We start from the raw sequence: 72,089 nt of genomic DNA on the forward strand, positions 1-72,089 counted from the left end.
TAGAGTGAACGCTGTCATCAAGGCTAAGGGTGGGCCAACACCATAGTGAATGCCTGCGTTACCGATGGAGGGCGCCACGAACTTGTAACTCATTTTCAGCCCGGTGTCCGGATACTTTTGATCAAATAGTATACCTGCTGTCCATCGACAACGAAGGCTGGGATTTTCACGCCGATACCGCAACCGGTTGTCCATTGGGTGACGACAAGTAGCCTTTTCAGATGACTGACGTATTAGGCTCCTTATCTGTTGTATTAATGAAACCTCCATTCTGACAAAAAACAGAATATGAGTGTTATCACTAGACTCTTTCTGCACCATTAATCATACGTCATGTCATTTCTCAAAATGCATCATGTGTTTGCTACGATGTATACCGACTTCATCAACATTTAATATTTTATATTAAGCGTTGAATGGTAGACGCAGCACAGCCCCGTTGGAAGTTCTGTGACGTCTATCATGCGAAACTGGTAGAGATGGAAGTGTTTATTGTGACGTGCTAAATGTCGTTACTGTTTCTTTGCAACAAGGACATGCTCCTTTTGCAAACAAGTGCGGAAACTTGGTTAAGTATCTACTAACCTGGACGTTCATGAAATCTGTCTTATTATTGAAATGCGCCTGTCATAAGGCTCTTTCATTGCCTCTCAACTTACGTTATATGTTTTTCGTGATACATTTATTTTACCACTGTCTTTGAGATCTTGCAGTAACCAGCTCCAGTATTTAGATTCAAATACTTTCGCAGACTCTTTGTTAATCCACTGCATTGGTAGTAGGTCCCGTCTCAAAGTGAGATTAAAAACTTAAATTAAAAAATCGTTATCAGTGTTTTTATATGTAATGCTTAGGAATATTTTTTGTATAAGAATTACTTCAATATTGTAGTTTTTTTAAGGATGGAGGGTACCCTTTAGCGCTGTAGACTAATAAAACACCCACGACATGCGAAAGTCAACGGCCGTGCCGAACTGGATACACCGGTTCCCGTCAGATGACCGAAGTTAGGCACCGTCTGGAGTGTGCAGGATAACCCGACCTCGATATCATTGCACTTGGCCTCCCGTGGCCGTCATCGGAAACACACGATGACGTTACAGTAAATAAGTACAGTGGTGACTGAGCAAAACGCATCGTATTGTGAATAATTTGAGGACAGTTATGCACATATGTGGTCCGTTCAAAAAATTCCGAAGCGTTCGTAATTTCGCGCCAATGGTTTGCGGGAGCGAAATTCGGTTGGAATGCCTGCACATACGTCTATTTAATTTGTATCTGTGGGAAGTTTCATTGTTGTGTGTCTGTTAGTTATTGTTCAGTGCTGTACAGACTAGATCGTTGTGCCGCACAGTTTGCTAATTTCAAGATGGCAGAGTTTGAGGAGCAACGCGTCTGCATTACATTTTGCGTGAAACTCAAAAAAACCTTTACAGAGAGACACCAAATGATGCAGGAAGCCTACGGTGATGAGTTCTTAAAGCGTAGTCGGTGTTACGAGTGATTCTAACGGTTTAAAAATGGTCGAACGGATGTTAAAGATGACCCTGCTCCAGGACGCCCTTCGATATCCACCGACGATGTTCGCATCAGGAACGTCAACGAAATTGTGCGTGCCAATCGAAGATCAACTGTCAGGCCGATTGCAGAAGAATGCAACATTTCAGTGGGATCATGTCATGAAGTCCTGACACACCATCTTGGAATACATCCTGTTACCGCCAAGTTCGTCACACGGCTCATGAGTCAAGACCAGAAAGACCTTCGCCTCTCAATCTGTTAAGAGCTTCTGGATCGCGAAGATGAGAATGAGATGGTCCTTAAGAGAATCATAGCAGCTGATGAGACGAGATCTACAGTTACGGTGTTGAGACCAAGGATCAATCTTCGCAATGGGTCGGGTAGGTTCTCCAAGAACAAAGAAAGCTCGTCGGGTCAGGTCAAATGTCAAAGCCATGCTTGTAGTTTTCTTTGATTTTGAAGGATCCCTCATGAATTCGTTACACAGGGACAGACTGTTAATCGATGGTACTATCGGGACGTTTTGCGACGCCTGCGATAAAATGTGAACGGCTTGAAATGTGGCGAGACAATTCACGGTTCTTGCATCACGATAATGCACCCACGTATTCATCCCTGTGGTACATGACTGTTGCACAAAAAACGAAATCACTGTGCTGCCTCATCCTTGGTACTCTCCAGACCTGGGCTCTGCGTTTTTTTTTTTTTTTTGTCATTTCCAAAGATGACAACCCTGTTGAAAGGACGAAGATTTGCAACGGTAGACGAGGTAAAAGAAAATTCGCAGACAGCGCTCCACGTGATTCAGCAAGAGACGTTCCGTAGGTGGAAACGGCGTTGGGAGCGGTGCATCAGTTGTGGAGGAGAGTGTTTCGAAAGCATAGTAAGTACGAGGCGTGTTTTTTAAGTAAGTACCGTTTTGAAATTTAAAAAAGACGTCTAAGACATCTCAATAATTTTATATTTACATGAAAGCCTGTACCTTAATCTACTTTTCTACATAATTTCCGTCAATATTGAGGCACTTGTCATAATGTTGTACCAGTTTTTGAATACCCTCCTCATAGAAGTCTGCCGCCTGACTTGTTAACCACTGCATCACCACTGTTTTGACTTCGTCATCGTCTTGAAGACGCTGACCGCCCAGGTGTTTCTTCAAGTGCAGGAACACATGGTAGTCACTGGGCGCAAGATCGGGGCTGTACGGAGTATGATCTAAAGTTTCCCATCGAAAAGATGTGATGAGATCTTTGGTCTGATTCGCCACATGCGGACGGGCATTGTCTTGCAGCAAAACGATGCCCTTGCTCAACTTGCCACGTCTTTTGTTCCGAATTGAACGGTGCAGGTTGTGCACTGTCTTACAGTAAGCTGCTGCATTGATTGTCTCATTACGAAGCAGAAATTCCACAAGCAATTCTCCTTTTCTGTTCCAAGAAACTGTGCACATGGTTTTCCGGGCAGAAATTGTTTGCTTAAACTTCACTTTTCTGTGTGTATCTGAATGCCGCCATTCCATGGACTGTTGCTTTGATTCTGGTGTGACGTAGGCCGCCCATGTTTCATCTTGAAGAAACACCTGGGCGGTCAGCGTCTTCAAGACGATGACGAAGTCAAAACAGTGGTGATGCAGTGGTTAACAAGTCAGGCGGCAGACTTCAATGAGGAGGGTATTCTAAAACTGGTATAACTTTATGACAAGTGCCTCAATATTGACGAAAATTATGTAGAAAAGTAGATTAAGGTACAGGCTTTCATGTAAAAATAAAATTTTGAGATATCTTAGCACGTATTTTTCTAAATTTCAAAATGGTACTTACTTAAAAAGAAACACACCTCGTAAAAGGTAAGCGCAGAAAAATTTTGTGGACAAAGTTCCGAAATTTTTTGAGCAGATCTCGCAGTATCAAATGATTCAGCATGTCTTCGTGAAATATCACGATAAAAGCGATAAGCTGACCTAAGTATCCTCACTCCCTGATTCAGTAATATTGTGGTCGAACGATACTTGGATGGGTGACCATCCGGATAAGCCGCATGTTGTTGACATTTCCCCCTTTGCTTTTACGGCATAGGGGACAGGAGAGCTGGTGGCGTGAAGTGCTTGACCACCAGCCTTTGCGCTAGTGCCCCGAGTGTGACGTGAAGTGATGACATACGACACTGTGGATGGTGATCCGTCCGTCGGATAGTGACGTTAAACTTGGCGGACCCCTTGGTGCTCTTAGACAGGAGTAGGCTATGTGCTGGGACCTTCTATCATCGTTTCCAACACGTACACACACACACACACACACACACACACACACTATTACAGTCACCTACACTTGACACATCCACTTACACGCACAATTCCCAGGCTGGCGAATGAAAGGTGCCTGCGGGAGCGGGGGATAGGAAAAACCTTTCCAATTAGACGGCTGAATCTGACATTCGGGTTCTCCTAACCATCTAGGCCATAAGATTTTACTTTACTAGCACGCGAACATGTTTTTAGTACATGTCGGCGAACTGACAGCTCCGTTACAGCAAGTTACTCTGTAAGCACAACGTATGATATGATACATAACTTCTGCATTGTCTAAATAAATTATGGTTTGTAAACGTAGGATTAGAACTTAATTGTAACTTATTTCCTTGTTTAACAGAACTGAAGGTGTGCGACGCAGCCCGAAACAGAAAGTCTGTAAACAAATAGCAGCGATCTGTAGACTGAAAATATTGCACAATTTTGTATGAATAATGATCGTGGATAACTACGATGCGACGAATATGTCAAGTTTTAATAAATACATTTTTTGTAATATTTTGTGTGCGGAAGAAACAGATGGAGGAGCTGATTCGTGAATAGCGCTAAATGTTCGGTTTCTCTCAGACCGACCTGTCTCGTAATGTGGGTGATCACTGATCATCCAGGTCTCTATTTGACCGTTTAGCGAACTAGAGGAAGGTCGTTTATGGTCGTGCTTGTTGTGATATCCGGAAAAAAGACTATCGTCCCGGAATCAGCTGAGTCTCGACGTATTTTTTAAGCCTTTTGCTACACAGTTCTGAATAATAGTCTAATACTCTGCTTTTTCTAGTCTTATATCAGAAGTGCAGCAGCAACAGGACGTATGTCTCGCATCTATGCCATAGAGTTAAACACTGTTCAGTACACTTGCTTGACAATAATACTCACATATAGTTATTTCACCGACGGCTACTAACAGCGTAATGTGTATGACTCCATGTTTCGGCTAGGCAAACTAGTGGCCGCTTTAATCCTGATGTTTCATTGTTTCTATAAGAAACTAATTTAGCAACTTTGTTGGACATTATGATCTCATCGCTTTTCTAATTTTATAATGCACAACTCGTACACAGATCAAATTTCCATGGCAGCTTTTAATTTCAGTTATGAGCAAAAAAATCTTTGAGGTATTTCTTGATATTGTTAAAAAAAGTGTTGCATAATGACTCATTATTTTGGTACCTCAACAGGACATTTATTTGGTTCCTTCCATCTTCTTCTTCTTTAGGGTAAATGCCTTAGTCACACTCCATCGGCATCCTGACCCTACTATTGTAATTTCCGCACCATCGATTCGCTCAGCTTGACCATTTTCCGTTGACGCTCCGTCACATTCTCCGTTTGCAATATCTCTTTTCTCCTTTTCATCGTAAACAATGTCGACAATGTTTATAGTAAACGGTTGCGGCTACCACCAACAGCATTTCCAGAGAAGGCTTTCACCACTCACACTGCGATAAAACAAAGTTCACTGCTTTGCATTGGAGCGTCTTTGCACCTAACCACGAGACGCAGGTACACACATCAAAAAAAGTTTTGCATCACTCAGGTTCACAGAACTCCTGAAGACAGACGTTGACTGTGGATATTGAATCACAGGCACAGTCCTTTGACAGATCACAGATGTTACTAAACCCGCCAAAGGATGTAAACAACCATCCATGAGCAGTGCCTATTAGACGGAGGTGGTCAGACAGCCAATCACTTCCAGTTATTCCACAAGGAAGGAGGTATACGGCTCGTGTTGTCTGTAGTTCAACCATGCCTAGACGGTTAATACCGCGGTTCGATCGCGTACGCATTGTTACTTTGTGCCAGGAAGGTCTCTCAACAAGGGAAGCGTCCAGGAGCCTCGGAATGAACCAAAGCGATGTTGTTCGGACATGGAGGAGATAGAAAGAGACAGGAACTGTTGATGACATGCCTCGCTCACGCCGCCCAAGCGATACTACTCCAGTGGATGACCGTTACCCGCGGATTATGGCTCGGAGGAATCCTGACAGGTCTGTGTGGGGCGATGGGCTCGCGCTTGGGTCCGGAGTTCGGGTGCGTCGCCTCCACCGGCGAGCCGCTACCTGGTTCCCCGACCGCCACCTGCTGGGCCGGGGCCACAGCTCAGGCCGGCCTCTTCCTCCGAGCCCACATTCCGTCAGTACGGTGTCCGACTCGGTGTTATTCACTACTTCTTTCGTTGTCACTGCTTTTCGTTGCTTTTATGATAATGTCGTTCGAGCAAAACAAAGACTTTAGGGCGTGTTTCATTAATATATACAGAGAATCGCCATGTTTGTGGGAGATAAAATCGAAGGACTACTCCAATAGGGATATGAGGAACAAAGCCTACGAAGTTCTTATAGCTAAGTGCAAAGAGATAAATCGTGCAGCAGACAAGGCGTTTGTTATTTAAAAAAATAGTTCTCTACGAGCGTCTTTCCGGCGACAGTTTAGAAAAATACAGGACGCTAAGTCAGCAACTGGAAGCGCTGCTGAAAACGTGCCAGAACCGACGCTTTGGTACTACGATCTCCTGCAGTTCACCTTGGATCAAGAAGAGGTGCGATGTGGGATATCTTCACTAACACAGGGGAGGACTCTGGAGGATGAACAGACTGAGGAAGTAAATGATGAGTCAGATATTGATGTTGTAAGTATACAAACGATTTTATTTATTAAGTATACAAAGTATAAATAAATGTTGCTCTGGATATAAACTCTAAATGATCAAAGGTTTCTTGAAATTCTAATTCATTCACGTCACTGAAATATTGCTTGTATTTTCCTCGCACTTCCTCTGCAGTAACTGTGCTGGTTTGTCGTGTCGTATCGAGTCTTAACATTTGTTGACTACCTAACTGCAAGTTTTTATCAGTAAGGTTTACAATTTGTGAGTTATTGCAATCAGCGGCAGTATGAATGTAATTGGGGCCTTTCTTCCTTAAAAAGTTGTGCAAAACTGTATATGCAAGAACGAGTCCATCAACAGTTTTTACGTCAACCGCTATTGGCGTTAATAACACTCTAAATCTGTATGCTATTATTCCAAAAGCATTCTCAACTACCCGCCGAGCTCTGCTAAGCCTGTAATTGAAGATCTTTTTCTTCCTTGTTAAGTTCCTTTGAGGATACGGTTTCATTAAATTCGGCATCAAAGGGAAAGCTTCATCACCTATGAACACAAATGGCACTGTAGAATCCACTCCTTCCAGATAAACGGGATTTGGTAAAAAGTCTTTGAATAGAGCATTTCTTCCATAAAATGATGTTAATGTACGATCTCGTATACGTGATTTAGACTTCATCCAAATGTAAGACAATCTTCAAACCATAATCCGCATATTTATGTCGAAAAATTTCTTATGTGCCTTATTTAAAAAAAATGAAATAGCAATAAAACCTGACCTGACTCAACAAAACGAGTTTCATTTTTTTATTTCAGAGTGCATGAAATATTAAGAATCAGCCTATAAAACAACGACCTCAAAAACGACGGAGACCAGTAAGACTACTGAAAATGCTTAACGTGAATAGGCGAAACATGTTTGTACACGCAAATGAAACATTCAATAGCGAAATAAGTTTTTTCTTATCTATATGATGATGCATAACTGAAGTAGCAACTGAGGAAAGTGGCTGCAAATACTGAAAACATTATTTCTAATTTGAATAAAATGTGATCCACTTACTCTTAAATATATTGGCTGCAGTGTGTCAAAGCTGGCCCAACACGTTTCAGGGATGATTTTTCCGAGCAGCTGAGATGAAATGGCACAGCTGTATTTCAGCTCTTCATAGCTTCTGCCTGTAGCCAGAAATCGCAATGTTGCTACTAGTCGCTCCTCAGCAGTGATGGTAGCTCTTATATGCGTTTCTTTCTTCTCGATTTTAGGCCGTATGAGATCCAGTAATTCACAAAAAGTATTGTCATCCATGCGTAAGAAGTTTTTATAGTCCGTAGGCTCTTGAACTTGGAGGGCACGTAACAGATTTACGTGAGAAAACTTGGATTTATCTCCCAACCACTCTTTCATCCATAAGCGTTTCTTTTTCTTGTCTTCATCTATACGTAACATCACTGCTACAGCTACAGAAAGTTTTCCTTTTTGTTTTAGCATGGTGAGCGCTGCCGCCTGCCACACGTGTGTGCGCTCGCAGGTAGAGGCCGCCCAGCGGTCGGGGGTGGCCACACACAGCCCGACTTGTCGGGGCTAGCGTCAGCGAGCGGTTTGGCGGACCGGTCGGGCTGTGAATGGGCTGCTTTAGACGCACTGTCCAGCGGGTCCAGCAAGGTGGAGGTTCCCTGCTGTTTCGGGGTGGCGTTATGTGGGGCCAACGAACGACGCTGGTGGTCATGGAAGGCGCCGTAACGGCTGCACGATACGTGAATGCCAGCCTCCGACCGATAGTGCAACCATATCGGCAGCATATTGGCAAGGCATTCGTCTTCATGGACGACAATTTGCGCCCCCATCGTGCACATCTTATGAATGTTAATAATTGGCAACCAATGCTGTACAATCGCAATAAAGTCATGAGACGTTCAGTTGACTCTTTTATTAGAACATGTTACTCGTTTCGGGATTGCACCCGTCTTCAGACATCTGTTACAAAAAAGTACAAAACGTAAGGGAACAGCACACTCAACACGTCTCAACGTTACAGAAAATGAGATCTGGTCATATGAGTTACATACCACAAACTTCAACTCCTTCCTAACCATGAAACGTCCCCTTAGAAAAGTTTATGAATTACTGTGCTCGTAAACCCCTTACGTTATTGATTTTCAAACAGCTGAGCAAAACTGAACGTACTCAGACATTTCGCTCTTTACCTATTCTGATCAACACTAAACTGACAGCCAATAAGCCCGCATCTCGTGGTCGTGCGGTAGCGTTCTCGCTTCCCACGTCCGGGTTCACGGGTTCGATTACCGGCGGGGTCAGGGATTTTCTCTGCCTCGTGATGGCTGAGTGTTGTGTGCTGTCCTTAGGTTAGTTAGGTTTAAGTAGTTCTAAGTTTTAGGGGACTGATGACCATAGATGTTAAGTCCCATAGTGCTCAGAACCATTTGACAGCCAATATTTTTAGCGCAACGCAGCCTGACTTTCAATAATCCCTACAAGAGAATGGCCCTGACTAACATTAACCTATACCTTTCACAAATCACTTACCTCACAAAAATCTTCGTTACTCGAACTACTGCAATACAGCGGGCGCCACTACTGCCAGCTAAATAAAAGATTCTAGCTACTGACGGTACTAACTACTGATAGGCATATTTAGCAAATGAAAGATTTTGAAAAAGAACAAACAACGTATTTACCTTAACAGTGTTCAAAAGTCATTATATATCAGTTCATGACATCCAGTCTTACAAATTTACTGCCTCTGTCCAGATCATCCTCTCTCAAAACTCCGCCATCTCACTCCCCACATCCACCACTGTTGGCGGCTCACCTCCAACTGTGCAACGATGCGCGCTGTTAACATCCCCCAAGAATACAATAGCAAACAACAATGCAAACCAGCCACAGACTGCACACAGCACAGCCAGTGATTTTCATACAGAGGGCTACCTGGCGTTACCAATAAAAAAACCTAAACAGCCTACTTACAACCAAACAGGCGTACAGCCTTCAAAACTCAAAGTAAGTGTCGAATAACATATGACTGCGTCACAAGCAGTCTTGAAGCAGAGCGTATACTGACGCTAAACAAGTCAACTAGCAAGCGAAGCACCCTCGGTAGGGGGCACTGAATGGTCATGTGCTCCATGCGTTCACATGTAATTTAATAATAATATACTCAGCATATAACATCTGATAGGATGTAATTACGACTAGCAGTGGGAATAGTACTTCCGTACACGTTAACACTAAAGGATTTTTTAAATTTTTTTTTAGACTCCAAATTTTTTTTAAAATTGCCATACTGTGCATATAGCCAGTAGTGACACTAAGTACAACTCAAACCATATGTCAATATAAAATTAATAATGGGGGGTGGGGAGTTCCTTCATGAATAAACCTTTCAACCTCTCAGATCTCTAAAAGAATGCCACCAAATTAAATATAACCAATATTATCCGTCATAAACTAAAACCCTGTGATCAGCTCGCATACGCAAACGTCTATCTGTTAAAGCCAATGGCAACCACATCTGCGGCAGCCCTCCGCCTATCGAATTACAGCCAAGCGATACGCATGGCCCACGATTGCCCAAATAGAAGCCTTCAAACAACAACTTACACCCCTCTACCACATGGAAAAAGTTTAATGGTGAGAGGAAGGGCATTTTCATAAAATCCCAAAATACACGTGGGTTATACGTCATACATTCCTTATATAAACTAGTGGCACGACAATTGCCCGAGTTCTATCTATGCTATCCGGATCCCGGAGAGCTCTAGATTAAAAAAAATAAAAAAGAAATTAGAACTTTAAAGTCTCAAATCAATAAATAAACCATTGTGTCACCAAGGACCACCGAAAGGGTACGGTGGTGAACAAATCCGTATATGCCAACCTATCTGCCCATCTAACTTTCGCCGTATGACGTTAAACTAGCCAACCACTCAGCAATAAACCTAGCCTATCGTAACAGTACGCGCACAGAACACCACCAGCTCCTATAAAATACACTATCATACTTCTTATGAGGGGATAATAGACACCAAGTTCAAAATAGTACCCGTTCAAAAAAGCCAAAAAACCAATTGTTCCCACCGGAAGCCCGTTCATTAAAGACTGGGTGAGCAGCGTGCTGTATACGAGCATAGATCTCCGGATCTTCAAGGTTATCTAAAATCATCCATTTTGGTTCTAAACGCAGAATCCTTAGGCTCTCTTCTATCGGGGCCAGCTTATGGCCAGTCTCCCTCATATGGCATCCCAGCCCACTATTATTACTATAGTTATGTTCTCTAAACCTTGTGGCAAAATCCCTACCCGTCTGGCCAATGTATGTCCCAGCACATCCTCCACACTTAATTTCGTATACAACAGATTGCTTAAACTTATCTGTTTTCCCTTCTTCCTTATGTTGTAATATCCCCCCCCCCCCCTAACTTCTTCCGTGTATGAAAGCCTACGCGAGCGCCAATCTCCCTGAAGGCTCTAGTTATTTTTTGGCCACATGATCCAACATATTCCATTGACGCAAACTTACTATTTAATTTTTGGAGGCCCGACTGCCGCGTCTTGCCAAGAATTTTAGCTCCAAACTCTCGTATAAATTTTTTCCGAGAACACGTTAGCCCGTCCTATCCTTACAATCATTACAATCTCGCTATCAGTGGCTTCTTTGCTCAAATTAAATCTGTATAATCTGTTGAACATCGACGAAAATTACAAACCATCTTACCATTCCTTAGCAAATTTTTGTGGATAATCTCCAGTGTCTCATTGACCGAGATGTTCGTATACAAATTAACTATATCAAATGAGGCTAACACAGCCCTCTCGGGCACCCTAATATTTTGTAGAAGGCCTAAACTAAAGGTCTCCTTAAAAGTATAATATTTTCCAGTTTATCGTGACAAAATCTATTCACATAATAATCTGGGCTTGAACAAGCGCTAATAATCGGACGGAAGGGTTTCTCCATTTTATGGAGCTTAATTTGAGCCCTCAACCGCGGCATTTTGGGATTCATCATGAAAAGCCTCTTTCTCTTAGCCACAGCCTGGGGAATGTTTCCAGAATGAAATTTTCACTCTGCAGCGGAGTGTGCGCTGATTTTGAAACTTCCTGGCAGATTAAAACTGTGTGCCGGACCGAGACTCGAACTCGGGCCCTTTGCCTTTTGCGGGCAAGTGCTCTACGAAATCAGCGCACACCCCGCTGCAGAGTGAAAATTTCATTCTGGAAACATCCCCCAGGCTGTGGCTAAGCCATGTCTCCGCAATATCCTTTCTTCCAGTCCTGCAAGTTTCGCAGGAGAACTTCTGCGAAGTTTGGGAGGTAGGAGACGAGGTACTGGTGGAAGTAAAATTGTGAGGACGGGTCGTGAGTCGTGCTTGGGTAGCTCAGTTGATAGAGCACTTGCCCGCAAAAGGCAAAGGTCTGGAGTTCGTTTCTCGGTCCGGCACACAGTTTTAATCTGCCAGGAAGTTTTAAAGTCGGGAACGCAAATGGGAATGCCTGAAGGGGAGGCGAAGCTCTCTTCAAGAAACACTATTGAGAAAATTCAGAGAACCGGCATTGGATCTGAGTGCCAAATGATTCTACTGGCGCCGACATACAATGCCCGTAAGGACCACGAAGGTAAGATACGAGAAATTAGGGCTCATACAGAAGCATACAGAAGTCGTTTATCTTTCTCTCTATTTGCAAGTGGAACAGCAAAGGAAATGACTAGCTGTGGTACAGGGTAGCCTCCGCCACGCTCCGTACGGTGGCTTGCGGAGTATCTGTGTAGATGCAGAAGTTTGGTAGTAATCTCATCTCTGTTGCTCCTTAATACTACCATTCATACGCACAAAACAGGTGTCCTTAACAGCACCTCCTCTTCTACAAGACACAATAGAATTACGCCACCAGCCCTGCCCTCTATGAAGATCACGTCTGCTGTTTTATAGACCCCAGAGAGAGGCAAGCTGCCAGCTTCGCACTAACTGCGCACATGCCGGCTGAGACGCGCCCTTCATTCCGAGTTATATTGCCGTCGCCAGGGAATCCCTTTACGTGACCTCAGAGACAGAGAGGCGCTTCCCAGTCACTGCGAGTCTGCAAGCACCGACTCATATCACACAACTTGAACGCAGAGAAGATATGAGTAGCCAGGGTTGCTTTTCAACATCATACGGGAACTGCCCAGAAGAATTAAGTAGGATAACGAAGCAAATTATACACCACTGAAATTCATCCATCTTGTCCGGTACTGGTTCGGGTCAGCAACTGTATTAAAACTGTTGTGTCTAGACAAGACAGCCTAGACACAATGAGAGGAAGCCGAAAGACACGCGCTTAAACTCACGCAGGCTGGCGTGAGGTCTGAAACAGGATACGTAATGAATGCTATAAAGAAAAGTACGTAGCTTCTCGAATACTTAACTTTAATCCACATTTGTAGAACATCGCTCTTGATGATACATTAATAGAATCTCAATATCAATTGAATACGGCGCCTTGCTAGGTCGTAGCAAACGTAGCTGAAGGCTATGCTAACTATCGTCTCGGCAAATGAGAGCGTAGTTGTCAGTGAACCATTGCTATGAACGTCGGCTGTACAACTGGGGCGAGTGCTAGTAAGTCTCTCTAGACCTCCCGTGTGGTGGCGCTCGGTCTGCTATCACTGACAGTGGCGACACGCGGGTCCGGCGTATACTAATGGACCGCGGCCGATTTAAAGCTACCACCTAGCAAGTGTGGTGTCTGGCGGTGACACCACAAAAAATTTAAGAAATATTTTTCACTGGCTTAGACACTTTTTAGTAATATTTATTGGCAAGACGTATTTCGGCAGCACGCTCTCATGAGTTGCCTTACAGTTAAGAGTACTTATTTAATTACTTACTTAAAATGGAGGAATCGCTAAGTTGGTGAGCTGGAAGCGTTATGTTGACGATATTTTTGTTGTATATGGAGGTAGCAAGCAAGAGTATGACAGTCTGTGTAACAAACTTAGTAAGTTCCGTTTAATAACTACTTTTTCATGTTCAGATCAACGGACTTTGCCGTATTTAAAGATCACCGCAAATTGGTAAAGTTTGATATTTATAGAAAAGAGTCAATTTATTTAGTCCTGGAATGTAACATCATACTACCCGTTTAAATATAAAATTGCTACCTTCAGGTCTCTCGTAAACAGATTAAATAATGTTCCCCTTACACCAGAGGAATATTAAAGGGTTTCGTCATCATCAAGTGTATCGCCGCGCGTAATTGGTATCCGCGATCTATGGATGACAAATTGGATAAAAAAAGACGGAGCACGGAAGGGAATCACTCTGAACACAGTAGAGGACAAGAAAAAGAATGAGGTTTACAAGATTCCATATCATCGATACGTATCAGACAGGACCGGGACGAAATTTTTTTCAGCCTGCATAGTTCCGGAATTTTTTCGTGTCAAAAAATTTGAGCAGTAAGTTAAGGAACAGTGAAGTTTTCAAGAAGTATTCTTTCTCCTATCTCGTCTTGTATTGTATTGAAACAAGCTGGATGTGTAAGAGCAAATACAGGCCCAAAGAGGTAGGAATTTTCATACGAGATTTAAAGAAGACATAGACCTGGACAATTCCAGGTCAGCTTTGACAATCAATTTGAGTGACAACCAACATTAGCTGCAACAGGTTAGTGATACTTTAGTTGTCTTACAGACTGCAGAGAAAGATCGGATACTCAATGTCCTGAAAGAAACTGAAATCTTAAGAAGTCTCTATTCCCATCCTCTTGATACTATTAATGTACGCTCTGACCAGGATCATAAAAATATTTTACGTAATTATGACATTATTCAGGAAAGTCTAGTTACCTACGTAACGTAATAATTTTCCTTGTTTTTAGATGTATAGGTTCTCTCCCTTCCTAATGTCGTGGTCGTTCCGTCTCCTTTCTGCTGACACTTCCCGCTTTTCCGGTTTAACCAGTTTACCACTCATACATCTGATTCATACAGCGCCTACGCTATGGGTCGTGTGCGCCCCCAATGCTCATGACTCCCAAGTATTTATTATTGCTTAGTTTTCATGTCAGTGTTCCCGATCGGGTCGCCTTGTAAGTAATTCCAGACGATATGTGTTTTCCTGTCTTCATAGCATCTTGTATATTTTACGACTACATCTTTTATGACTGTGGTGGCATTCGGTGTTCAGTCATGATGTCGGTTTTTGGGATTTTTCTAGGTTCCCCTTTTTACTCTTTTGACACGGAACTTTCGTTCCATGACAAAACTGGAGAGAGGATGGCCTCAGATGTTTAAATGATTTAATTTGTAAGTAACGTCCTATTCTGTCTTTTATTTTAGAAAGTTTAACTGCATAGTTCTGTATCTAACATTACAACAACAAAAACTTGAAGTTTCTCTTCCATTGCACTGTAGCACAACATTTTCATTACTACAGTTTACACCAGATAATGGAACTTTAAGAGCTCTGAAACCGGTCTCGTATTCCTTACAATTTGTTGATTCAGCAGCTGTTGTGCGGTTTCTTCATTTTACAAAATGAACTGGTACAGTTGCGACTGCCCCACAGGAAGGACTCTTTATTGCTTACTTACTCACTTATTTATTCAGCGGTCTTCAGTCCTGTAGAATATGCGCTGGGTCAACAATCAGTGTCCACTGCGTTCTGTCTGTTGCTGTTTGCTCCCAATTGACTACATTCAAAGATTCCGCATCTTCCCGTGTGTTTCTTGCCAGATCCAAGGGTCTTTTTGTTGTAATGGGGCAATGAAAGCATGTTTAGTTGGGCTTCTGTCATACGGATTACGTGATCTGTCCACTGGAGTTGTCTGCTTTTTTGATGTTGTAAAATGTTGGGCTGGTTCATGATATCATGAACTTCATTTATCTTTCTTGCTCTCTAAGTATCTTCCTCTTTCACTCGGCCCCGTATTCTTCTCTTTCAATGAAGTTAAACTTTCTAAAATCCCTCCTGTGCTTAATGTCTAGTTTTCTGAACTACAGAGGAAAATGGGGCGTATAATATCATTGTAGATCTTCATTTTGGTGGCATGTGATAAGACATTAGAACTGATAAGACTTAAGAAGTGAAGGCATGTCTGAGGGTGTGTAAACATCTGGAGGCAGCAGAATTTCTTTCATTTACATCTATGGGTATTTGATTTCAACAACGGTACCAACTTCCCAGCTAATTGATCAGTAGACCTGAACTTGCCTACATCATTTGTGAACTGCTGTTGTGCATATTTAGTTCCCCCGACTTTTATATGTTCCGTTTTTTGTTTACCGATCACTATTCCTGCTCTTACAAGCTGCTATGGCGCTCCTTTTACACATTTCTCCAAGATCTTGTTCGGTCTCGCTCACTTTCGCCATGTCGTCTGCGTAAAGAAATATCTGAAGGTGCACACGTTCCATTCGTAGCCCATGATACTCTTCATCTTTGCTTATGACCTTCTTCAAGATGAGGTTAAACAGCACACATTACAGTGCGTCTCTCTGTCTTAATCCAGTTGTAATGGGGAAAGGTTGTGAGCATGCTGCACCAGTTCTTACCATCGCTCCTGTTTCACTCTACATATTCGGATCGTTTCAGCGAGTTTATTTAGGATTCCGAACTCTTTCAAAATTTTACAGGGCTATCTCGATAAATACTGTCGTTATCTCTTTGAAAATCTATGAAGAGTACCTGAAATTTTATCTTTCCAAATAGTTTTCAAGACTTTGCCTAAGAGCAAAGACATAGTCAGTAGTTGAATGGTTTGGACAGAACCCAGTTTGATATTCTCCCATAATATTTTCTGCAAACGGTTTAAGGTTTTCTAAAATAATTGTTGAAAGGATCTTGTTTGCGCTGTTAAGTAAGCTGATTACTTAGTAGTTAGATCAACACATCTTGCTTCCTTCCCCGTGTATCGGGGAAGTGACTGCTGTCTTCCAGCTGTCTGGTAACTCCTCAGTCGATCAAATGAAGTGAGTGACTTCGCACAGCTCTGTCTATAATCTGCTTTCTCCTTCCTTTGAACAATTTATACATGACAGTGCTTAAACTGACATACAATATTTTTAGCGCAACGCAATCTAACTTTCAGAAATCCATACAAAATAATGGCCCTGACTAATATTAACCTATGCATTTCACAAATCGCTTACCTCACAAAAATCTTAGTTACTCGAACTACTGTAATACAGCGAGCGCCCCTACTGCCAGCTAAATAAAAGATTCAAACTACGGAAGGCACTAACTACTGATAGGCATAGTTAGCAAATGAAAGATTTTGATAGACAACAAACAATGTTTCCAGAATGAGCTTCTCACTCTGCAGCGGAGTGTGCGCTGATATGAAACTTCCTGGCAGATTAAAACTGTGTGCCCGACCGAGACTCGAACTCGGGACCTTTGCCTTTCGCGGGCAAGTGCTCTACCAACTGAGCTACCGAAGCACGACTCATGCCCGGTACTCACAGCTTTACTTCTGCCAGTATCTCGTCTCCTACCTTCCAAACTTTACAGAAGCTCTCCTGCGAACCTTGCAGAACTAGCACTCCTGAAAGAAAGGATATAGCGGAGACATGGCTTAGCCACAGCCTGGGGGATGTTTCCAGAATGAGATTTTCACTCTGCAGCGGAGTGTGCGCTGATATGAAACTTCCTGGCAGATTAAAACTGTGTGCCCGACCGAGACTCGAACTCGGGACCTTTGCCTTTCGCGGGCAAGTGCTCTACCAACTGAGCTACCGAAGCACGACTCACGCCCGGTACTCACAGCTTTACTTCTGCCAGTATCTCGTCTCCTACCTTCCAAACTTTACAGAAGCTCTCCTGCGAACCTTGCAGAACTAGCACTCCTGAAAGAAAGGATATAGCGGAGACATGGCTTAGCCACAGCCTGGGGGATGTTTCCAGAATGAGATTTTCACTCTGCAGCGGAGTGTGCGCTGATATGAAACTTCCTGGCAGATTAAAACTGTGTGCCCGACCGAGACTCGAACTCGGGACCTTTGCCTTTCGCGCGCAAGTGCTCTACCAACTGAGCTACCGAAGCACGCCTCACGCCCGGTACTCACAGCTTTACTTCTGCCAGTATCTCGTCTCCTACCTTCCAAACTTTACAGAAGCTCTCCTGCGAACCTTGCAGAACTAGCACTCCTGAAAGAAAGGATATAGCGGAGACATGGCTTAGCCACAGCCTGGGGGATGTTTCCAGAATGAGATTTTCACTCTGCAGCGGAGTGTGCGCTGATATGAAACTTCCTGGCAGATTAAAACTGTGTGCCCGACCGAGACTCGAACTCGGGACCTTTGCCTTTCGCGGGCAAGTGCTCTACCAACTGAGCTACCGAAGCACGACTCACGCCTGGTACTCACAGCTTTACTTCTGCCAGTATCTCGTCTCCTACCTTCCAAACTTTACAGAAGCTCTCCTGCGAACCTTGCAGAACTAGCACTCCTGAAAGAAAGGATATAGCGGAGACATGGCTTAGCCACAGCCTGGGGGATGTTTCCAGAATGAGATTTTCACTCTGCAGCGGAGTGTGCGCTGATATGAAACTTCCTGGCAGATTAAAACTGTGTGCCCGACCGAGACTCGAACTCGGGACCTTTGCCTATCGCGGGCAAGTGCTCTACCAACTGAGCTACCGAAGCACGCCTCACGCCCGGTACTCACAGCTTTACTTCTGCCAGTATCTCGTCTCCTACCTTCCAAATTTTACAGAAGCTCTCCTGCGAACCTTGCAGAACTAGCACTCCTGAAAGAAAGGATATAGCGGAGACATGGCTTAGCCACAGCCTGGGGGATGTTTCCAGAATGAGATTTTCACTCTGCAGCGGAGTGTGCGCTGATATGAAACTTCCTGGCAGATTAAAACTGTGTGCCCGACCGAGACTCGAACTCGGGACCTTTGCCTTTCGCGGGCAAGTGCTCTACCAACTGAGCTACCGAAGCACGACTCACGCCTGGTACTCACAGCTTTACTTCTGCCAGTATCTCGTCTCCTACCTTCCAAACTTTACAGAAGCTCTCCTGCGAACCTTGCAGAACTAGCACTCCTGAAAGAAAGGATATAGCGGAGACATGGCTTAGCCACAGCCTGGGGGATGTTTCCAGAATGAGATTTTCACTCTGCAGCGGAGTGTGCGCTGATATGAAACTTCCTGGCAGATTAAAACTGTGTGCCCGACCGAGACTCGAACTCGGGACCTTTGCCTTTTGCGGGCAAGTGCTCTACCAACTGAGCTACCGAAGCACGACTCACGCCCAGTACTCACAGCTTTACTTCTGCCAGTATCTCGTCTCCTACCTTCCAAACTTTACAGAAGATCTCCTGCGAACCTTGCAGAACTAGCACTCCTGAAAGAAAGGATATAGCGGAGACATGGCTTAGCCACAGCCTGGGGGATGATTCCAGAATGAGATTTTGACTCTGCAGCGGAGTGTGCGCTGATATGAAACTTCCTGGCAGATTAAAACTGTGTGCCCGACCGAGACTCGAACTCGGGACCTTTGCCTTTCGCGGGCAAGTGCTCTACCAACTGAGCTACCGAAGCACGACTCACGCCCGGTACTCACAGCTTTACTTCTGCCAGTATCTCGTCTCCTACCTTCCAAACTTTACAGAAGCTCTCCTGCGAACCTTGCAGAACTAGCACTCCTGAAAGAAAGGATATAGCGGAGACATGGCTTAGCCACAGCCTGGGGGATGTTTCCAGAATGAGATTTTCACTCTGCAGCGGAGTGTGCGCTGATATGAAACTTCCTGGCAGATTAAAACTGTGTGCCCGACCGAGATTCGAACTCGGGACCTTTGCCTTTCGCGGGCAAGTGCTCTACCAACTGAGCTACCGAAGCACGACTCACGCCCGGTACTCACAGCATTACTTCTGCCAGTATCTCGTCTCCTACCTTCCAGACTTTACAGAAGCTCTCCTGCGAACCTAGCAGAACTAGCACTCCTGAAAGAAAGGATATAGCGGAGACATGGCTTAGCCACAGCCTGGGGGATGTTTCCAGAATGAGATTTTCACTCTGCAGCGGAGTGTGCGCTGATATGAAACTTCCTGGCAGATTAAAACTGTGTGCCCGACCGAGACTCGAACTCGGGACCTTTGCCTTTCGCGGGCAATTGCTCTACCAACTGAGCTACCGAAGCACGACTCACGCCCGGTACTCACAGCTTTACTTCTGCCAGTATCTCGTCTCCTACCTTCCAAACTTTACAGAAGCTCTCCTGCGAACCTTGCAGAACTAGCACTCCTGAAAGAAAGGATATAGCGGAGACATGGCTTAGCCACAGCCTGGGGGATGTTTCCAGAATGAGATTTTCACTCTGCAGCGGAGTGTGCGCTGATATGAAACTTCCTGGCAGATTAAAACTGTGTGCCCGACCGAGACTCGAACTCGGGACCTTTGCCTTTCGCGGGCAAGTGCTCTACCAACTGAGCTACCGAAGCACGACTCACGCCCGGTACTCACAGCTTTACTTCTGCCAGTATCTCGTCTCCTACCTTCCAAACTTTACAGAAGCTCTCCTGCGAACCTTGCAGAACTAGCACTCCTGAAAGAAAGGATATAGCGGAGACATGGCTTAGCCACAGCCTGGGGGATGTTTCCAGAATGAGATTTTCACTCTGCAGCGGAGTGTGCGCTGATATGAAACTTCCTGGCAGATTAAAACTGTGTGCCCGACCGAGACTCGAACTTGGGACCTTTGCCTTTCGCGGGCAAGTGCTCTACCAACGGAGCTACCGAAGCACGACTCACGCCCGGTACTCACAGCTTTACTTCTGCCAGTATCTCGTCTCCTACCTTCCAAACTTTACAGAAGCTCTCCTGCGAACCTTGCAGAACTAGCACTCCTGAAAGAAAGGATATAGCGGAGACATGGCTTAGCCACAGCCTGGGGGATGTTTCCAGAATGAGATTTTCACTCTGCAGCGGAGTGTGCGCTGATATGAAACTTCCTGGCAGATTAAAACTGTGTGCCCGACCGAGACTCGAACTCGGGACCTTTGCCTTTCGCGGGCAAGTGCTCTACCAACTGAGCTACCGAAGCACGACTCACGCCCGGTACTCACAGCTTTACTTCTGCCAGTATCTCGTCTCCTACCTTCCAAACTTTACAGAAGCTCTCCTGCGAACCTTGCAGAACTAGCACTCCTGAAAGAAAGGATATAGCGGAGTCATGGCTTAGCCACAGCCTGGGGGATGTTTCCAGAATGAGATTTTCACTCTGCAGCGGAGTGTGCGCTGATATGAAACTTCCTGGCAGATTAAAACTGTGTGCCCGACCGAGACTCGAACTCGGGACCTTTGCCTTTCGCGGGCAAGTGCTCTACCAACTGAGCTACCGAAGCACGACTCACGCCCGGTACTCACAGCTTTACTTCTGCCAGTATCTCGTCTCCTACCTTCCAAACTTTACAGAAGCTCTCCTGCGAACCTTGCAGAACTAGCACTCCTGAAAGAAAGGATATAGCGGAGACATGGCTTAGCCACGGCCTGGGGGATGTTTCCAGAATGAGATTTTCACTCTGCAGCGGAGTGTGCGCTGATACGAAACTTCCTGGCAGATTAAAACTGTGTGCCCGACCGAGACTCGAACTCGGGACCTTTGCCTTTCGCGGGCAAGTGCTCTACCAACTGAGCTACCGAAGCACGACTCACGCCCGGTACTCACAGCTTTACTTCTGCCAGTATCTCGTCTCCTACCTTCCAAACTTTACAGAAGCTCTCTTGCGAACCTTGCAGAACTAGTACTCCTGAAAGAAAGGATATAGCGGAGACATGGCTTAGCCACAGCCTGGGGGATGTTCCCAGAATGAGATTTTCACTCTGCAGCGGAGTGTGCGCTGATATGAAACTTCCTGGCAGATTAAAACTGTGTGCCCAACCGAGACTCGAACTCGGGACCTTTGCCTTTCGCGTGCAAGTCCTCTACCAACTGAGCTACCGAAGCACGACTCACGCCCGGTACTCACAGCTTTACTTCTGCCAGTATCTCGTCTCCTACCTTCCAAACTTTACAGAAGCTCTCCTGCGAACCTTGCAGAACTAGCACTCCTGAAAGAAAGGATATAGCGGAGACATGGCTTAGCCACAGCCTGGGGGATGTTTCCAGAATGAGATTTTCACTCTGCAGCGGAGTGTGCGCTGATACGAAACTTCCTGGCAGATTAAAACTGTGTGCCCGACCGAGACTCGAACTCGGGACCTTTGCCTTTCGCAGGCAAGTGCTCTACCAACTGAGCTACCGAAGCACGACTCACGCCCGGTACTCACAGCTTTACTTCTGCCAGTATCTCGTCTCCTACCTTCCAAACTTTACAGAAGCTCTCCTGCGAACCTTGCAGAACTAGCACTCCTGAAAGAAAGGATATAGCGGAGAAATGGCTTAGCCACAGCCTGGGGGATGTTTCCAGAATGAGATTTTCACTCTGCAGCGGAGTGTGCGCTGATACGAAACTTCCTGGCAGATTAAAACTGTGTGCCCGACCGAGACTCGAACTCGGGACCTTTGCCTTTCGCGGGCAAGTGTTCTACCAACTGAGCTACCGAAGCACGACTCACGCCCGGTACTCACAGCTTTACTTCTGCCAGTATCTCGTCTCCTACCTTCCAAACTTTACAGAAGCTCTCCTGCGAACCTTGCAGAACTAGCACTCCTGAAAGAAAGGATATAGCGGAGACATGGCTTAGCCACAGCCTGGGGGATGTTTCCAGAATGAGATTTTCACTCTGCAGCGGAGTGTGCGCTGATATGAAACTTCCTGGCAGATTAAAACTGTGTGCCCGAACGAGACTCGAACTCGGGACCTTTGCCTTTCGCGGGCAAGTGCTCTACCAACTGAGCTACCGAAGCACGACTCACGCCCGGTACTCACAGCTTTACTTCTGCCAGTATCTCGTCTCCTACCTTCCAAACTTTACAGAGGCTCTCCTGCGAATCTTGCAGAACTAGCACTCCTGAAAGAAAGGATATAGCGGAGACATGGCTTAGCCACAGCCTGGGGGATGTTTCCAGAATGAGATTTTCACTCTGCAGCGGAGTGTGCGCTGATATGAAACTTCCTGGCAGATTAAAACTGTGTGCCCGACCGAGACTCGAACTCGGGACCTTTGCCTTTCGCGGGCAAGTGCTCTACCAACTGAGCTACCGAAGCACGACTCACGCCTGGTAGTCACAGCTTTACTTCTGCCAGTATCTCGTCTCCTACCTTCCAAACTTTACAGAAGCTCTCCTGCGAACCTTGCAGAACTAGCACTCCTGAAAGAAAGGATATAGCGGAGACATGGCTTAGCCACAGCCTGGGGGATGTTTCCAGAATGAGATTTTCACTCTGCAGCGGAGTGTGCGCTGATATGAAACTTCCTGGCAGATTAAAACTGTGTGCCCGACCGAGACTCGAACTCGGGACCTTTGCCTTTCGCGGGCAAGTGCTCTACCAACTTTTTTTTTTTTTTTTTTTTTTTTTTTTTTTTTTTTTTTTTTTTTTTTTTTTTTTTTTTTTTTTTTACAGTGCCCGACCGAGACTCGAACTCGGGACCTTTGCCTTTCGCGGGCAAGTGCTCTACCACCTTTTTTTTTTTTTTTTTTTTTTTTTTTTTTTTTTTTTTTTTTTATGAAGGAAGGTAGGAGAAACATTAACCTTTATTATTCACAAAATAAACATAGTACGTCCTGTCACATGATAACTGTTCTGGAAGGATCCTTGCTGCCGTCCTACCATGCAGCATGAAATAACAACAAAATCGAAGTGGGGCCACCTCCGGCACCCTAAAGAAAAGTATTTTGGATATGAAAACAAAATTTGAAATACATCCATTTGATAACTGTTCAAGCGCGAGTTTTTCGCAAGTCGCATACTCGCATAGTGTTCTTAGTCGATCACTTTAACTTGGTCGGTTTCACAAGACAGCACCGCCGCTCATCTTTGCGCACCCGGCACACCCCAGGTATATGGCGGGTCCGCAAAAACCGTTACTAGGAAATTGGCATACCAATCCTTGTACGTTTGTAGCCGTAATAGTTTTGTGTGTCCATCTTGCAAGTATTGCCAGTAATCCAGGACGTTCAGTAAGTTCGGACGTGTGTCTCTATAGATGTAATGGACCGTCATACCTGTGATCCACGCCACCGCGTTCGTCTTATGACGCGGAAAATACGTTGCCTCTGGAAAAAATACTATGTCAGAAGAGACTGCTGTATAGATAGTGCGCCGCATGAACGCTATTATCTTTCTTGCGAGAGTCCAGACAGCCAATGCCTCGCCGCAGACCAGCCGGTGGTCGTCCGTATCCAGCACGCCGCATTGCTGACACAAGGGCGAATCCGCCAAATGTATTGCGTGCTTTTTATCATTTGTAGGGTATTTTCGGTTGACGACAAGGTACCATGTTGATCTGACTGATGTAGGTAGGTGGGGGTGGTGGACCGTGCGCCACACCACGTGCCAATTAACAGCTGGATGTTTGCGTTCCACCCTATTCCGGGCGATCTGTCGGAGGAGCAGATGGTACACGTCCTTCGATGTCGACTGTCGGGTCGTCGGTAAACGCTCTCGAACGTAACTGTGTTCCACGATGAACGTGCGCACATACGTGAAAGGGGGCGATATATGGCCGACACTGACTGGAGGAAGATGCGATGTTGGTACGAGTTCTTCGATGATCGTCCCCGTAAGCGAGTGGTCCCTGTTGCGCCACCGTTTGAGCATAGTATTAATAAACATGGCACGCGCCTTCTCGTACACGTTCACTAAACCAACGCCCCCCTCTCGCGCTGGGAGGGTAAGCGTGTTGTACTGTACCTTAAAGAGTTGTCCCAGGCACACATAGTACCCAAAAGCCGCCTGAATCCTCATAGCCATCGTACGCGTCAAGGGGAGAAGGTGTGTCAGGTGGCACATCATGGGCGCGAGATAAAGGTTGACGAGTAACACTCGCTGCAACATATCCATCGACCGTAGGGCGTTTAGTCGTACTGCCGTGCGGACTCTGAGTAACAATCTTCGGTAGTTGTCCGCAGCCGTTCCCGCTGTCTCTTTATGAAAGGTGATACCCAAACAGCGAAGGGTTTCCACCGCAGGTAAGGGTCCTTCCGTTCCTGGTTCTAGGCCACGCCCCACATGCATGAATTGCGATTTTCGGTAGTTGACCACACTTCCAGCTGCCATCCCATACGTCTGTAGCCAATCCAGTGCTGTTTGAGTCTCCCTCTCATTCCGTACGAGGAACACAATATCATCCGCATATGCTCTGCATTTGAACGATAAATGCCGTAGGGAGATCCCGGTAAGACGGCGGCGAAGGCCTGCGAGGCACGGTTCTAAGGCAATCGCATAAAGGAGGATCGACGAGGGGCAACCCTGTCTCACTGATCTTAAGATCGTAAAATACTCAGTTCTCCCTCCGTTGACCACCATCGCTGATCTGGCGCCGTGCAACAGCCGCATCACAGCATTGGTCAATAATGGCGAGACACCCATCCTGTTCATCACCGCCGCGAGGTACACATGATCCACGCGATCAAAAGCATGATCGAAATCTACAGCAACCATCGCCCCCCGGAGGCGGCATGCAGCCGCGAGGGCGACGACGTCACGATAGTCTCCCAAGGCTGTGTGGATATTACTGATGCCGCCAAGACAAGTCTGATCGGCATGTATTCGATGCTCCAGCGACTTTTTGATACGACTTCCCAGGATGCGCATGAAGATCTTGTAGTCACTATTAAGGAGGGTCAAGGGGCGATAATCACAAGGCCGTTTGCCACCACGGGGCTTCGGTATCGGTATCATGAGTCCTTCCGTGAACTGAATGTGAACCGGTACTTCTTGCCGCAGAAGCTCATTAAACATACATAGCCACATCGGTGTCATAATGGTCACGAAGGCACGGTAAAATTCCAACGGGAATCCATCTGGACCTGGGGACTTGTTGCAAGCACCTCGTGTAATCGCTTCTTCCAGCTCTTCACACGTAATTTCGGATAACCCGTCTGCTTCCCCGTTCACAGTCGTCGCGTCAGGGATCTCTTCCAGGACGTTCCCCAGCTCCCTCTGACCCTCCCCGTTGCTCGCATAGAATCTGCTAAAATGATCCGTGAACGCCTGTGCTATGCCCCTTTGTGTTGTATAACGACGTCCATCGCCGAGATCGATCTCATGTATTAAATTCCTGCGTCTTCTTCGTCTTTCCTTTATCACGTAATGCATCGAGGGAACCTCGTTGGGCAGGAAATCCTGCGACCTCGCGCGTATCATCGTACCTGCCATCCTCTGCGTCGCAAGTTGTACCAGCTTCGCCTTAACTCGGTGGACGGCCGTCTGGCGTTCTGGTGTAGGTGGTTGAGCTAACAGTTCCCGGAGAGCCGTAAAGTAAAACTCAGTGGTCGTGCGCTGCCATTGAGAAACCTCCTTCCCATAACCTATTAACGTCCTCCGTAAAGCTGGCTTCGCGCACTCGATCCACCACTGCAGGATAGAACCGAAAGAATTTCGTCGACGGAGGCAGCCATGCCACGCGTCCTCCACCATGCGTCGGCATTCCGCATCTCGCAGGTGGGAGACGTTCATCTTCCAATTACCCCTCCGTCTCCACACCTGCTGTCTATCAAGGTTAACTGTACAAATATATGCCTCGTGGTCTGTAAACGCTGTCGGCCATATTTCTGCGTCCACCGTCGACACTGCTAACGCCCTTGAAACGTAGATTCGATCCAAACGGCCCGCGGAGTGGCTAGTAAAAAATGTATATCCTGGTTGGTTGCGATACTTCAGGTCCCATGTATCGACTAATTCCATCCCGTTGACCAGCTCCCTAAGTTCTTGGCTAGTAGTATAGTTAGGTTGTTGGTCCTTTCTGTCAAGCACACAATTAAAATCTCCGCCGAGTATGCAACCATCGTATCGTCCCTGGAACAACGGTGCAACCTCATGGGCGTAAAAATCTGCTCTGTCCCTTCTCTTATCCGAACCTGACGGTGCGTATATGTTGATCAAACGTATTCCTCCTATGGTCACGGCCGTACCACGGGCAGAAGGCAAATACTCTACTTCGTCTGCACGTATCCCTTCCTTTAATAGTATAGCTGTACCAACGCCTCTCTCGTCACACGGGGAACAGTAAATGTCGTAACCGTAAAAGTCCGAAGGGGGGAGTACCCGAACTTCTTGTAATAGTGCGATGTCTAAATCCGCAGCCTTTATCATGTCACTGAGCATCTTGATTTTCACCTGCGTCCCAATGCGATTGATGTTAACAGACCCTATCCGATAAGCTTGGTGCATGGCGGTCAACGTAGATAGGGTACCGTACGGTCGCTAATTTTGCCGTACATAGGCTGCTGTCGGACTAACGTCCCCCGCCGTCCCCTCATATAGTCTGCCATTATTCCGTGCACCCTGCCGGTCTTACACCGGGAGAGTGCGTGGGAGCAGTTCCTCCGGCATCATCTGTTCCCCAAGGGGGTGGCTCTTCTGACCAATCCCCTAGTGTCCCATCGTTGTCGTGCGATACAGGCGCCGGAGCCTCCTCAGTATCCTGTTGCCGTCTATCGAGCTCCTTCGCTGTGTCTGGAGCATCGTCAGCATTAGGTCGTGCCGCCGTCCCGCTGGCCACCGTTGCATCCACGCGAGGTAGTTCTTCTGTATCCATGGTCGTCTGTTCTGTACCCGTAAACTTCTCAGAATTATCTACTAGATCAGAGTGATCGTTCTCCACCGTGAGGCGGCGCTTCTTCCGGCGTTTTGGTGAGCGCTGTTTACGTTGCCGGGCCTCGGAATCAGAGGTCAACATGGTCTCCAGTTGTTCGTGGGGGACGTCAGAATCGTGCGCCGTCGTATTTTCGACGTCTCCAAGTGCCTTATCTGAAGGGGCCTCAAGCGGAACCGAAGAGAGGGCGTCCTGTGACTGTTGCAGGCGGTCCAGCGCAACGTCGTCTTTCTGTGGCTCGCCACGATCCGCCGCTGTCTGTGTGTTCTGGTACGCGTCTGTCTCGCGGCCCACGTCATCGCGTAATGCGGCGACGTAAGTCATGGGGAGCACAGTCGGATGCGGCGTGAGGGGTGGATCATCCCGTGGCAGCTGTAATAACCTCCGTTGAGCACACTCAGAACGTATGTGTCCCTCCTTCCCACATCCAGAGCACGTCCTTGGTTGTCCGTCGTAAATGACAATCGCCCTACAACCGGCGATGTACAAGTATGACGGGACGTGTTTTCGGAGTTCAATCCGTATTTGTCTGACGCCATTGAGGACAGGATACGTCTTGAAGCTCGCCCATTTTTCAGCCACGTGGGATAGGACAGTTCCGTAAGGACGCAGGGCGTCTGTCACCAATTCTTCTGGCACTTCGAATGGAAGCTCAAAGACGCGGATCGTTCTGAGTCCCATGCCGGCGTGTTCAACTGTTACCGCTCCAACATTCCCGTCCGAATGACAGAAACGAAGTCCTTGTCTGTGTCGAAGTAGTAGTTCGTCACATGCCGCTTCATTTATAAGCTTGACATAAACCACGCTGCTGACTATAGATAAGTGGATTCCAACTAGAACGTCAGGTTCGATTTTCACCTCGTCCCGTAAATAACGTTCGATCTCGTAAGCCTTCGGTCGAGCATATTCGTTAACAAAACTAAATTTCAGTGTCGATTTGCGGAAGGACAAGGCCATGATTCGTTCTATGTATTACCGCGGCACACCGCTACACACGTAAACACTTCTCGCGCAGACGTGCGGCAGGGACGTAAACACCGTCCGAACCGCTGCGCCGCCGAAGGCTGACTGTACTGAGCTACCGAAGCACATAGTCTCGCCGCGTCAGCCGTGCTGTGCGGACGTGTGCTGAGTTTCGTGCGCCGCGGTCTGCTGTGCTTCGGCGTGGTAAGTCGCAGTGCTTCTTGCATCGTTGCAGAACTTCTACGCATATTGAAATTTGAAATATGAATCCGTGATGGCCCACTTGAACAGACAAGATACTTTGAAATTCTCGTTTGATCGTAATTACGCCCGACCTAAACTACACGAAATCGAAGATTGGTTGGAATACGAACTGAAAGTTGATTCAGAGGATGTCATTGGAATGCATCTTTCGATAGTGAGCAGCGTTGTATTTGTGAAATTGAGGAATGCTAACTTATGTGACAAAATAGTTGAGTCTTGCGGAGGAATTATGAAATTTAAACATTGTGATGGAAACGTAGGCGAAATCACCGTAACGCATGCAGGGTTTGGAATACGAACGATCAGGATATTCGAACTACCATTCGAAGTACCGGCGGAACAAATAAACGCAGTGATAGCGCCGTACGGTAAAGTTCTCAGCAATGTTGCCGAACGGTGGTCCAACGCGCGCAAATTCCAAGTTCTCAACGGAGTGAGGCAATTAAAGGTCGATTTGCACAAACATGTACCGTCATACATCAGCGTCTGTGGATACCGAGGTATCGTCATATACGACGGCCAGCCGAGGACGTGCGCGGCGTGCAACTCTCCCGGCCACGTCCGCGCGGAGTGTTTACAGCGGCGAGTGGCGCAGCTGCCGGCTGGCGAGGCGCCGCGACCGCCGGCTATGACTGCGCTGCCAGCGACTTAACGCTACGGCTGCCCGCGGCCAAGTCCTGACCCCAAGCCCTGATGTGAACACGGAGAACCATCCAACCCGAGAAGAAGCCCAGATTGCCACCACTGACACGACAGAAGCTAGACCACCCGAACCTAAGGAAATCGTGACAGCTGTAACGGTTTCAACACAACAGACACCGAAAGATATTGGGAGCCACAGCAAATTACCCGATTCCTCCGCTGTTGAGAATGACATGCAAGAACCATCCCGGAATGAGCAACCTCATAGTGAACCGATTTCTCTATTGACCCCATCATCCACCAAGAGCACGGTCGACAATTTAGCTCGAAACACCACCCGCTTAGAAGATTTGAAGAATGCTGAGGAAGACAACATCAGACAGCAGCCTGTGAAACCTAAACGGCAAACACGAAAACAGAGCCCTGAAGAGATCCAAGAACTGGAGAAAAAACTCTCCCGTACCAAAAAAATTCTTAAAACAGATCGAAGCGGAAAGCAAGGCGTGGTAGACATCGGAAAACCAGACATCCCCAACCCGAATGAGGACGTACAGATGAACCTCGCCCCTCCAATTGAAGAACCAATGGACACTGTTGACCGCTGCGGAACTGATACGGGGACAGCATGGTCTGACGACACTGAATGCGCTTAGTTGGACTAGCGAATGACGCAGGCGTATAAAATCGCCACTCTCAATGTAAACAGAATAGTTTCGGACGTAAAGTTACAATCTGTGAAGGACTACTTATATGCCGCCGACATTGACATAGCGATGTTACAAGAGGTAGTTACGACCAAAATAGCGGATGTGTACGGATATGAGGCGATCTTAAACATAGGCAATGAATGTGGAACAGGAATACTGTTCAAACACGGCATACCATGTACAGCAAAAGCATTACTTGCATCTGGACGAGGCATAACTGCACAAATATATGATCTGCTTCTTGTTAATATATATGCTCCCTCTGGATCCAGCGGAAAACGAGCAAGGGGCAACCTGTTCCGGGACGAAATTGTCCCATTAATAACGGATCCTCGACTGCACATAATTTTGGGTGGAGATTTTAACTGCGTATTGCGTCCAGAAGATCAAATCCCGAACTTCAACTTTTGTGAGGAGCTGTTGCTGTTAATTAACGGGCTAGATATGATAGATGCTTGGTGCCACCTTCGCCCGCACACCCGAGGATACACGTACGTATCCAGTACTTCGGCAAGCAGACTAGACAGGCTGTATGTAACGAAAGGTTTTATCCATAATATAACTGACTGTGAAATTTGGCCTCTTAACTTCTCGGATCACTGCGCATTTCATATAACCGCGAAGCATACTAAACAAAAAACATCCTGGGAAGGGGCGTATGGCAGCTAAACGTGTCACTTTTGGAGGACGCAGTACTGAAACAGGAGGTCCATGCTACATGGCAGCGTTGTCTTCGGATGCAATCCAGATATCCAACACGCATCATGTGGTGGCTACAGTCTGCGAAACCGCAGATAAAAAAATGCATCGCACGATATGGTCGCATGAAAGCGTACTGGCGAAAACGCACCTTGGAGTATCACTTTCTTTGCCTCCGCGAACTATATGATGACCCCATGGGATTAGTAGCAAACAGCTCTAGAATAAAACGCACTAAAGCAAGAATAACGGCGTTGGTACGACAATCACTAGAGGGGAAAAAAGTTCGATCGCGTCCTCCGATTGAACTGACGCAGGAGAATACGTCCGTATATCACGTGATACGGGAAGCCAAGAGAGGTAAACAAAAGTTAATCCACACTCTCAGTGATGAACAGGGGAACGAATACGATCAACAGGTCACAGTAAAAAACTACGTGGTGCAACATTATACAGATTTTTACTCCGCATCGGCGACTGACGCGACGGCAAGTGAGCCGCTTTTATCCAACATTCAATCCACGGTCCATCCGACTGACAACGCCGACCTTGTAGCCCACATAACTGAGGAAGAAGTATGTGCCATAATCAAAGACTCGCCTACAAAGAAATCTGCTGGTTTAGATGGCCTACCCATAGAATTTTATGCTTGTTTTTGGCACATCATAGGACCGGAATTCACCAAAATATGCAATGAATTATTGGGAGACGTGCAGATGCCATCTCAGTTTACCGAAGGAATGATTGTACTGATCCCCAAAAAACCACGTAGCGCTACGCTGAAGGATTTTCGACCACTAACACTCCTCAATTCCGACTATAAAATCTTCACCCGACTCATAAACTGTAGACTGAAGATGGTACTGCCGAAAGTACTTGGCCCTTATCAAATGAGTGCTGTCCCAGGGAGATCAATGTCGAATGCATTATGTGAATATAGAGACATAATATATTTGTCGTGGCTATGCAAATGCAATGTTGGTCTCATGTTTTTAGACTTCGATAAGGCTTTTGACCGCATCAACCACCACTTTCTACTAACTGTAATGCAACGGATGGGATTCAGTGCTCATTTTATTCAGATCATACGCAAATGTATAGTCGGCACTTCCTCTCGAATCAAAATTAACGGTCAGCTAAGTTCACCAGTCCCGATCAAGCAATCAGTGAGACAAGGCTGCCCCCTTTCTATGGCACTATACGCAATCGCCGTAGAACCGTTACTGTTAAACCTGCATCACAGGTTACAAGGTCTACAGGTGTTGGGTACAAAAACCGTGTGTCACGCTTATGCTGATGACGTCAGTGTAGTAGTTAACACGCACTCAGAAATGGAAGTCGTTCAACAAATAATCCACGCTTACGCCACTTCTTCCGGAGCCAAACTCAATGAACAAAAATCGAAAATTTTACCTGTCGGACCCCATACGGAGACCATTCAAAGAACATGGCTACAAAGAACAGAGAAGACGAACCACTTAGGTATGATTCTAATGGCCAACCCCAGAGAGATGACAGTAGCCAACTGGGACCATAAACTACATATATTCAGGGCTACTCTCCGTGAACACAAAACTAGAACGCTCAATCGGATACAGAGAGCTCTATTGATTAACAGCTATGCGCTAAGCAAAATATACCACATCGCAGCAGTGTTACCAGTACCCAAGGATACAGCGCAAAAGCTTTTAGCTGCAGCGTATTGGTTCATATGGAGCGGAAACATCTTTAAAGTCGCCATGCCAACCATAGTGTTAACCCGCGCCGCTGGTGGGTTGGGCGTCAAAGACATCAAGAACCAATGCAATGCCCTATACATGGACCGAATCCGCAAAATACTGCAGTCACCCCATCCGACAATTACGAAAACTTTATTCAACAGGTTAGCCCCAACGAGCAAAAAAGCCCCAGTCGATGTTGGTCACATCAGCGCTCAACTCGATCACGTCCGGACTTATTACCTGGAAATGAGCTATATTCAAGATATTTCACAGCTGCTTAACACCAGAAGGACCTATTACCACCTCACGAGACATCATAGGCAAAACCCAATTGAAACGAAATATCCAGCGGTCAACTGGAGTAACGTCTGGAAAAACATTAACAATCCCATCCTCCACTCCAAAGTAGTGTCCACGTGGTATGACATTGTGAACGAGAAGGTCCCCACAGGTGAAAAGTTGCACAATATCAAAATGAAGCAGAGTCCGTACTGCGGTCATTGCCATACTGTAGATACCTTGGCACACATTCTCATCTGCCGCGACCAATACCACATATGGAACTGGACTAGAAAGAAACTCGCAATAATTACTAGAACCACAGACTCTGCTATAACACTTAAAGATGTACTTCAACCAGACTGGCATTTCTTTCCTGCAACAAAGCACAATAGCTATGCTTGGATTATCGGCCAGTTTGCATATTTTGCAGTTACGAATACACATGCGAGTATAGACGAGTATATACAGTATATAATGGAAGAACACTACAACCTTAAAACGAGTCGGAAATACAAAGCTTTGTTTCAAAATTTCTTACTTCACACTTTGCCATAATGAAGCGGTAAATTTTATTTTATTTTATTTTATTTTTGGTTGGTGCACAACACTACAGCGAGTCGATACTAATTGTGCTTCATTATAATTAAGTTGGCATTTATTTATTTACTTATTTTTATAGTACAGCAAGTGAAAGTGCCTCAGGAAAACTAATTTTGCCAGAAGCCGTAACATAAAACAAATCAGAAGTGCTTGATTGATTTCGTGTTCTTCTGTTTCACGGGTATTGGACAGATTGTCACGGCAAGATGATTTATTCAGTTCCTTTATATATTAAAAAAAAAAAAATGAAAAAAATAAATAAAAAAGTAGGTTAAGTTGGGGTGAAAGTGGCGGTGGCAACAGATTTTTTTATTTATTTATTTTTATTTATTTATTTATTTTTTTTATTTATTTATTTATTTTTTTTTATTTATTTATTTAATTTTTGTTTTAATTTTTTAGGTTAGATAGGATTTTGGGGGTGATACGGATGATAGGGGCCAACGCCTGAAGTGGAAGAGGTCCAGGAAAATAAAAAAAATAAAAAAAAAAAAAGAGGTCCGTGGATCGAAACCACGCTCTGCTAAAATTATTCTTTTTCTTGGGTGCTTCGAGCTCGATCAATAATCTTGGGTTGCGCTGATTCAGCGTCGACAGCAAACCCTGTGAGTTGTGAAACGACGACGTCGTGTGCAGAATACGAGAAACACTTCCTAAGACGCAGATAAAAAAAAAAAAAAAAAAAAAAAAAAAAAAAAAGCACGACTCACGCCCGGTACTCACAGCTTTACTTCTGCCAGTATCTCGTCTCCTACCTTCCAAACTTTACAGAAGCTCTCCTGCGAACCTTGCAGAACTAGCACTCCTGAAAGAAAGGATATAGCGGAGACATGGCTTAGCCACAGCCTGGGGGATGTTTCCAGAATGAGATTTTCACTCTGCAGCGGAGTGTGCGCTGATATGAAACTTCCTGGCAGATTAAAACTGTGTGCCCGACCGAGACTCGAACTCGGGACCTTTGCCTTTCGCGGGCAAGTGCTCTACCAACTGAGCTACCGAAGCACGACTCACGCCCGGTACTCACAGCTTTACTTCTGCCAGTATCTCGTCTCCTACCTTCCAAACTTTACAGAAGCTCTCCTGCGAACCTTGCAGAACTAGCACTCCTGAAAGAAAGGATATAGCGGAGACATGGCTTAGACACAGCCTGGGGGATGTTTCCAGAATGAGATTTTCACTCTGCAGCGGAGTGTGCGCTGATATGAAACTTTCTGGCAGATTAAAACTGTGTGCCCGACCGAGACTCGAACTCGGGACCTTTGCCTTTCGCGGGCAAGTGCTCTACCAACTGAGCTACCGAAGCACGACTCACGCCCGGTACTCACAGCTTTACTTCTGCCAGTATCTCGTCTCCTACCTTCCAAACTTTACAGAAGCTCTCCTGCGAACCTTGCAGAACTAGCACTCCTGAAAGAAAGGATATAGCAGAGACATGGCTTAGCCACAGCCTGGGGGATGTTTCCAGAATGAGATTTTCACTCTGCAGCGGAGTGTGCGCTGATATGAAACTTCCTGGCAGATTAAAACTGTGTGCCCGACCGAGACTCGAACTCGGGACCTTTGCCTTTCGCGGGCAAGTGCTCTACCAACTGAGCTACCGAAGCACGACTCACGCCCGGTACTCACAGCTTTACTTCTGCCAGTATCTCGTCTCCTACCTTCCAAACTTTACAGAAGCTCTCCTGCGAACCTTGCAGAACTAGCACTCCTGAAAGAAAGGATATAGCGGAGACATGGCTTAGCCACAGCCTGGGGGATGTTTCCAGAATGAGATTTTCACTCTGCAGCGGAGTGTGCGCTGATATGAAACTTCCTGGCAGATTAAAACTGTGTGCCCGACCGAGACTCGAACTCGGGACCTTTGCCTTTCGCGGGCAAGTGCTCTACCAACTTTTTTTTTTTTTTTTTTTTTTTTTTTTTTTTTTTTTACCTTTGCCTTTCGCGGGCAAGTGCTCTACCAACTTTTTTTTTTTTTTTTTTTTCCTATGTCTTATAGTACAAGCACTGCAACGCACAAGGGAACCTTTTTTTTTTTTTTTTTTTTTTTCACAGTAACAGAACATTTATTGGTTTTCTTAGTTTACACAGGGATATACAGGTATACAGAAAACATGTAATTTCCTTTTCTTGAACATTAAAACACATAATGCTTCAAACTGTACTAACATGCAAATTTTTAGAATGTTAACTTCCTTTTCTTTTCTAAAACACCAGAAGCAATAACCTTTTAAAAAACTTAAGATTATTCAAAATATTTAAAGGTAGTTACTGAGATTCTAAATTAAACAAAATTTCCTTTTCCTTAAACGTTATAACCAATAACTTAAAAAATAAAGATTAAATCATGCAATGTATTTAGAATAATCACTGAAGCTCTATATTGCCCAAGTTCCCTCATATTTAAACATTAAAACAAATAAGTTAAAAAAAAAAATAAATAAACCAAGGTACTCCCCGCCGGGAATCGAACCCGAGAACTCGGGCGTGTGAAGCGAGAACGCTACCGCTTTTTTGTTTTTTTTTTTTTAGTCATAACATTCTACAGTAGTACATATTTTTCAACTGACATTTAAAGGTAATAAAACAAAGGTTCGTTGGCATTTTAGAAAAAAAAAAAAAAAAATCCAAGTCTAAACCAGATAGTGATGTTCGGCACTTGATCGTATTTGTTTTTCAAAGATCAAATTGTCTCTCGTTTCTTCATGTTCTGAATCGCATAATCGAAAATGGAGTTCACATGACTGTTCTTCTGAGGAAGTTGGCGTATGTATCATAATAATTATTCATGCGTAGTAGCTTGTGATGCTGGTCGGAAATGTACGTCCAAAAATCTTCTTCGCTCCTTTCTTTACTGGACAGCAGGTAAAATACTGCGTGTCCCTTCAACCAGTTGACGGCATGTTTCTTCGAGGTGGGGTATAACTCCTCTTCCGGGTATAAAAGGCACGCTGGCGTTATCAAATACGGCGGTTTTCTCTGCATAGTTGCTAATTTTTGTCTGATTGAAAACCATATATTATTCGCATTTCCACAGACAAATTGATGTTCATCTGTATCAATCAGGTTGCAAATGGTACACAAAGGGGAATCAGCCAGGTGAATGGAATGTAGTCTGGAGTTCGTTGGAAATTTCCTATTCACAAAGTAGTACCACAATGACCGCACTTTTGTTGGCAAATATGGGTGATGTATGTTCCTCCAGATATCATGCCAAGAGTGACCGACGTATTTTTGTTCTATGATGTTCGTGGTCTGGAAGTTCATTAAGTTTTGGTATATTTTCTTGACTTTTATGACATCTTTCTCGGGTGTTCCCAGTCCAATGTAGCTATACTCTACGAAGAAATGTTTTAGGTGGTAAAGTTCATTTGGGATGTGGTGAACGTCTATTGGGGCGTCCTGGCTGACCGGCGCTATTTCATTTAACAAGAATGCGGTGACACTGTCGACTGACCGCTTCCACAGTTTATATGTTTTACAGACGTACAATGCTTGTGCTTTATTGTACACGTCTGTGAGACTCAATCCACCATTCCCAGTCGGTAGAGTCAATGTCTGGTACTTGACTTTGAAGATGTGGCCGCGGCTGACGAAATGGCCAAAAGCAGCCAAAATCCTGTTCGCCATTTCCCTCGGCATTGGCAGGGCTTGAGCCACGTAATTTAATTTAGAGGACAAATAGATGTTGACGAGAGCCACTCTTTGTATCTCATCAAGAGTACGGAGATTGTGCTGACGTATACAGGCACGGATGGTGTTGAGGATTCTTCTGTAATTAACTGCGATGGTCTGCCGAATATTTCTTGTGTATTCCACTCCAAGACTTGTCATGGTGACAATTTCCTTTATTGGCCCATGAATGGGAACTCCTAATCCGCTTCCAATATTCATTATGCCAGACTTATTCCTATTCATTTTCGCACCAGATACTTGTTCATATTTGTCATATTTGTTTATTATGTCGAGTGCTTTCTCTATCTCGTCGTTGTCTTTGACAATAAATGCAACGTCATCGGCATATGCTCTGCAGACAATCCTACGGCCGCGTGTAGTGAATCCTTGTAGGTTGTGGCTGAGGCGAAAAAGCAATGGCTCGATTGCTATTGCAAAGAGTGACATAGACATCGGGCACCCTTGTCGCACCGAACTTTTCATTACAATGGGCTTACTGGACTGACCGTTTACCATAACTATCGATGTTGACTTCTGCAGAAGATTTGTAATAATGTTGATAAAACCTTGCGGGAGGTTCATGGCACGCATGGTGTGAAAAAGATAAGCATGATCGACTCTATCGAATGCTTTCTCAAAGTCCAATGATACGATGGCGCATTTTATTTTACAGGCTGCGGCAATGGAAATAATATCTCTGTAGTCGCACAGTGTTTGGTAAATTGATCTGTCTTTTCCTACGCTCGATTGATATGATCCAGTGACTGTGTTCAATACTGATTTTAATCTTTCGTTTATGATGCGGGCAAATATTTTATAGTCCGAATTTAGGAGAGTGATAGGCCTAAAATTTGTTACAGATCTTCCTGCAGGATGTTTCGGGATTAGAACAATGGTTCCTTCTAGGAAGTCGCGTGGGATGCCATTGGCGGGATTCATTAATTCGTTACAGATACACGCTAATTTGGGAATCAACTGTCTTCTGAACATTTGATAGAACTCGGCTGGGATTCCGTCAGGCCCAGGAGACTTATTTTTCGGGCTTCGTGTTATAGCGTCTGCGACTTCTTCTTCTGTGATTTCAGTTAACAAGTTGTTTGCTTCTACCGGGTCGAGCCCGCGTGTGAATCCCGTCATGATGTCATTGTCCACCGGGATATCCATTGTCGTTTTGCCTAATAACTCTGCGAAGTACTTGTGAATTTCGTTCTTGATGTCACTTTGCTGCGTCAGTAACCTACCGTCAGGAGATCTTAGTTCGGTTATTATTTTCCTGCGTTGCCCCTTCCTCTCATTAATCACATGATATATAGATGTTTGCTCTCCTTTTACAGCATCGTGAAGTCCTGCTCTTACTTGATGACCTTCCAGTTGTTTCCGCTTCAGTCCGAGAAGTTTAGCCTGAATCCGTTTTATTTCCACGTAGTTGGCGATTACGGACTCATCAGATTGATATAGGTCACGAAGGACTTGGAAGTAATATTCTATCGTCCGTGTTTGCCAAACACTTTTCTCGCGGGAGTAATTCATCAGCGATTTTCTTATCGCGGGTTTCACACATTTCATCCACCATGCCAGTGCCGAGGTAGATGAAGCGAATTTGATCTCGCACGCGTTCCATACGTTATTGAATATTTCGTGGTATTCAGGGTCTTTTAGATGTTCCACGTTCAACTTCCACAAGCCTCGTCCCCTGTACGTTTCTTGCCGTTTTAAGTTCATGGTACATATGTATGCAGCGTGATCCGAAAAGATAGTGGGCCATAACTCTGTCTGGAGAACGTGTGTTTCCAGGTCGACTGTTACATAGATCCTGTCGATGCGACTAGCGGAATGATTCGTAATATGAGTGAAACCCGGCAATGCACCGTTCTTGAGCTCCCAGGTGTCAATTAAGCGGAGTTCTGTAATTACGGCTCCGAGTTCTGCACAGTTATTAAAATGCGGCGTCTGGTCTTTTGGAGACAGCACACAATTATAATCACCTCCAAAAATGATATGCTCGTAGCGGCCACCGAAAAGGGGAACTATATCATCTTTATAAAATTCAGCTCTTCGCCTCCTGTTCCCGGTGCCAGATGGTGCATAAATATTTATAAAACGCGTATTGTGAATGGTGACAGCTAGACCTCTGGCGTTTACCAGTTTCTCCACATCTTTGATGATAATTCCTTCTTTGGCGAGTATCGCAGTTCCGAGGTCACTGTCGCTCCCTGAATTTACGACTGCATTGTAACCTGTGATGGCATCCAGTCTAATATCTGTTACTTCTTGTAACATAATAACATCAATATCAGCGGCGTAGAGCATGTCTTGCAAGTTCTTAAGGTTTAATTCGCTACGGACCTTGTTTAGATTCAAAGTCCCGATTCTATAAGCTTGTAACGAATTCATGATTAATTAAGTAAGTATACAAGTCGTTATGACCCACTGTCGACAAAGCCTAAGGTTTTCCATGTTATGGCCGAGACGATGTCTCGTCCCTCATTTGTTTGTCTTTCTGCACTGGAATCTTTCCTCCTGGTAGGTGTGACACTTCCTTCATTTCCTCATCTGCGGGAAATTCTTCAATGTCATCTGCCCAATTTTTCGTATCACTGCGTTGAGACAACTCTATCTCTGGCCCACGTTGAGATGGAGTTCTGTTCTTTGCTTCTTTACTTGTGGACCGTTTCGTTTCACCATCGTGTTGCGTCTGCGTTTTCACTTTTCCAAACTCGTCTTTTCCCGCTGTATGCGGGGTCTGTGGGTCTACGTCAAAATTGACGGATGTCATACCACTGATTTTGCGACCAATTTGTTGTGCCTTTTCACGCACTGATTGTACCTTTTGAGGAGCGTCAGGTGGAGCTATCCTCCGTTTTTTATTCTTTTTGGGAAGAGATCCGGATTTCTGTCGCTCTTCAGTCTCGGAAGCCGTGCTGGGATCTTGTGCAGCATCCTCGTTCTCGTCTCTCTGTACATCTTGCTCAGTAGTTCCGTCATTTTTGGAAAGACATCCTGCTTCTGTAATGGGCGCCGCTTCAGGCGACGGAACGACAGTCGTTACTTCAGTAGAGCTAGTGGTCACTGACAAGTTCTGGTCGTCGTCTTTTCTGTCGCCACTGCTCTCCAAAGCGAAACTCGGTGTCGTAGCAGAGTGGCCACGGGTGGCCGTAGCATATGTCACTGGTAAGGTCGTCATCGTCATGGGAGGGACTACTTCCCCCGCCGGTACCTGCGTCACTCTCCTCTGTATACATTCTGAACGTACGTGTCCAGTCTGTCCACAGCCGGAGCAAGTACGCGGCTGTCCATCATACATCACAATAGCTCTATAACCGCATACGTAAACATACGAGGGAATATGCTGTTGAAGATCTATTTTTATTTGCCTGACACCATTTAAAACTGGAAACGTTTGAAAGGTGGTCCACTTTTCCGCAACATTACTAATGACCTTCCCATATGCTTTGAGGACGCAATTAATTTGTTCCGTAGTTATTTCAAAGGGAAGTTCAAAAATACGGACTGTTCTTATCCCGAAACCTGCATGATCTACTTTGACATCACCGACGTTTCCATCACAGTGATTAAATTTAAAAGATCCTCCACATCCTTCAATAATCCTATCACAGCATTTAGCATTCACCATCTTTACATAAACTGTGCTACTCACAATCGATAAGTGGATCCCAATTATATCAGTGGAACTGAGCTTTACTACATCGCGCAAGAACTGTTCTACTTCGAATGCTTTAGGTCGTGCAAAGCGTTCATCGAACGTGAACTTCAAAGTATCTTTGCGAAGCGGTTGCGTCATATTCATGTTCGATTCATTTTCAAATATACAATTGGCGTGTAAGCCACAAGAGCGCCCACTTACTTGTCAGCGCGCGGCCGGCCGCAGCGAGCACGTAAACAAGGCCCGTCCGCACAGCTCGCCCGCCGAAGCACGACTACGAACCAACTGAGCTACCGAAGGACGACTCACGCCCGGTACTCACAGCTTTACTTCTGCCAGTACCTCGTCTCCTACCTTCCAAACTTTACAGAAGCTCTCCTGCGAACCTTGCAGAACTAGCACTCCTGAAAGAAAGGATATAGCGGAGACATGGCTGAGCCACAGCCTGGGGGATGTATCCAGAATGAGATTTTCACTCTGCAGCGGAGTGTGCACTGATATGAAACTTCCTGGCAGATTAAAACTGTGTGCCCGACCGAGACTCGAACTCGGGACCTTTGCCTTTCGCGGGCAAGTGCTCTACCAACTGAGCTACCGAAGCACGACTCACGCCCGGTACTCACAGCTTTACCTCTGCCAGTATCTCGTCTCCTACCTTCCAAACTTTACAGAAGCTCTCCTGCGAACCTTGCAGAACTAGCACTCCTGAAAGAAAGGATATAGCGGAGACATGGCTTAGCCACAGCCTGGGGGATGTTTCCAGAATGAGATTTTCACTCTGCAGCGGAGTGTGCGCTGATATGAAACTTCCTGGCAGATTAAAACTGTGTGCCCGACCGAGACTCGAACTCGGGACCTTTGCCTTTCGCGGGCAAGTGCTCTACCAACTGAGCTACCGAAGCACGACTCACGCCCGGTACTCACAGCTTTACTTCTGCCAGTATCTCGTCTCCTACCTTCCAAACTTTACAGAAGCTCTCCTGCGAACCTTGCAGAACTAGCACTCCTGAAAGAAAGGATATAGCGGAGACATGGCTTAGCCACAGCCTGGGGGATGTTTCCAGAATGAGATTTTCACTCTGCAGCGGAGTGTGCGCTGATATGAAACTTCCTGGCAGATTAAAACTGTGTGCCCGACCGAGACTCGAACTCGGGACCTTTGCCTTTCGCGGGCAAGTGCTCTACCAACTGAGCTACCAAAGCACGACTCACGCCCGGTACTCACAGCTTTACTTCTGCCAGTATCTCGTCTCCTACCTTCCAAACTTTACAGAAGCTCTCCTGCGAACCTTGCAGAACTAGCACTCCTGAAAGAAAGGATATAGCGGAGACATGGCTTAGCCACAGCCTGGGGGATGTTTCCAGAATGAGATTTTCACTCTGCAGCGGAGTGTGCGCTGATATGAAACTTCCTGGCAGATTAAAACTGTGTGCCCGACCGAGACTCGAACTCGGGACCTTTGCCTTTCGCGAGCAAGTGCTCTACCATTTTTTTTTTTTTTTACCCCTAGACCATTTTTTTGTGCTCTACCAACTTTTTTTTTTTTTTTGTTTTTTTTTTTTTTTTTTACAGACGCTCTATCCATCTTTTTTTTTTTTAACCTTTGCGTCAATTTGTAATGAGAAAGAACTGAACAAAGTGTATATCATTGCTAGGCTGCTGTAGCGCAATATAAGAAATGAAATGTCTTCTTAAGGATTTTTTTTTTTTTTTTTTTTTTTTTTTTTTTTTTTTTGCCAAGTAGTAAACAGAAATTGTTGTGGTGCACAAAAGACTATCACTTCATAATTGAAGGAAGGTTGCTCCGCTCGCTCCGCGAGAGAAGGGAAATGTGAAAGCGAAAATGGGAAAGAAAAAATGCCTTCTGCATTGGTGAGCATCTGAATAGTATCGTAAAATTGCGGCAAGTGCTAAATTCCCAGGAAGCAAATGGGAGTCATACATACAGGTCACTGGCAACCTCTGCGATCCGAAAGATTGTATTTGAAGCATTTAACCGTTAATTATGATGTTCAGCATATTTCCAAATATCCTCCTGTAGTCACAGTGTTGTCTCATTTTAAAGTGTTCAATTTCTATGTAAGAATAATAGTCGAGGAAAGTAGCATGTCTATTCTGCATAATAAACGATGCTGTGTGGCCCATGATCCACGTTGCAGCGTTGTTTTTTGCTCGTGGATATCTCAGTTTTTGTGGCTGAATGATCTCTAAAAGATCTACACCACAGGGCGTCGTACGGTCTATCACCGACAATCGTTGACGAAGAAATGTAGTAATTTCTTCTGCATGTCCGCACGTGAACCTATGAAGAAGCGTATCGACCCTTCCGCATGCGTCACAGTTGGGCGTTGGATGAAGGCCAATTTTATGTAGCTTTTCATTCGTTGCTACTTTATCGTTGACTGTTAGATACCAGTCGGCTATGACGCGTGACGGTAACACGTCGCTGTGCACATTCCGCCATACTATACTCCAATGTGTATGTGGATGTTTTTCTTCGAGACGATTCCTGTGGTTTGTTGTCGTGAGAAGGCCATAAAGCTTCCTGTTCGTCAGGCTTCCGTTATCGACGATGTTGTGTCGAATGTAGCTCATTTCCATGTAGTACAGTCGCACATGTCGGTAAACAAGTGGAATGCCGGCGATATTAACGGGTGGGTCAAGGCTATGAGGCTTCCACCGCTGAATGAGGTTTGTGATGATACTGGTCCTCCGGGTACGGAACTCCTTCCTGATGCGATTTAGGAGCAGGGTGACACATTTTTTGTGTACTTTAATGAGGTTAAGGCCACCTTTGAACGAAGGCAAGGTTAAGGTATCGAATTGAACTTTGAAAATGTGCCCCCTAAAAAGAAACCAGCATAACGCTTGTTGTATACTCTTGGCTAGATGGTCGGAGATGGGAAGAATTTGCGCCAAATAAGTCATCTTGCTCGTAATGGCGATCTCGATGGTCTTAACTTTCTGTAGTATGTTCAAGTCACGGTCGGAGTGAAGTATCAAAGCAGCACGTAATTTATTAAGCATGTGTGACCAGTTCTTCGTCAGGAATTTGTCTGGTTTGGCCTCAAAAGTAACACCGAGGGTTGTGTGAGAATCCTTGACCTTGCACCAGGTAACATGGGATATGTCTCCGATACCGCCACCGATCTGCAAAGCTGTGGTTTTAGTTCTATGGAGTATTGCTCCTGAAAGAAACGTGAATTTTTGTAAAAGAGTTTCCGCTGACAGAAGTTGTTGCGATGATGACACAGTTACGCATACATCGTCAGCATACGCAATGCATGGGATAGTGACAGACTGGACGCTAAGTCCGATCCCGCTATGCGCCAAGTTGTTCAGTAGCGGCTCCACTGCAATGGCGTACAAAATCATTGACAGAGGACATCCTTGGCGGACGGATTGCTCAATGGAAACTTCTTTTGTAAAATGGCCATTAATGAGAATCCGTGAGGAGGCGTTTGTAGTAAGTTTGCGAATTAATTCTATGAGAGGAAGTCCAAAACCTAGTTTCTTCATGCTTTTAAAGAGGAAGTCATGACGTACACGGTCATAAGCCTTCTCAAAATCTAGAAAGATCAGAGCGCCCTGTCCTTTGGTTTCAGCATACGAACAGATGATGTCCCTCAAATCGCAGGCTGCTGAGATTGCACTTCGGCCTTGCACTGCACTGTACTGGTAACTGCCCAAAACCTTGTACATAACGGTTTGCATCCTTAGCTTAATCGATCTGGTGATGATTTTGAAGTCGGCATTCAGGAGTGTGATGGGTCGCATGTTTTCGACCTTCCTGCTGTTCCCTTTTTTCGGTAAGGGCAGGATGATACCTTCCGTAAATGCCTTGGGTATAGCTTCCAGGTGCCAGAGTTCATTCGCGATCTCGAGGAGCGTCGGACCGAGGAGGTTCCAGTAACGCTGGTAAAACTCAGCGCTGAGACCGTCTGGTCCTGGTGACTTCCCTTTCTTTGCACTGTGGACCGCCAGTCGGATTTCGTCCTCTGTGAAAAGAGATTCCAGATTTGCAGTATCCTGTTGCGACAAGCGACAGCTCAAGGTCCTAAGAAAATCGTCGCACGAGTGTTCATCAACGGCTTGCTTCTTGTAAAGTTGACTATAATAGTCGTAGACGTGCGAGATGATGTCACGTTGCTTCGTGATGGCATTCTCAGCGTCATCAACAACGGCTTCAATCAACATGGCTTTACACCGTTTCGTCGTTCTCAGGATGTGGTACAGAGAAGCCCGTTCTTCGGCGACAACGTCCTTGGGGTGGGCTCGCACGATGATGCCTTGCATTCGTTGGCGTTGTATCGCCGTGATTTTCGCTTTATATCGTTTGATCTTTATGTCGATATCGCCAGAAGGATTGTTAGCGCGACTGTACAGTTCTCTCAAACAGCGATAATAAAACTCAATAGTCTGTTTCTGCCAAAAGCTTTTTTGTCGGGCGTAACTCATGAGGGTGAGGCGTAATTTAGGCTTAGCACACTGAGTCCACCACTGGAGAGCGCTATCGTAACGACGTCGTTGCCGCTGGAGCTGTTGCCACGTTATGTTCACCTCCTCTTCAAGTTGGGCATCCTGCAGAAGGCTGACATTCAATTTCCAGTAGCCTTTCCCGCGGTATATTTGCTGGCGGCGTAGGTTAAGGTAACACTGATACGCACAATGGTCGGAGATGTTGACAGGAGCTATGTCACAGTTCACAGCGTGTCGCTGGAGGGCCTCGGACACATAGATCCTATCCAACCGACTGGCAGAATGACTAGTTACGAAGGTGTACGCTACCCGTTCACCGTGCAGTTGTTGCCATGTATCGTGAAGACGCATGCCATGAATTAAATGTGCAAGTTCGATACATCTGTTCGTGTGAGGAGTTTGGTCTCTGTCGTTAAGCACACAATTGAAGTCACCACCGAGGATGAGATGTGCACGATAAGCGCTAAGAAGAATGGGAACCTCGTTTTTATAAAATGTTGAGCGATCTCTCTTATGAGTGCTACCTGAGGGAGCGTACACGTTAACAATCTGCACACCATTCACTCGAAGAGAAATGCCACGACCACTAGGCAACCGCTGCACATCCGTAAATGGTATACCGTCGCGCAGAAGTATGGCAGTGCCTACAGCATCCTGGAGATTGATGTTATCAATGAGAACGTAACCGGGCACTTCTAAGACTGTGATTACCTCCTGTAGGAGGGCAATGTCAACGCTGGTACCATACAAGAAATCAGTTAGCGAACGGAGTTTCACCGCACTGTGAATTCTATTGACGTTAAGTGTGGTAACGTTGTAGGTTTGGCTATCGCACATGATGGTTCAGAGGACAATGAGCTCTGTGTTGGATCGTCCTTCTCGACGTCTTTGAATCAAACTCGTTGGGAACGTCTGGAGTACTCAGAGAGTGGAAATGTCGCAGGGCGATGGTCATGCGCGAGAGCAGCTACTGCTGCATCTCCTCGTCCTGCTGCCACCACGGCTCATTGCTGTCGGGGTGCTTCGCGGTGCGCGCGCCGCCCTGCCCGCCACCGCCGGCTGAGTCTGTCAACGTGGTCGCATCCGCCTGACCAACACGCGGGGCTGCGACTGACGTCAGCGAGTTCCTGCGGGAGCGCTGCTGCAGCTGCTCGCTGCTCTGCTCGCTCTTCCTCTTAGCCGTTACGGTGCTCTGTTCCCTCTCAGCGCTCAGTAGTGCCTTCAGGTGTTTGGTCTGTTCACGGATGCGTTCTTGCCTCGCGGTGTCCTCGCAGCGCACGGAGCAAGAAGATTGAGGTTCAGTCTCGCTGCCACTTTCTGACATGTGTACGGGTCTCAAATCATCCGACTTTTCCTCTTTGCTACTATTCCCTTTGCTTCTCCTTCGGCGGCCTTTCTTCGTGTCTGCTGCAGTCTCTACCGATAGGGGCGGTTCAGGCAAACTGATCTGCACCCGCTCCTGTATCTCACACGGCTTAGTTTCAGAGGTGGCTGGCGCATCGTTCTTATCCAGCGGTAATTGCCCCGGTGAGGATGACGGTGCCGGATCGACGTCCGTCCTACCGCAAATGTCTTGGGCACTGCATTCCACCTGAACTGGCATCTCCGCCTCGCTAACACGTTCCGGCTGCCGAGGTGGTGGTACCGTCCCCGCGACTACCTCACTCAATAGCGGAACAAGCTTTTCACTACCGTCTGCAGGACGTTCCCGTGGAAGTTGAAATGGACGTCGACGTGTACAGTTCATCCGCAGATGTTCTGTTGAATGGCAGATCGAACAGGTAGGGGGTTGTCCAATGTAAGTTACCTGTGCACGACAGCCGCCAATGGTAACATACGAAGGTATATGCTTTTTTAAGTCCACACGTACACTTCGCACCCCGCTGTTAACTTGGTAGCGATATGCACTCGACCATTTTTTCATTGGTAACCGACAAAACCACGCCGTACAGTGACAGAGAACGTGCTATCAGGTCATTAGGGCACTCAGGTGGCACATTAAATACCCTGACGGTTCTCACTCCGTATCCCGAAGGCACGATTTGGACATTGCTAATACTGCCATCATTATGACGAAAAGGTCTCACACCAGCATGCTCCTCAACGAATTTCTCATAAGTGTCACTCGAAATAAATTTGATAAATAACGAGTACTGCACAAAGTCCAACTGGAACGTGTCGACTATATCTTCCGGCAATTTCAGATCCTCAAAAATCCACTCATGGATTTCGAAAGCCGTCGGTCGCAAGGCAGCACGATCGAAAACACACTGAACGCTGTTCGCTCTGTTAATTGTCGACATCTTACTTACAACAGTGGTACAGAAACAAACGTTAACAGCGCTCGCACACGCTGCGCAGCTCGCCACCGCAGCACTGCTCGCGACGTAAACACTGGCCCGCGCTACCGCCCGTCACCGCGCGATGTGCACTGGCCGAGTGCCGGAGCACGACGATCTGAGCTACCGAAGCACGACTCACGCCCGGTACTCACAGCTTTACTTCTGCCAGTATCACGTCTCCTACCTTCCAAACTTTACAGAAGCTCTCCTGCGAACCTTGCAGAACTAGCACTCCTGAAAGAAAGGATATAGCGGAGACATGGCTTAGCCACAGCCTGGGGGATGTTTCCAGAATGAGATTTTCACTCTGCAGCGGAGTGTGCGCTGATATGAAACTTCCTGGCAGATTAAAACTGTGTGCCCGACCGAGACTCGAACTCGGGACCTTTGCCTTTCGCGGGCAAGTGCTCTAACAACTGAGCTACCGAAGCACGACTCACGCCCGGTACTCACAGCTTTACTTCTGCCAGTATCTCGTCTCCTACCTTCCAAACTTTACAGAAGCTCTCCTGCGAACCTTGCAGAACTAGCACTCCTGAAAGAAAGGATATAGCGGAGACATGGCTTAGCCACAGCCTGGGGGATGTTTCCAGAATGAGATTTTCACTCTGCAGCGGAGTGTGCGCTGATATGAAACTTCCTGGCAGATTAAAACTGTGTGCCCGACCGAGACTCGAACTCGGGACCTTTGCCATTCGCGGGCAAGTGCTCTACCAACTGAGCTACCGAAGCACGACTCACGCCCGGTACTCACAGCTTTACTTCTGCCAGTATCTCGTCTCCTACCTTCCAAACTTTACAGAAGCTCTCCTGCGAACCTTGCAGAACTAGCACTCCTGAAAGAAAGGATATAGCGGAGACATGGCTTAGCCACAGCCTGGGGAATGTTTCCAGAATGAGATTTTCACTCTGCAGCGGAGTGTGCGCTGATATGAAACTTCCTGGCAGATTAAAACTGTGTGCCCGACCGAGACTCGAACTCGGGACCTTTGCCTTTCGCGGGCAAGTGCTCTACCAACTGAGCTACCGAAGCACGACTCACGCCCGGTACTCACAGCTTTACTTCTGCCAGTATCTCGTCTCCTACCTTCCAAACTTTACAGAAGCTCTCCTGCGAACCTTGCAGAACTAGCACTCCTGAAAGAAAGGATATAGCGGAGACATGGCTTAGCCACAGCCTGGGGAATGTTTCCAGAATGAGATTTTCACTCTGCAGCGGAGTGTGCGCTGATATGAAACTTCCTGGCAGATTAAAACGGTGTGCCCGACCGAGACTCGAACTCGGGACCTTTGCCTTTCGCGGGCAAGTGCTCTACCAACTGAGCTACCGAAGCACGACTCACGCCCGTTACTCACAGCTTTACATCTGCCAGTATCTCGTCTCCTACCTTCCAAACTTTACAGAAGCTCTCCTGCGAACCTTGCAGAACTAGCACTCCTGAAAGAAAGGATATAGCGGAGACATGGCTTAGCCACAGCCTGGGGGATGTTTCCAGAATGAGATTTTCACTCTGCAGCGGAGTGTGCGCTGATATGAAACTTCCTAGCAGATTAAAACTGTGTGCCCGACCTAGACTCGAACTCGGGACCTTTGCCTTTCGCGGGCAAGTGCTCTACCAACTGAGCTACCGAAGCACGACTCACGCCCGGTACTCACAGCTTTACTTCTGCCAGTATCTCGTCTCCTACCTTCCAAACTTTACAGAAGCTCTCCTGCGAACCTTGCAGAACTAGCACTCCTGAAAGAAAGGATATAGCGGAGACATGGCTTAGCCACAGCCTGGGGGAAGTTTCCAGAATGAGATTTTCACTCTGCAGCGGAGTGTGCGCTGATATGAAACTTCCTGGCAGATTAAAACTGTGTGCCCGACCGAGACTCGAACTCGGGACCTTTGCCTTTCGCGGGCAAGTGCTCTACCAACTGAGCTACCGAAGCACGACTCACGCCCGGTACTCACAGCTTTACTTCTGCCAGTATCTCGTCTCCTACCTTCCAAACTTTACAGAAGCTCTCCTGCGAACCTTGCAGAACTAGCACTCCTGAAAGAAAGGATATAGCGGAGACATGGCTTAGCCACAGCCTGTGGGATGTTTCCAGAATGAGATTTTCACTCTGCAGCGGAGTGTGCGCTGATATGAAACTTCCTGGCAGATTAAAACTGTGTGCCCGACCGAGACTCGAACTCGGGACCTTTGCCTTTCGCGGGCAAGTGCTCTACCAACTGAGCTACCGAAGCACGACTCACGCCCGGTACTCACAGCTTTACTTCTGCCAGTATCTCGTCTCCTACCTTCCAAACTTTACAGAAGCTCTCCTGCGAACCTTGCAGAACTAGCACTCCTGAAAGAAAGGATATAGCGGAGACATGGCTTAGCCACAGCCTGGGGGATGTTTCCAGAATGAGATTTTCACTCTGCAGCGGAGTGTGCGCTGATATGAAACTTCCTGGCAGATTAAAACTGTGTGCCCGACCGAGACTCGAACTCGGGACCTTTGCCTTTCGCGGGCAAGTGCTCTACCAACTGAGCTACCGAAGCATGACTCACGCCCGGTACTCACAGCTTTACTTCTGCCAGTATCTCGTCTCCTACCTTCCAAACTTTACTGAAGCTCTCCTGCGAACCTTGCAGAACTAGCACTCCTGAAAGAAAGGATATAGCGGAGACATGGCTTAGCCACAGCCTGGGGGATGTTTCCAGAATGAGATTTTCACTCTGCAGCGGAGTGTGCGCTGATATGAAACTTCCTGGCAGATTAAAACTGTGTGCCCGACCGAGACTCGAACTCGGGACCTTTGCCTTTCGGCAGCAAGTGCTCTACCATCTGAGCCACCGAAGCACGACTCACGCCCGGTACTCACAGCTTTACTTCTGCCAGTATCTCGTCTCCTACCTTCCAAACTTTACAGAAGCTCTCCTGCGAACCTTGCAGAACTAGCACTCCTGAAAGAAAGGATATAGCGGAGACATGGCTTAGCCACAGCCTGGGGGATGTTTCCAGAATGAGATTTTCACTCTGCAGCGGAGTGTGCGTTGATATGAAACTTCCTGGCAGATTAAAACTGTGTGCCCGACCGAGACTCGAACTCGGGACCTTTGCCTTTCGCGGGCAAGTGCTCTACCAACTGAGCTACCGAAGCACGACTCACGCCCGGTACTCACAGCTTTACTTCTGCCAGTATCTCGTCTCCTACTTTCCAAACTTTACAGAAGCTCTCCTGCGAACCTTGCAGAACTAGCACTCCTGAAAGAAAGGATATAGCGGAGACATGGCTTAGCCACAGCCTGGGGGATGTTTCCAGAACGAGATTTTCACTCTGCAGCGGAGTGTGCGCTGATACGAAACTACCTGGCAGATTAAAACTGTGTGCCCGACCGAGACCCGAACTCGGGACCTTTGCCTTTCGCGGGCAAGTGCTCTACCAAATGAGCTACCGAAGCACGACTCACGCCCGGTACTCACAGCTTTACTTCTGCCAGTATCTCGTCTCCTACCTTCCAAACTTTACAGAAGCTCTCCTGCGAACCTTGCAGAACTAGCACTCCTGAAAGAAAGGATATAGCGGAGACATGGCTTAGCCACAGCCTGGGGGATGTTTCCAGAATGGGATTTTCACTCTGCAGCGGAGTGTGCGCTGATATGAAACTTCCTGGCAGATTAAAACTGTGTGCCCGACCGAGACTCGAACTCGGGACCTTTGCCTTTCGCGGGCAAGTGCTCTACCAACTGAGCTACCGAAGCACGACTCACGCCCGGTACTCACAGCTTTACTTCTGCCAGTATCTCGTCTCCTACCTTCCAAACTTTACAGAAGCTCTCCTGCGAACCTTGCAGAACTAGCACTCCTGAAAGAAAGGATATAGCGGAGACATGGCTTAGCCACAGCCTGGGGGATGTTTCCAGAATGAGATTTTCACTCTGCAGCGGAGTGTGCGCTGATATGAAACTTCCTGGCAGATTCAAACCGTGTGCCTGACCGAGACTAGAACTCGGGACCTTTGCCTTTCGCGGGCAAGTGCTCTACCAACTGAGCTACCGAAGCACGAGTCACGGCCGGTACTCACAGCTTTACTTCTGCCAGTATCTCGTCTCCTACCTTCCAAACTTTACAGAAGCTCTCCTGCGAACCTTGCAGAACTAGCACTCCTGAAAGAAAGGATATAGCGGAGACATGGCTTAGCCACAGCCTGGGGGATGTTTCCAGAATGAGATTTTCACTCTGCAGCGGAGTGTGCGCTGATATGAAACTTCCTGGCAGATTAAAACTGTGTGCCCGACCGAGACTCGAACTCGGGACCTTTGCCTTTCGCGGGCAAATGCTCTACCAACTGAGCTACCGAAGCACGACTCACGCCCGGTACTCACAGCTTTACTTCTGCCAGTATCTCGTCTCCTACCTTCCAAACTTTACAGAAGCTCTCCTGCGAACCTTGCAGAACTAGCACTCCTGAAAGAAAGGATATAGCGGAGACATGGCTTAGCCACAGCCTGGGGGATGTTTCCAGAATGAGATTTTCACTCTGCAGCGGAGTGTGCGCTGATATGAAACTTCCTGGCAGATTAAAACTGTGTGCCCGACCGAGACTCGAACTCGGGACCTTTGCCTTTCGCGGGCAAGTGCTCTACCAACTGAGCTACCGAAGCACGACTCACGCCCGGTACTCACAGCTTTACTTCTGCCAGTATCTCGTCTCCTACCTTCCAAACTTTACAGAAGCTCTCCTGCGAACCTTGCAGAACTAGCACTCCTGAAAGAAAGGATATAGCGGAGACATGGCTTAGCCACAGCCTGGGGGATGTTTCCAGAATGAGATTTTCACTCTGCAGCGGAGTGTGCGCTGATATGAAACTTCCTGGCAGATTAAAACTGTGTGCCCGACCGAGACTCGAACTCGGGACCTTTGCCTTTCGCGGGCAAGTGCTCTAACAACTGAGCTACCGAAGCACGACTCACGCCCGGTACTCACAGCTTTACTTCTGCCAGTATCTCGTCTCCTACCTTCCAAACTTTACATAAGCTCTCCTGCGAACCTTGCAGAACTAGCACTCCTGAAAGAAAGGATATAGCGGAGACATGGCTTAGCCACAGCCTGGGGGATGTTTCAAGAATGAGATTTTCACTCTGCAGCGGAGTGTGCGCTGATATGAAACTTCCTGGCAGATTAAAACTGTGTGCCAGACTGAGACTCGAACTCGGCACCTTTGCCTTTCACGGGCAAGTGCTCTACCAACTGAGCTACCGAAGCACGACTCACGCCCGGTACTCACAGCTTTACTTCTGCCAGTATCTCGTCTCCTACCTTCCAAACTTTACAGAAGCTCTCCTGCGAACCATGCAGAACTAGCACTCCTGAAAGAAAGGATATAGCGGAGACATGGCTTAGCCACAGCCTGTGGGATGTTTCCAGAATGAGATTTTCACTCTGCAGCGGAGTGTGCGCTGATATGAAACTTCCTGTCAGATTAAAACTGTTTGCCCGACCGAGACTCGAACTCGGGACCTTTGCCTTTCGCGGGCAAGTGCTCTACCAACTGAGCTACCGAAGCACGACTCACGCCCGGTACTCACAGCTTTACTTCTGCCAGTATCTCGTCTCCTACCTTCCAAAATTTACAGAAGCTCTCCTGCGAACCTTGCAGAACTAGCACTCCTGAAAGAAAGGATATAGCGGAGACATGGCTTAGCCACAGCCTGGGGGATGTTTCCAGAATGAGATTTTCACTCTGCAGCGGAGTGTGCGCTGATATGAAACTTCCTGGCAGATTAAAACTGTGTGCCCGACCGAGACTCGAACTTGGGACCTTTGCCTTTCACGAGCAAGTGCTCTACCAACTGAGCTACCGAAGCACGACTCACGCCCGGTACTCACAGCTTTACTTCTGCCAGTATCTCGTCTCCTACCTTCCAAACTTTACAGAAGCTCTCCTGCGAACCTTGCAGAACTAGCACTCCTGAAAGAAAGGATATAGCGGAGACATGGCTTAGCCACAGCCTGGGGGATGTTTCCAGAATGAGATTTTCACTCTGCAGCGGAGTGTGCGCTGATATGAAACTTCCTGGCAGATTAAAACTGTGTGCCCGACCGAGACTCGAACTCGGGACCTTTGCCTTTCGCAAGCAAGTGCTCTACCAACTGAGCTACCGAAGCACGACTCACGCCCGGTACTCACAGCTTTACTTCTGCCAGTATCTCGTCTCCTACCTTCCAAACTTTACAGAAGCTCTCCTGCGAACCTTGCAGAACTAGCACTCCTGAAAGAAAAGATATAGCGGAGACATGGCTTAGCCACAGCCTGGGGGATGTTTCCAGAATAAGATTTTCACTCTACAGCGGAGTGTGCGCTGATATGAAACTTCCTGGCAGATTAAAACTGTGTGCCCGACCGAGACTCGAACTCGGGACCTTTGCCTTTCGCGGGCAAGTGCTCTACCAACTGAGCTACCGAAGCACGACTCACGCCCGGTACTCACAGCTTTACTTCTGCCAGTATCACGTCTCCTACCTTCCAAACTTTACAGAAGCTCTCCTGCGAACCTTGCAGAACTAGCACTCCTGAAAGAAAGGATATAGCGGAGACATGGCTTAGCCACAGCCTGGGGGATGTTTCCAGAATGAGATTTTCACTCTGCAGCGGAGTGTGCGCTGATATGAAACTTCCTGGCAGATTAAAACTGTGTGCCCGACCGAGACTCAAACTCGGGACCTTTGCCTTTCGCAGGCAAGCGCTCTACCAACTGAGCTACCAAAGCACGACTCACGCCCGGTACTCACAGCTTTACTTCTGCCAGTATCTCGTCTCCTACCTTCCAAACTTTGCAGAAGCTCTCCTGCGAACCTTGCAGAACTAGCACTCCTGAAAGAAAGGATATAGCGGAGACATGGCTTAGCCACAGCCTGGGGGATGTTTCCAGAATGAGATTTTCACTCTGCAGCGGAGTGTGCGCTGATATGAAACTTCCTGGCAGATTAAAACTGTGTGCCCGACCGAGACTCGAACTCGGGACCTTTGCCTTTCGCGGGCAAGTGCTCTACCAACTGAGCTACCGAAGCACGACTCACGCCCGGTACTCACAGCTTTACTTCTGCCAGTATCTCGTCTCCTACCTTCCAAACTTTACAGAAGCTCTCCTGCGAACCTTGCAGAACTAGCACTCCTGAAAGAAAGGATATAGCGGAGACATGGCTTAGCCACAGCCTGGGGGATGTTTCCAGAATGAGATTTTCACTCTGCAGCGGAGTGTGCGCTGATATGAAACTTCCTGGCAGATTAAAACTGTGTGCCCAACCGGGACTCGAACTCCGGACCTTTGCCTTTCGCGGGCAAGTGCTCTACCAACTGAGCTACCGAAGCACGACTCACGCCCGGTACTCACAGCTTTACTTCTGCCAGCATCTCGTCTCCTACCTTCCAAACTTTACAGAAGCTCTCCTGCGAACCTTGCAGAACTAGCACTCCTGAAAGAAAGGATATAGCGGAGACATGGCTTAGCCACAGCCTGGGGGATGTTTCCAGAATGAGATTTTCACTCTGCAGCGGAGTGTGCGCTGATATGAAACTTCCTGGCAGATTAAAACTGTGTGCCCGACCCAGACTCGAACTCGGGACCTTTGCCTTTCGCGGGCAAGTGCTCTACCAACTGAGCTACCGAAGCACGACTCACGCCCAGTACTCACAGCTTTACTTCTGCCAGTATCTCGTCTCCTACCTTCCAAACTTTACAGAAGCTCTCCTGCGAACCTTGCAGAACTAGCACTCCTGAAAGAAAGGATATAGCGGAGACATGGCTTAGCCAGAGCCTGGGGGATGTTTCCAGAATGAGATTTTCACTCTGCAGCGGAGTGTGCGCTGATATGAAACTTCCTGGCAGATTAAAACTGTGTGCCCGACCGAGACTCGAACTCGGGACCTTTGCCTTTCGCGGGCAAGTGCTCTACCAACTGAGCTACCAAAGCACGACTCACGGCCGGTACTCACAGCTTTACTTCTGCCAGTATCTCGTCTCCTACCTTCCAAACTTTACAGAAGCTCTCCTGCGAACCTTGCAGAACTAGCACTCCTGAAAGAAAGGATATAGCGGAGACATGGCTTAGCCACAGCCTGGGGGATGTTTCCAGAATGAGATTTTCACTCTGCAGCGGAGTGTGCGCTGATATGAAACTTCCTGGCAGATTAAAACTGTGTGCCCGACCGAGACTCGAACTCGGGACCTTTGCCTTTCGCGGGCAAATGCTCTACCAACTGAGCTACCGAAGCACGACTCACGCCCGGTACTCACAGCTTTACTTCTGCCAGTATCTCGTCTCCTACCTTCCAAACTTTACAGAAGCTCTCCTGCGAACCTTGCAGAACTAGCACTCCTGAAAGAAAGGATATAGCGGAGACATGGCTTAGCCACAGCCTGGGGGATGTTTCCAGAATGAGATTTTCACTCTGCAGCGGAGTGTGCGCTGATATGAAACTTCCTGGCAGATTAAAACTGTGTGCCCGACCGAGACTCGAACTCGGGACCTTTGCCTTTCGCGGGCAAGTGCTCTACCAACTGAGCTACCGAAGCACGACTCACGCCCGGTACTCACAGCTTTACTTCTGCCAGTATCTCGTCTCCTACCTTCCAAACTTTACAGAAGCTCTCCTGCGAACCTTGCAGAACTAGCACTCCTGAAAGAAAGGATATAGCGGAGACATGGCTTAGCCACAGCCTGGGGGATGTTTCCAGAATGAGATTTTCACTCTGCAGCGGAGTGTGCGCTGATATGAAACTTCCTGGCAGATTAAAACTGTGTGCCCGACCGAGACTCGAACTCGGGACCTTTGCCTTTCGCGGGCAAGTGCTCTAACAACTGAGCTACCGAAGCACGACTCACGCCCGGTACTCACAGCTTTACTTCTGCCAGTATCTCGTCTCCTACCTTCCAAACTTTACAGAAGCTCTCCTGCGAACCTTGCAGAACTAGCACTCCTGAAAGAAAGGATATAGCGGAGACATGGCTTAGCCACAGCCTGGGGGATGTTTCAAGAATGAGATTTTCACTCTGCAGCGGAGTGTGCGCTGATATGAAACTTCCTGGCAGATTAAAACTGTGTGCCAGACTGAGACTCGAACTCGGCACCTTTGCCTTTCACGGGCAAGTGCTCTACCAACTGAGCTACTGAAGCACGACTCACGCCCGGTACTCACAGCTTTACTTCTGCCAGTATCTCGTCTCCTACCTTCCAAACTTTACAGAAGCTCTCCTGCGAACCATGCAGAACTAGCACTCCTGAAAGAAAGGATATAGCGGAGACATGGCTTAGCCACAGCCTGTGGGATGTTTCCAGAATGAGATTTTCACTCTGCAGCGGAGTGTGCGCTGATATGAAACTTCCTGTCAGATTAAAACTGTTTGCCCGACCGAGACTCGAACTCGGGACCTTTGCCTTTCGCGGGCAAGTGCTCTACCAACTGAGCTACCGAAGCACGACTCACGCCCGGTACTCACAGCTTTACTTCTGCCAGTATCTCGTCTCCTACCTTCCAAAATTTATAGAAGCTCTCCTGCGAACCTTGCAGAACTAGCACTCCTGAAAGAAAGGATATAGCGGAGACATGGCTTAGCCACAGCCTGGGGGATGTTTCCAGAATGAGATTTTCACTCTGCAGCGGAGTGTGCGCTGATATGAAACTTCCTGGCAGATTAAAACTGTGTGCCCGACCGAGACTCGAACTTGGGACCTTTGCCTTTCACGAGCAAGTGCTCTACCAACTGAGCTACCGAAGCACGACTCACGCCCGGTACTCACAGCTTTACTTCTGCCAGTATCTTGTCTACTACCTTCCAAACTTTACAGAAGCTCTCCTGCGAACCTTGCAGAACTAGCACTCCTGAAAGAAAGGATATAGCGGAGACATGGCTTAGCCACAGCCTGGGGGATGTTTCCAGAATGAGATTTTCACTCTGCAGCGGAGTGTGCGCTGATATGAAACTTCCTGGCAGATTAAAACTGTGTGCCCGACCGAGACTCGAACTCGGGACCTTTGCCTTTCGCAAGCAAGTGCTCTACCAACTGAGCTACCGAAGCACGACTCACGCCCGGTACTCACAGCTTTACTTCTGCCAGTATCTCGTCTCCTACCTTCCAAACTTTACAGAAGCTCTCCTGCGAACCTTGCAGAACTAGCACTCCTGAAAGAAAAGATATAGCGGAGACATGGCTTAGCCACAGCCTGGGGGATGTTTCCAGAATAAGATTTTCACTCTACAGCGGAGTGTGCGCTGATATGAAACTTCCTGGCAGATTAAAACTGTGTGCCCGACCGAGACTCGAACTCGGGACCTTTGCCTTTCGCGGGCAAGTGCTCTACCAACTGAGCTACCGAAGCACGACTCACGCCCGGTACTCACAGCTTTACTTCTGCCAGTATCACGTCTCCTACCTTCCAAACTTTACAGAAGCTCTCCTGCGAACCTTGCAGAACTAGCACTCCTGAAAGAAAGGATATAGCGGAGACATGGCTTAGCCACAGCCTGGGGGATGTTTCCAGAATGAGATTTTCACTCTGCAGCGGAGTGTGCGCTGATATGAAACTTCCTGGCAGATTAAAACTGTGTGCCCGACCGAGACTCAAACTCGGGACCTTTGCCTTTCGCGGGCAAGTGCTCTACCAACTGAGCTACCAAAGCACGACTCACGCCCGGTACTCACAGCTTTACTTCTGCCAGTATCTCGTCTCCTACCTTCCAAACTTTGCAGAAGCTCTCCTGCGAACCTTGCAGAACTAGCACTCCTGAAAGAAAGGATATAGCGGAGACATGGCTTAGCCACAGCCTGGGGGATGTTTCCAGAATGAGATTTTCACTCTGCAGCGGAGTGTGCGCTGATATGAAACTTCCTGGCAGATTAAAACTGTGTGCCCGACCGAGACTCGAACTCGGGACCTTTGCCTTTCGCGGGCAAGTGCTCTACCAACTGAGCTACCGAAGCACGACTCACGCCCGGTACTCACAGCTTTACTTCTGCCAGTATCTCGTCTCCTACCTTCCAAACTTCACAGAAGCTCTCCTGCGAACCTTGCAGAACTAGCACTCCTGAAAGAAAGGATATAGCGGAGACATGGCTTAGCCACAGCCTGGAGGATGTTTCCAGAATGAGATTTTCACTCTGCAGCGGAGTGTGCGCTGATATGAAACTTCCTGGCAGATTAAAACTGTGTGCCCAACCGGGACTCGAACTCGGGACCTTTGCCTTTCGCGGGCAAGTGCTCTACCAACTGAGCTACCGAAGCACGACTCACGCCCGGTACTCACAGCTTTACTTCTGCCAGCATCTCGTCTCCTACCTTCCAAACTTTACAGAAGCTCTCCTGCGAACCTTGCAGAACTAGCACTCCTGAAAGAAAGGATATAGCGGAGACATGGCTTAGCCACAGCCTGGGGGATGTTTCCAGAATGAGATTTTCACTCTGCAGCGGAGTGTGCGCTGATATGAAACTTCCTGGCAGATTAAAACTGTGTGCCCGACCCAGACTCGAACTCGGGACCTTTGCCTTTCGCGGGCAAGTGCTCTACCAACTGAGCTACCGAAGCACGACTCACGCCCAGTACTCACAGCTTTACTTCTGCCAGTATCTCGTCTCCTACCTTCCAAACTTTACAGAAGCTCTCCTGCGAACCTTGCAGAACTAGCACTCCTGAAAGAAAGGATATAGCGGAGACATGGCTTAGCCAGAGCCTGGGGGATGTTTCCAGAATGAGATTTTCACTCTGCAGCGGAGTGTGCGCTGATATGAAACTTCCTGGCAGATTAAAACTGTGTGCCAGACCGAGACTCGAACTCGGGACCTTTGCCTTTCGCGGGCAAGTGCTCTACCAACTGAGCTACCAAAGCACGACTCACGCCCGGTACTCACAGCTTTACATCTGCCAGTATCTCGTCTCCTACCTTCCAAACTTTACAGAAGCTCTCCTGCGAACCTTGCAGAACTAGCACTCCTGAAAGAAAGGATATAGCGGAGACATGGCTTAGCCACAGCCTGGGGGATGTTTCCAGAATGAGATTTTCACTCTGCAGCGGAGTGTGCGCTGATATGAAACTTCCTGGCAGATTAAAACTGTGTGCCCGACCGAGACTCGAACTCGGGACCTTTGCCTTTCGCGGGCAAGTGCTCTACCAACTTAGCTACCGAAGCACGACTCACGCCCGGTACTCACAGCTTTACTTCTGCCAGTATCTCGTCTCCTACCTTCCAAACTTTACAGAAGCTCTCCTGCGAACCTTGCAGAACTAGCACTCCTGAAAGAAAGGATATAGCAGAGACATGGCTTAGCCACAGCCTGGGGGATGTTTCCAGAATGAGATTTTCACTCTGCAGCGGAGTGTGCGCTGATATGAAGCTTCCTGGCAGATTAAAACTGTTTGCCCGACCGAGACACGAACTCGGGACCTTTGCCTTTCGCGGGCAAGTGCTCTACCAACTGAGCTACCGAAGCACGACTCACGCCCGGTACTCACAGCTTTACTTCTGCCAGTATCTCATCTCCTACCTTCCAAACTTTACAGAAGCTCTCCTGCGAACCTTGCAGAACTAGCACTCCTGAAAGAAAGGATATAGCGGAGACATGGCTTAGCCACAGCCTGGGGGATGTTTCCAGAATGAGATTTTCACTCTGCAGCGGAGTGTGCGCTGATATGAAGCTTCCTGGCAGATTAAAACTGTGTGCCCGACCCAGACTCGAACTCGGGTTCTTTGCCTTTCGCGGGCAAGTGCTCTACCAACTGAGCTACCGAAGCACGACTCACACCCGGTACTCACAGCTTTACTTCTGCCAGTATCTCGTCTCCTACCTTCCAAACTTTACAGAAGCTCTCCTGCGAACCTTGCAGAACTAGCACTCCTGATAGAAAGGATATAGCGGAGACATGGCTTAGCCACAGCCTGGGGGATGTTTCCAGAATGAGATTTTCACTCTGCAGCGGAGTGTGCGCTGATATGAAACTTCCTGGCAGATTAAAACTGTGTGCCCGACCGAGACTCGAACTCGGGACGAGATACTGGCAGAAGTAAAGCTGTGAGTACCGGGCGTGAGTCGTGCTTCGGTAGCTCAGTTCGTAGAGCACTTGCCCGCGAAAGGCAAAGGTCCCGAGTTCGAGTCTCGGTCGGGCACACAGTTTTAATCTGCCAGGAAGTTTCACAACAAACAATGTATTTACCTTAATAGTCATAATATATATAGCAGTTCATGACAAATTACAAAACTCCGCCATCTCTCTTCCCACATCCACCACTTCTGGCAGCTCACCTCCAACTGCGCAACGCTATGCGCTGTTCACAGCCAGCTGCCTAACACTACAATGGCGAGTATTACAACAATGCAAAGCAGCCACAGACTGCACACAGCACAGCTAGTGATTTTCATACAGAGGTGGCGTTACCAATAAGAAAACCTAAACAGCCTACTTACATAGCCCCCATGCTCCCCACAAAAAATTTTACAAATTGTTTTGGGCAGTGGCCAATAATGATTTGATAAAATTTTTCATAATTACAATAACAAAGATATCAAATGCACACGCTTTTTGATACAATGTTGGTCAAAAGCTAAAATTTTCTCACAGTCCATAAAGACAGTCCTCATCATTCGTCACAGTAAAATTGCAGTGTTTTTCTCAAAGTCTGAGCAGTAAAAGAAAATGCACACAGAATTGTGGATTTCCATGCAATCTTGAAGAAGTAGTGTTGTCCTTCCAATGGAAAGACAGTGCTGACTCTTGACATGCAGACAGGTATTGGTCCACAATGGAGCAAACCCACAGCAGAGTCATTCGAAGTTTTGAAGAATACTGGTAGGTAGGTCATCACAGAGCAGACCCACTGTAGTCCTGGTAGAGATTATGGTATTGGTGGGTCATCAAAGATGCAGACCCACTGTAGTCCTTGTAGAGATAATGGTATTGGTGGGTCATCAAAGATGCAGACCCACTGTAGTCCTTGTAGAGATAATGGTATTGGTGGGTCATCAAAGATGCAGACCCACTGTAGTCCTTGTAGAGATGGCCAGCAGCCATCTGTTGTGACTATGCAGGTGCACAATCACCACTGAAGAGTCTTGCGGATAATATAGCAAGTCCATAACCACCACTTGTGCACTCACAAAGTTTTTGGAATTGTCCTTAGAACCAGCAATGCTGTTATCCAGTCCCTTGCTGAATCATTAACACACGTGCAAACACTATCAGTCCCTACGTCTCACATATTGTGCATATACTATGACCAACAGAAACGTGTGCAGTTAAATGTAACTTACAAGTTACTTAATTTGATGAACTGGTGTCAATTACAATTTTATAACATAAGAATACAATTACAAAGGTACAAAATACATCATTAAAGAACATAACAATACAGATAACATTTGTAGTACAGGCTTTACAACAGAATAGAAATAAACATATACATCAATGTTACAGGAATTATGAGATAAGTAGATACATAAAAGATCAGAATAAATTTTGAAACGTCAACTTCAAACATGAGCATTAACACAAAACATAATAAATAATGTCTAAACATCTTTACAAAGAAAATAACATATTATCAGAAAAATTCTACAACATAGCTCTCATCAGCTAAACACATAAAGACAGGAAAAACACAAATACACAAGGGTACACAAACATATAGAGGGATGACACAAAAGGAAAGGACAGGGTTTGTTTTACTGCAGTATTTTGCATGGAGATCTCCCTTTGTTCGTCATTATTCCCAAAAGTACTATCTAAGCCGGCTTTCTGTATTCTGTTCACATCCTCTTTCAAAATAGTTTTTCTCCACTGTACACTACTTTTTTTTTTGGCCAAACCATTTTCTTATATCTTCTCAATGCATTTCTTCCAATTCATCATAGTTAGTTTCTTATATAGTCTACCCCCTCTTAAGCTAACTTAAATCTACTGAGCTCAGATGCTAAACTAAGGGACGAGGCAATGCAGCAGCACAAAACAATTAACACAAACAGCAATGACAAAAAATACAAAAGGCAAAGCAAGCAGCATAAATTACAACTAATATAAGGCAATGAGCAGCAAAGAAAAAATAAATGCGTAGTAAAACTGGCTTAACAGCGTAATGTATAGTGAAATTTAGTAGCACTATGCCTGGCAGACAATAGCAGAAAATGAAATAACTTATACCTAAACATGACATAGCTCAAGCAGAAAAAATAGTACACTAAAGATAACAATGCAGATAAGGGAAATGTATAATCACATCTTAATGTCTAAGTAATTAAAGTGGTGCACCACAACTATTTCTACAAAAGAAATTACCAAGTACTTGAAAAGAAAATTATGAATGCAGTTCCTGTGAAGGTAAATGTCTTTTTGTGCTCCCTCATTTTTTTAAAAAGATTATTATTTACTCGATCTGTAGACAGAAAATATTTATATTAGTACATCTATAAAATTCTATTTTAACCAATGCTGCAGTGCAGCTAGAAACTAGATATTAAACAAAATGAAAATATGTACAAAGGAAGGCATGAAACATCATTCATTAGCCATATGGCATTTCATAAGGCAGTAAAAATTCTCTCAATTCTCGAGAAAGACGCTTGTCATAATCAGGGGTGCAGATGTAAGTATCTTTCCAAGTAATGAGCGTGTCGTATTTGCGGTGCTTTCTACAAGGAATGTCAATAGTGAGGATAATGGCCTCCCTTTTTTTTCTTTTCTACCTGTGCCTCTGAAAGGGGCACACGCTAATGGCTTTTTTTTTTTTTTTTTTTTTCAGGCGACTGTCGCCCAGCTGGGTGCCCACGATGCATTACGTGCAGGTGGTCACTTAACTTTCTTACCGAAATATTTACGACAGCAGTTTCCGCTACAGTGACAGTCTCATATAAAAATTTCATAGGTTGAGAATTTGCGTTACAAATGTAGAAACAAAATCCTGTAAATATAAAAGTGTCCAAAAATTTTTCACAGGCATTGTGATACATTCACGCATTTACACACATTTCATAACTCTTAAAGTACGATTCTTGGTTTCCAACATCCTTTTTCACAAGTCAGAGTCCCTAACCATTACTCATTATTCCTTACCTTATTCGTCGACACTTCTTCAATATTTCATCATTACAGATATGTAGCATAATCAAATAACTCATATAGCATCAGCTTACTGATCATAAACATACTGCAACAGCATAATACACATAGTCATCGTAATAATAACATCATAACACCTCAGTCAACTCTCAAAATCATCGTAGCTTCCTCCAATAATTTCAAAACCTAAATAAATTCACTGCTCATGTCAAAAGTGACATCTGCCTCAAACACACTTCAAAAATCATGATTGCATACCAAATACATCATTCAAAGCTCTCATAGTATCACAATGGTTTCGAAACATATGAACAGTTTATAAAGTACAGACAAAATACAATTTCATAAGTGTGAAGTTATCCAACTGTGTAACTGCGTAAACATCTGTCACTGATGTAGTAAAAAAAATATTTATCTCTCAGTTAAATGATCAGATAGATGTGTAATTTGTGTGTTAGAGAAATATGGTACCGATGTGTAAAGTTGTATAAGCAAATACCATATTAGCTAGGGCTCCTTGTGCTTGCCAAACACATGGTACACAAAGTAGGCGTGTAACCCCCTGAGGATTAATGTAATTATACCCTCAGGTGTTACAAATTACTGCAATGGAATGAAATGTATCACGGAAAACCTTTGTATCATTGTACTTCAAATATCTTCAAAAAATACATGTTTTAAGTACAAAATTAATCACTCAAATACGTGTACTGTAGCGCTAAACTGTGCGTCTTGTTGTAAGATAATCTCTGTGGAAGTGTCATAGTTATCGTCCTCTGAAAGCTAAGTTCTGCAGAAGTCAATGTACTTACTTCATCATAAACGAAAGTGAAAATCTTTGCATATATATATCGTAGTTATTACGTACCTGACCATAATCAAGAAAGTACTATAATGTAACATATTGTTGTGCTACGGAAAAGGCTGTCTCATTGTAGCTATACCACAAAAGTTACTACTAAAACATGTTTTACTTTCCAGAATAATACATAAAACTGTGCAGACATAAAACAGAAAAAGCACAAAAGCAACAATGTAAATTGTATCACACATTAGTTGCGTCATGATATAATTGTGTAGCTGTCAAAGAAACCAAGTGCTAAGTCATCTTGAATCCCACAGAAAGTACTTCAAATAAAGAATGTCTTTTCAAGTAAACCAAAATGTTGCATGAAAATCTCATTAGCAGTACCAGTACATGTTCGAAGTATGTAAGCCTGATAGTCGTTACGTAATCGTGTAACTAACAAGCAAAAATGTACAAATAACAACACTGTGTCGTCAGTTCACTATAACAATGCATTCGTAATTTCTGTTTAAATAAGTTCTCTTGGTTCTTGACTGGATATTTAACTTCAAACATTGTTGCATGTTAACAGTTTCTTAAGTCTGACAAAACATACTAGAAATGTGACGTGAAAAATTTTATGGCAAAGACTAAGTTAAAAAGCAGATTATCTCTCAATAAACGGTTTTACATGTGAAATGTGGTGTAAACCTTTACTCTTCCTAGTACGCAGAGTTTCAACTTTAACGCAATTATCATGTGGTATATGTCGGTGAGGAGTGCTAAAATTTTTCTCAAGGTTAGATTTTTCTCTGAGCCAGCCGGCGCACGTGGGTGCCTGCGGCACGAGTCATTGTCTGTTTCTTTGTTGGCGCGCATTGTTATTGGGATTAGGAGACCTAACTTCTACAAATTCGCCTTGGCGAGAGGGCCCAGCTCTGTTAGAATCCCGCCAGTTCTGAGGCAATTCAGGTCTGTCGTTACGAATATATCGTCTGTCGTCATGTCGGTAGATTCCGTAGTTTCTTCCTTGTCCGTCACGTGGTGGAGAATTTCTCCCTGAATCGTAACTCCGCGCTGAACTGTTGCATCTGAAGTTATTCTGCCTCCCTTGATAATAATTGTTTTGGTTCCCATATTGTCTGTTTCTCTGATTGTCTCTGTGATAGTCATTACTACGGAAATGCGATCTTTCTCTGTAAGTATTATTACTCTGCCAGTGGTTGTCATATGGGTGGTGTCTATTTTGGTCACGATTTGCGTTGTAAGAATAGACTTGTCGTGTCCAGTTATTGTTTCTGTCGTCATGGAATTTTTACGGATGTGACCTGTAGTGATTGTTTTCCTGTTTTCGCATCCCGCGACTGTCTCTGTCAATTTCTAATTCTTGTAACAGTCCCTGAAAAGCTTCGATGTCGTCTTTGCAACGTCCTGCTAAAATAATATGTCGCAAATGTTCAGGCAGTTTGATTAAGCAAATGCGGATGAGTTCTGAGGGGCTGTATGGGTTTGACAGGTACTGATTCTTGTGCAACATGTCTTCAAAATATTTCACAAGACTGGAAAATTCAGATTGTTCGAAATGTTTCATCATTATGATGCCATGTTTTACTCGGTCTTGTGTGGCTTGAGACCAATATGCTGAGAGGAAGGCATGGTAAAACTCTCCTTCACTGTGGCAATCGTGAATGACCGATCGCATTCTTACAGCTGGTTCATTCTCTAAGTAGCCACACATAAATTCTAATCTGTGCTCTAATGACCAGTTAGGTGGAAAACAATGAGAGAATTGATGGAGCCACGCTTGTGGATGAATGTCATTGCCAGAATTCTTAAATGTTTTGAATTTACGTGTAGTAATGAACAGCTTATAGTCAAAGTCATCATGTCGGCGAGTCGCATATCGGTCATTGTTACGTCGTTTCGGCGGTTCCATTTCAAAATTCGGTGCACCTTGCCAATTTCTTTCATAATTTTCGAAATGCGCTGTGTTATTATTTTGTGGCTGTTCCGTATTTCTAAGTCCCTCTTCCCGTGTTGCAGCGCGAGTCTCCCCTGAAATATGTAATTCTTGTATTACCTGCGTCAACTGATCTTGTACTTCCCAGATTTCTCTTTTGTACTGTGTATTGATTTGATTTTGATTTTGTTTGAATTTTCTAATTTGTTCATACTCTTCTGTGTCAGTGAAGGCTACAGGTCTTGTGTCATTCAGATCATCATCTACCTTTGTAGATAAGTTAGTGACCTGATCCGAAAGTTCAACTACTTTCTCTGATAATGTACTAATTTCCTCCATGTGTCTTTCTACTGTGTCCTTTAAGTTTTCCTGAGTTTTTGCAAGTTGCGTAACCGAATCGGTAGATGCAACTGAGTCAATTTTAGCCCACAAGGTCTCATGATTTTCATGAACAATGGTTTGCAGTTCTTTTATGGCTGCTTCGTGATTCTGTAATGCATTTTCATGCCGCGAAAAAATAGGTTGAAAATGCTCACAAATTTGTGTTTTTACGTCGTTACAGACTTTTTGACATTTCGATTCGATTTTATGTAACTCAGTAGTTAAATCTTCACGTGTTTGTTCAAGTGTGGTGTCTAACTTTTGAAGATTTTGTTCCATTGTGTCTAACGTTTGAAGATTTTGTTCCATTGTGTCTAACTTTTCAAGCTTTTGTCCCATTTGTTGCATTAATTGTAATAACAATGCACTGGTGTCTGAAATGTGTTCCTCTACGCTTTTCGGCAGTGACGTTGCACCGGCAAGATTCACATTTTGACAAGCAGAAAATGTTTATTGACTCATTTGAGAAAACGGTGAGAACCCAAAACCTGAGTCTACAGTATTTGCAATATTGTGTTCTGTCATTCCCGATTCCTGAGGCGAGCTGTTGCCGACCGATCGATCGATAATGCTTCCCTGTTCACTACCTGTTTCACTGTCTACACCATTATTTGACGCCCGCTCCATTTCCCTATGCACAGTTAGCAAATTACTACTTTGAATATTAGTTAATTCATTACATCGTGGCGCTAACACACTGCTTTCGTATTCACTGTCATTTGTCAGTTTACTTTGGAGCCTAGTATTACGTTTTTCACACGCCATTATTGTCACAATATTTCACACGACAACACAGAAAAGCACAATTTGAAGAGCAAAAATAAGAGAACACATTAACATAGTACTGAAAATAATATCTAGTTAATTGCAGCTGCGAAATACTTGGTGTAAATCTACATGCGTGAGCACCTGTTTTACTGTACAACAATGAAAGACTGCAACTACAAAGGAAATTCTCTCTATAATTACGCGCTAGCAATAAACAATAGCTACACTTATTACACAAACTACAAGAAAAAAATCAGAAGATTCCAGCGAGGTATCCTAGGCTAAGGGTCGACATATGAAACGTCCCCTTTGAACAATTTATACATGACTGTGCTTAAACTGACATACAATATTTTTAGCGCAACGTAATCTAACTTTCAGAAATCCCTACAAAAGAATGGCCCTGACTAATATTAACCTATGCATTTCACAAATCGCTTACCTCACAAAAATCTTGGTTACTCGAATTACTGCAATACAGCGAGCGCCACTACTGCCAGCTAAATAAAAGATTCAAACTACGGAAGGCACTAACTACTGATAGGCATAGTTAGCAAATGAAAGATTTTGATAGAGAACAAACAACGTATTTACCTTAATAGTCATAATATATATAGCAGTTCATGACAAATTACAAAACTCCGCCATCTCTCTCCCCACATCCACCACTGCGCAACGCTATGCGCTGTTCACAGCCAGCTGCCTAACACTACAATGGCGAGTATTACAACAATGCAAAGCAGCCACAGACTGCACACAGCACAGCCAGTGATTTTCATACAGAGGTGGCGTTACCAATAAGAAAACCTAAACAGCCTACTTACAGAGTGAGTTCGCACAGCTCTGTCTATAATCTGCTTTCTCCTTACTTCATTTATGCATACACCATTTACTGTCCTGGAGCTTTATCGCTTTCATCTAGCTTATGCCGTTCATCGTGATGTCGCTTTCTGTCTCATTTGTTTCCGCTTGACTTTCAGCGAACAGTAGCTCCGGGTTAGAGCAGCTGTGTTGTTCGCTGAAATGTTCTTTCCATCGCTTAAAGGCTGATCCAGCATCCAAAAACGTATTTCCATATTTGTTATTGATGTACTGACTTCTTGCGTTCAACGCTTTTCTTGCGTACGATAGTGATAGATGCTGAAAAAATGAACTAAAATTTGTACTGCGGTTGGGACTTGAACGCAGGTCTCCTGCTTACTAGGCAGATGAGTTAGCCGTCACACCACTGTAGCGCTATAGATTCTACACTTGCACGGACTAATCTAGTCGAATGCCCTCTCTAACACAAACTGTTGACTGGAATACTCTATTTCAAATTCCGAAGGTGGCAGGGGTAAAATACAGGGAGCGAAAGGCTATCTACAATTTGTACAGAAACCAGAGGGCAGTTATAAGAGTCGAAAGGCATGAAAGGGAAGCAGTGGTTGGGAAGGGAGTGAGACAGGGTTGTAGCCTCTCCCCGGTGTTATTCAATCTGTATATTGGGCAAGCAATGAAGGAAACAAAAGAAAAATTCGGAGTGGGAATTAAAATCCGTGGACAAGAAATAAAAACTTTGAGGTTCGCCGATGACATTGTAATTCTCTCAGAGACAGCAAAGGACCTGGAAGAGCAGTTAAACGGAATGGACAGTGCCTTGAAAGGAGGACATAAGATGAACATCGACAAAAGCGACACGAGGATAATGGAAGATAGTCGAATTAAATCAGGCGATGTTGAGGGAGTTAGATTAGGAAATGAGACACTTACAGTAGTAAAGGAGTTTTGCTACTTGGGGAGCAAAATAACTGATGATGGTCGAAGTAGAGAGTACATAAAATGTAGACTGGTAATGGCAAGGAAAACGTTTCTGAAGAAGAGAAATTTGTTGATATCGAGTATAGATTTAAGTGTCAGGAAGTCGTTTCTGAAAGTATTTGTATGGAGTGTAGCCATGTATGGAAGTGAAACATGGACGATAAACAGTACAGACAAGAAGAGAATAGAAGCTTTCGAAATGTAGTGCTACAGAAGAATGATGAAGATTAGATGTGTAGATAATATAACTAATGAGGAGGTATTGAACAGAATAGGGGAGAAGAGGAGTTTGTGGCACAAGTCGACTAGAAGACGGGATCGGTTGGTAGGACATGTTCTCTGAGGCATCAAGGAATCACCAATTTAGTATTGGAGGGCAGCGTGGAGGGTAAAAATCGTAGGAGACCAATAGATGACCACACTAAGCAGATTCAGAAGGATGTAGGTTGCAGTACGTACTGGGAGATGAAGAAGCTTGCACAGGATAGAGTAGCATGGAAAGCTGCATCAAACCAGTCTCTGGGCTGAAGACCACAACAACAACAAGTCGCCTGTATTGCCAAGGCTCTGCGGTATTGGAATAACACCCCAGCTTTGTACGTAATGAAGATTCCTGCCTATATCTCAGGCAAGTTGATCTATAGATCTTATATAATTAACTGTTTTAGACATAAGAATTTCAACTTTATCAACGATAATCATAGAAGCTCAAGATAAAGTTGAGACTCATACGTCTCAAGGAAAATTTAATTACACAAGATCACCTACACCTGAGGTACAAGCAGGGTTTCCCCCTTCTGTGCAAAGCTGGGGTGCTATTCCAGTATGAGAGAGCATCGGCAATACCTATGATTTAAGAAGCCATAATATCTGGAGCATTGTCAACAATGGCTCTTCCGTAATAATGAGTCAGCTTTGCAACTGTTTCTTCTTTCAGATTCCACAAATTTAAAGGCTGGCAGTTCAACTAAATCCCTACAAATTTCTATTTCGAACAACTTATGCTGGAACGATCACATAGATAATGTTGTGGGGAAAGCAAACCAAAGACTTTTCTATTGGCTGAACACTTATGCGACAGGTCTACTAAAGAGACCGCCTACACTATTCATGTCCGCCCTCTGCTAGAGTAATGCTGTGGTGTACTCGTATGCTGCTTACCAGATTGACGGAGGACATAGAAAAAGTTCAAAGAAGGGCTGCTCATTTTGTACTATAGCCAAGTAGTGGAAAGAGTGTTATGGATATGATAAGTAAGTTTAGATGGCAGTTATTAAAAGAAAGGCGTATTTCGTTGCGGCGACATCTTTTCACGAAATTACAAACGCCAACTTTCTTTTCTGAACGTGAAAATATTTTGGTGTCGCCAACATACATAGGGAGAAATGATCAACATAATAAAATAAAAGAAATCAGAGCTCGCTTAGAAACATTTAATAGTTCACTTTTCCCCACGCTCTATTACAGAGTGGAATGGTAGAGAAATAGTCTCAAGGCGGTTGGAAGTACCGTCTGCCAGGCACTTAATTGTGAATTGCAGAGTAATCATGTATAAACAGGTGTAGGTAACTCAACGTTTCGTCCCCGTTGAAAGAGGACATCTTAAGGGACGTCGTCGATTCGATGTTGGTCCGGAGCACACGGCGGCTTGCCACTGACTGCTGCTGACAAGCACTGCTATTTACTGCGTGACATCACATGGGTCTTGAATGCGGGTGTGGTTCGACTGTTAGCAGTTGTTGACGTCATCGTCGTCTCATTGCGGAAGACTTACAGAGTTCTTCAAAACCGGGAGCCGGATACTGTTGAGCTAGACGCCTCATTCCTTCAGATTAAAAAGTTATCGGCGTTCTCAACAATCTCCAGTGTCGCCTATCTGTACAATCCATCGTAGTAATCATTCGTGTCTGCCAGTACTTGCGTCCTTATCTTTTAAATTCCTACTTGCACAGTTGACCAACGTTGCGATTTTGACGGGATGTTTTTGTGGGTTACCTTTTCCTTGAGTCATTTTCCAGATGATTCAACTCGTTTTGGATTTTCTAATGACCTCTTTGCTGTTTGGATCACATTGTCAGGGAACGTTGCGGTTGATTCGATGTAATCCCTCAGGTTTTCTCTGCGCTATTGATTAATAGTGTTCTCTCGAACGTTTGGCGTCTGGCACCCAGTTTATTAAAATCTTACCAGCCTTGATATCCACCATAGTCGGAAAACGCTTCATGAATTTGCTCTTCACGGAATATCTGGGCGAGCTCTGAAAAACAAAAGAGCATAGAGGGCGTCGGAAATCGAACTTGGCTGTAAATAGCGGCGCGAGAGCAATAATAGTTCACAGCCTGGCTGGAGTCCAGGCGGTGAGAACACGTAGCAGCAGAACTCGCAGCAGCTGCAGAAAACAGTTGGCTCGGTAGTAGAAATATTGAAAACGAGAGATAGAAACAACAACTGCGGATAACACCCGGATGCACGCTAACAACGGTCGATTTCTGTGGAAACTACATGGAACACATATAAACATGGCCCAGTCACAATTATGTTACCACCGCCTATGTTCGACATCAACGTCCAATAATCACCCACAGACGGCCACGCCACCTGCGGTTCATCGGCGATGAAGGCTGGAATTTTCATGCCGGTACCGCAATTGGATGTCCACTGAGTGGCGACAAGTGGTCCTTTCATATGAGTGACGTTGTATGCGCCATCGTCGTCAAACGTGTAAGAGACAACACCCTTAAGAAGAGTCGAAAGAGTCCAGGACAGAAGAAGGAGCGTCATGATCTTCTAACATTCTGCGTGGTGTCTGTTGTTCTATGTCGTGTCTCCCTACCACTTTCGCGCAACGACGCTCTCAGCGTGTTTTTTAGGGAATTGACTAGTTTGAACCTGGGACCTGTTGCTGGTAAGGAGACGCCAGACCACACATGACATGTAGAGTTCAGAAGAGTTCAGTGAGACTAGCGATGATATAACCAAATACTTAAAGATTTCAGCGTCAGCTCCACTGCACTCCCTGTAAAAGAATCTTAATACTAACTAAATTTAGTGGAAGCGGTTCAAGGCTTTCCTATTTTTAGTTAGCTGGTAAAATAACGTCGAAAAAGCAGTTAAGTT

General features: G+C 45.8%; 7 non-coding genes across 7 annotated transcripts; all 7 read right to left on the reverse strand.

Annotated features, from left to right (window-relative positions):
• Window positions 1–18,614: 18,614 nt before the first annotated feature.
• Trnal-caa (transfer RNA leucine (anticodon CAA)) lies at window positions 18,615–18,689 on the reverse strand. The gene has a single exon. It is a non-coding gene; the product is annotated as a tRNA-Leu (tRNA).
• A 527-nt stretch (window positions 18,690–19,216) lies between these two features.
• On the reverse strand, window positions 19,217–19,291 carry Trnas-cga (transfer RNA serine (anticodon CGA)). The gene has a single exon. It is a non-coding gene; the product is annotated as a tRNA-Ser (tRNA).
• A 226-nt stretch (window positions 19,292–19,517) lies between these two features.
• Window positions 19,518–19,592, reverse strand: Trnas-cga (transfer RNA serine (anticodon CGA)). The gene has a single exon. It is a non-coding gene; the product is annotated as a tRNA-Ser (tRNA).
• A 31,867-nt stretch (window positions 19,593–51,459) lies between these two features.
• Trnas-cga (transfer RNA serine (anticodon CGA)) lies at window positions 51,460–51,534 on the reverse strand. The gene has a single exon. It is a non-coding gene; the product is annotated as a tRNA-Ser (tRNA).
• A 1,129-nt stretch (window positions 51,535–52,663) lies between these two features.
• Window positions 52,664–52,738, reverse strand: Trnas-cga (transfer RNA serine (anticodon CGA)). Its single transcript has one exon. It is a non-coding gene; the product is annotated as a tRNA-Ser (tRNA).
• Window positions 52,739–55,372: 2,634 nt separating this feature from the next.
• On the reverse strand, window positions 55,373–55,447 carry Trnas-cga (transfer RNA serine (anticodon CGA)). The gene has a single exon. It is a non-coding gene; the product is annotated as a tRNA-Ser (tRNA).
• Window positions 55,448–56,576: 1,129 nt separating this feature from the next.
• Trnas-cga (transfer RNA serine (anticodon CGA)) lies at window positions 56,577–56,651 on the reverse strand. The gene has a single exon. It is a non-coding gene; the product is annotated as a tRNA-Ser (tRNA).
• Between the last annotated feature and the right edge of the window lie 15,438 nt (window positions 56,652–72,089).

The sequence above is a fragment of the Schistocerca serialis genome, chromosome 2 (genome assembly GCF_023864345.2).
Source record: "Schistocerca serialis cubense isolate TAMUIC-IGC-003099 chromosome 2, iqSchSeri2.2, whole genome shotgun sequence".
NCBI lineage: Eukaryota > Metazoa > Arthropoda > Insecta > Orthoptera > Acrididae > Schistocerca > Schistocerca serialis.